At 37.5% G+C, this 72,089-nt stretch overlaps 3 protein-coding genes and 2 pseudogenes across 4 annotated transcripts; 2 read left to right on the forward strand and 3 right to left on the reverse strand.

Moving 5' to 3' along the window:
* Window positions 1–12,158: 12,158 nt before the first annotated feature.
* LOC147473889 (uncharacterized) lies at window positions 12,159–12,578 on the reverse strand. The gene has a single exon (XM_086586890.1). It carries the CDS (start codon window positions 12,576–12,578, stop codon window positions 12,159–12,161), a length of 420 nt encoding a protein of 139 aa, XP_086443016.1.
* A 2,910-nt stretch (window positions 12,579–15,488) lies between these two features.
* Window positions 15,489–16,235, reverse strand: LOC147473890 (uncharacterized). Its single transcript, XM_086586891.1, has one exon. It carries the CDS (start codon window positions 16,233–16,235, stop codon window positions 15,489–15,491), a length of 747 nt encoding a protein of 248 aa, XP_086443017.1.
* Window positions 16,236–18,703: 2,468 nt separating this feature from the next.
* On the forward strand, window positions 18,704–31,756 carry LOC147473891 (uncharacterized; annotated as a pseudogene). The gene is made up of 4 exons (XR_015210251.1): window positions 18,704–18,828; window positions 22,567–22,598; window positions 29,344–29,928; window positions 31,171–31,756. The product of XR_015210251.1 is annotated as an uncharacterized LOC147473891 (transcript).
* Window positions 19,201–21,261, reverse strand: LOC147473892 (uncharacterized; annotated as a pseudogene).
* On the forward strand, window positions 22,567–26,958 carry LOC147473893 (anaphase-promoting complex subunit 11-like). The gene is made up of 3 exons (XM_086586907.1): window positions 22,567–22,598; window positions 25,752–25,870; window positions 26,588–26,958. Exons 2-3 carry the CDS (start codon window positions 25,813–25,815, stop codon window positions 26,701–26,703), a joined length of 174 nt encoding a protein of 57 aa, XP_086443033.1. The 5' UTR covers window positions 22,567–22,598; window positions 25,752–25,812; the 3' UTR covers window positions 26,704–26,958.
* Window positions 31,757–72,089: the final 40,333 nt, after the last annotated feature.

The following is a 72,089-nucleotide window of genomic DNA, read 5'->3' on the forward strand; positions in this document are numbered from 1 at the left end:
GGTGCAATAGGCTAAAAAGATTTAACCACAAAAATCTTTTCTAAATAGAGGGCATGCTAAAGAATTTTAGAAGCATTAATGCCCTGTAGAGCCTAAAAGGCTAAAAGAAACAATGAAGCATAACTCAGACACACTAACCATGTCTTTTGAAAAGCCAAATGACATCAAATGAGATGAATAAGCTAAAGATTAATTAGAAAAAGCTATAAAGATGGTTCGCATACAGTTGTCGTTAGCCTTTAGTTTTGAAGGCATTCATTTCGGAGACTAAGAACACATATAGATGAAAATGTGCAATGAAATATTGGCCATGGCTAACCCCCCCTCCTCTGTATGAGGGTGAAACTTGTCATGCATAATTTTGGTGCAGTAAAAAACATAAGAAGCACGTAAAAGAACCATGCTTACCTACAAATCTATCAGCTCTTTCCACAAAATTTTGACACGTGAACGGATGTATAAGCTGAAGCATAAGAACTCAAATTAGGAACTTGCTTGAGCATCTTTGGATTTCTAATTTCTATGTAGCAAATCTCTGTGTTTTAGGTAACAAATGCAAATCTTTGCAAGTATTTTCTAAAACAGTAAATTATATGATTGTGCTCGAATTTTTCCTGAACATACTTAGATTTTATCTTTGTAACACGTGCCCGTTTACTAGTTATAAATAATTGGAAAACAAACAACACATATAAAGTAGAAGACATAAGATATATAGAAAAGTATACCTGAAGCAGTAAGTATTATGAGGTCGTGGCCTGGGAACCACATTCTTCTTCTTCTTCTTGTGTACAGAACACCACCCAAATCCAAAAAACAAATCAATTTTGACCGACACATTAAGAATGGGAATTGGAGCTGAACGCTGAGAGTAACAATTGGAACGGTATTTCAGACTTGAGAGTGACACATACTGACAAACATACGTACCCTTGTTTGGTTTTGGGTCACAAAATCCGGGTCAAATGTTTGGGCCGGGTCGGGTCGGGTCCCAGTTCCCAAAGACCCAAACACCTCACACCACTCCAAGAAACAGACAAAAAAAACAGAAAACCGCCTCAATAACCATAATAACTAACTAACTGATCGACCTGACGCTCACAACGAAGAACAAGACTTCATCTCTTTTCTCTATTTCTCTCCCTCTCTATTTCTCTCTCACGTCACACACCAAATAACAATACTTCATCTCTTTTCCTCTCTCACACCCAAGAACAAGCTAGAACAATGCTTGTTCACCTTCAACTTCAACTTCAACAGAGACATAAGAACATAACCAAAAACTAATTCTCACTCACTTCAAAACTTCTTCTTCTTCTCCAAGAAACTATCCATTGCCTCAGTTCTTCTTCACCAATCAAAATCAAGAAATAGCCATCAACTCCATTAATGGATTATAACAAGAATCACCCCAAACACACCACTCCATCTTCATCATCATCATCACAGAAACCCACTTCAAGTCCACCAATCGGAACTATCAGCCGAGCTATTAAAGCGGCCGACCACAAAGTAAGCCATAGAAGTTCTCTTGATAAATTCATTCCTTCACTACATAGGGATCATCCGAATAATGCTCTAGTTCACCGCGTCGAGGCTGAGGTGTATGCAAGAATTGAGACTTGGATACAGAGTAGAAAGCGTCTCCAACTTCGATTGAGCGGAGAAAAAGATTGTCTCACACTTGCCATGGAATGTGCAAGAAGAGCCACTGTCCTTGCCCCATCCTCAATTGAGTACGCTTGGTATCTTGCGCATCTTCAGTTCGCAGTTGCCCAAGAATCCATGCTTTTCAATGACTACCGACTCTCTATTCAATTATCCAAAGCAGCCCTCGCCATTGGCGATGCGAGTGACGACCCGTCTAAGGAAAACCTGCTTTTCCCGCAAAAACCGAACCAAAATGCCCAAGAAAGAATCAATCTCTTGAAGGCTAAACTCTCATACATCATTGATACTTCGACTTCCCACATGCACCTGATGCGAAGCAAGTCTTTGGACTACCGGCTAGGTTCAAGTCGAATAATGAAAGTTGGCCTAGGTCGCCTAAAAAATTACTACGAAACGCTAGGCATCGATTCTGCCCTGCAGCTCATCTTGGAGTCCCTTTCTTTTGCGGCTGAGTATGAACAATGGTGTTTTTGGGTATGCTGCATGTGTGGGAAGAGGCTAGTTCATCCACACTTGCTACACGACCATGTTTGGCAAACCCACCTGCCCATAATATGTCCGGCTTGGCGGTTGTTGATTGGGGGATCTTGGAAAAAGGTGGAGACTCGTGCTGCAATCCAGAAAATCGCCGTAGAGGAAGACGCTAATGTTGGCTTGATTCCTAATGAGAAACTTGAACTAGTTCTGAAATTTCTTCACGAGTTATCCAGAAACGTTGAGGATAAAGGTGTTATGGAAAGAGTACTAGGCACTAACGTCTCTTTTTGGGAGTTAAATGAGATGATTCTCCTCGATGGAGAATCCTTATGCGTCTGTGTTGGCGAAGATTTAATAGTGGGTGATACTTGTCAAACAACTGAAGAAGTACTTGTGTCATGGACACGTCTAAGAAGCCAAAGGAATGATCTTGGAGAAAACCTTTTCCAAGCAATTCAGAACTGTAGTAATAATATGCAGAATCTGTTGGATAGAAAATGTGACCAGTCAAGCTACAAGGAGGCTTTACATTCTCTGCTGGAACTCTGCCACAAGGAGACCAAGCTCAGCAACAGACAAGTCATTGAGACACGACTAGAAGAGCTTGTGCAGGGAAGGGACTCAGAAAGTTGCCCTGTAATAAAGTCCAAATTGGAAGCGCTCTCAATGCTAGTTAACTTAGCCCAATCAGTTGAGGAAGAGGAAGTGGTCAAAGGGCTTGGCACGGACACTGTCTTCTTAGAAGCTATCAGGAGCCTACTTGAAAATGTAGAGTTAGAGGTAAGGTTCTGTTAGAGATGTTATTAGTCTGTACCAAGACAATTTTCTCTCTCTTTCTTTTCTCCTCTGTTTTCTCTCCTCTCCTTCTCTGTTTAGGTACCTTAATTCTCAACTGGTTCATTCTTATTTTACTGAGCACTTTGCTTTTATACCGCTTTGCTTGACCACCATTTCCACTTGTGCTGCAGCTCGCAAAAATTGATGCAAGTTTAATTGAATCAAAAGGAGAAATTCTGGACTTAGCTGACAAAATCACATCTGTTGCTGCTGATGACTACCGAAGAATCCTCTTCCCACTCGTAAAAGTCTATTTGCAGAAGCAAATTGAAAGCTTTGCGGAGGTGTACGCAAATTGGAAGCCGGAGTCCACCCCGCGACCTTCTCCGGAACTCCTAAGCAATCACTTCACGGGTTCTCGTTGAAGTTTCTGTTGCTCCTGCGGTCTTGTACATTGATGATCGATTTTCAGTCGTTGGAGCTACATAATTGTAGTTTGCAGTAACAGGGTGAAACCCATGAGTTGTGACTTTTATTTTGTTATGTTCCTTGTTTTTAATGTTGTTATGCTTGGGAGTCGTACTTGAGTGTTGAGGGTGTTTTCTATTATGGGTTTTGATGAGTGATCATAGATATGTGCTTCTGAACCATATGTAGTTTCTATAACAGTGATTGCTCTTGTTGTTGCATGCTACGCACATACGAATTCATTAGGTTGAATGGATAACTAAATAGCAAGCAGTCAACACTTTTGGTTTTCACTCCACACTATTTTAAGTCAATCACTTAATCAGGCAAACAACAAAATACCTAAGGAAATTGAAATGAATAAATGAAATTACCGGAAGAAGGAAAAGTTGATATGCCGCATCGCAAAGCAAGGCAAGGAGGATGGTGAGAAATCTTGGCGATGTCTTTTGCTTGGACTGATAGCTGTACTGCTTGTTTGTGCTGTTAAGCTTGCAATCATAGTTGAGTGTTGAACGCATTTTGAAGCTTTATAGTTGCAGTGTGATATTTTATGTTTCCAACTGAAGAAAAGACCAACAATCTGCATAACACATACTCATCTACTGCCTTAGCCCATTTTCCAAGATGTTTGCCAATCAATAAACTTGTAATAGCTGTTGGAGTTATCCCTCACATGAGGAGAGAAAGAAGTTCAGTTTACGTGAAGAGGTTTGAGCGCACGCACGCTCAGATTGGTCTTGCCCAAGGCGTGCTCACGCCCATACCGTGAACAACTTACAATACATTGAGGGCGCGTGCGCTCGATATTGGCCTTGCCCAAGGCACGCCAGCGCCCATGTCTATTTTCGTAGTTTCTGGTTGCTACAGTAACCGCGAGATTGCGGGTTACTATATAAAACAGAAACAAGGTTTTGGAAAACCTAAGCAACACGAACCAACACTTTGAAGCCGTTGTTTCAAGTTTTGGAGGCGCATGAATAAATCCCTTTCATAGTCATGAGGAATAAATTATTTTTTCAACTCTCGGCGTATCTTATCCCATGTAGTAATCTTATTGTAACCCGATTTAGCACGAGTCAATTGAAGTTCATCCCACCAAACAAGTGCATAACCCGTTAATTTAGTCGCAACTAATTTAGCACACTTGGGATCCTCAAAATTTTTATAATAAAAAACTTTTTCAATCTTATTTAACCAGTCGACAAAAGCATCAGGCTGCAATTTTCCATTAAATTCAGGCACGTCTAATTTAATATCACCCATCTGATTCTTCTCTAAAATGCGCAATAAACGATTAATATCAAAATTACGTATTATGGTGCACATTTTGTTGATGCACGCCTTTGATTAAGCTTTATTGTGGTTATTAGCCTTGGTGGAGAAGGACTAGATGGAGAATCCGGAAGCGGTCAGGGGGATCAAAAGTCGGTGCTAACCGACGTGGCTCGTCGGCGTGGTTAATCAACCGGGTCGGGTGAATGGGGTGCACCTGGTCGTCGTGATAATAACGTTCTTGCGGGGGCGTGCCTAGTATTATGTTAATTTGGAATATAATTTGTAGCCCGAAAGTATCATGAGGTCTTCCATGGGCCTGCCATGTAGAAGCCCAAGGAGCATTAGTTTGCCCAACCCGTGAATTAGGCAAATAAGATCGTCTCTTTGGCCGATCGAAATTCTCGGAGAAGATGACCGTGAGTGCGAAGCATCATTATGCCTTTGACCACGGCCAAGGCCCCGACAGATTTCTACGATAGCTTATCGCGATTTGCATTGAGATGCATCATAATAAATTCGGGGAGCAAAATCGTATCTTTGAAAAGTTTGATCAACATGGGGAACTTGAATTGTGTGATTGCGTCTGCGATCTTGACTCGGGAAGGCCAAATCAAGACGAGGAAATCGACCCGATCGGTGGGATTCAAAATCGGACCACTTCCATCAACAATAGGTCGTCCCAATAAATTTAAATGGAGAAGATGGTGATTTAGTGCTTGAAGCTACAAAGCGATTCTTTATCGCTTTCAATGGAAGATGGATGTGGAGAAGTTCAGCGAGGGTGCATGATTTGCAAGGCGTCGATTGGATTGAGTATTTTGGGCGCAACAACTAACTCAACTTCGGAACTGTGAGTGGTGGGAATCTTGGGGTCATCATCCACCCCATATGCTCATTCAACAACGTCAATGGTGTGTTTGGGTTGAAAGTCGCACGAGCTTCATCAAAATCTCTTTTATGTCGCGCCAAATCGATCGAATTTGCTTGCAATTCTTTCTCAACACGAACCAATCTTGAATTTATCTGGCGGTGGTCGCCCCGCGTCCTCTTCGTTGAGTGGCCATGACGAGCAAAACCGGGGAAAAACCTAAAAAATCGATACCAATTTGATGTATCTTTGTCGCGGAAGCAAGAACAATAGATACACAATGTATAAAGATACCCAAAACTAGGGTTTTTAATGAATAAAAAGCGAATTCTTTTAATTCAATAATAATAATCAAGTCTGAAAATCTTAAGGTTTACATCTGCTTATATAGAGAACTAGTTAACAAATCCTAATCATAATAGAACTTGGGAAACTAAAATAGAAGTTAGTCTAATTCTAATTAACTAAGGATTTAAAATAGAAATAGAATAAAAGATAAACTCTAGCTGTAGCATTATGCATGTGCTGTGCACATGATAATCTATTGCGTCCTCGCATCAAATCATTTGCTTCATCTCTCAAAAAAGAATAAGCAAAGATGATTAAGATAGATATATTTTCCATTGCTTGTAACAAAGACTGATTCCAACTAACCTGAAAGTCACACAAACAATAAAATAGGAGGGCTCTCAGACCAAATGTGGATGCAACCAGTTTTACCGACGTTTTTCCATTGAATATTATTTTTGCTGGATAAAAATATTATGCTAAATGAACTGTCCTAGAATAAGTTACCAGAAACATTTAGCCGAAGGAATTACAAATGTACAAAAGTAAGATATCAACCATAGTAAGTGCTACTTTTATATACCAAAAATATAATCTAAATGTTCCTAAAACACTTTGCTGGCGATACAGGGGCAAACTTAGAAGATGGCTAGGACCACCCCGAAATTTATTTATTTATTATTATTTTTTTCTTAGAAAAAACGATGTATACTTGCTACTCTTCTATGAGTTTATGACTATCCAATGGCTACACAGAAAACTATATAGAATTCTCTTTCTCACTTTCTAGCTATCAACAAGACAACAACACTACCATGTCCACTCTCAAGTCATATATCATCACAATTAGTGTAAATAAGCTAATGAAATCGAATATTATGACAAAGATCTTATATATACGAACCATAACTTCTTTCATAAAACTTGATTTATTAATTTTTTCTGGCACCATATTAAAAACATGAACCTAAATAAACAATCTAACTATATACCAAAACTGAAACAAAACAGGCTAGCAATTCTAAAGTGGTTTTCATTACTAACCTTTTTCAATGTAAAAGAGTACGTAAAGAGAGAGAGTGGTGACCATCCATAATCAGAAACTCCGTCACAAAAATCCAAATTTTTAAAGGCAAACGTCCTAAGCAAAAGTTCTATTAGAACCATTGAACCGATCATGCAAGTCATGCTCACGACATCATGAAATGGGATTTTACAAGCTATAAACTGAGGGTTGGATTGATAGGCGTACAAGAAACAGATTTTCAGTCTTTGTAGCAGACCCCTTGTACACATTTATAATGGAAGATTCTCACCACAAAATAAGGAGCAACGCCACCATGAAGACCAAGATAATGGCATGTTCCACAATGAAAGAGAATATGATACCAGTGGCCATTTGTACACAAATATTGACAACAATAGTAACCACAAAGATGGTCAATGCCCCCAAGTTTGCCAGGCATTCAAATTCCCTATTGGTTCCAACTGAAGGCACCAAAACTCCTATTGATATGCATATAAAGATAGTACCAGTGAGCTTAGATAATTGATCCTTTACACTAGGCATTGCAGTGGTGAGATCTACTAGTAGTTTTGTTGCAATCGCAACAAGTGTTAAAGTAATTGCATTAAGCTGAAAACAGACGACATGGTAAACATGATTTCTTATTGAGAAAAGCAGACCGTATGTCACAAATCACAAGAAACGAAACAAACTAATGTGGACGCTGTTGTGTTAGAATACTTACCTGTATCTATCATGGTTATGTTCAAGCACTGATGTGTTCCCTTTGAGAGAATGTGTGAAGTTAGAATATTGTATTTGATAACCATATAAATTATAAATTGAGGTTTCTCACACTACAACAGAAAGTAGCAACAATAAGATAGCCTACCTCATGGGAATGCTATTTCAACTAGCAATAGTAGCGAACCTAACCTGCTCGCAATTGAAACAGTAGCGCACGTAACCTGCCCGCTATTTCAACTTTTACCAAAAAAAAAAAATAGCGTGCATAAGTGAAACCAAAAAGAAAGCACAAGCACAAATCACTCCCCTGGTTTCCAAACTCTTGAGACCAAAAAATCGAGGAAAAACCTATAAAATCGAGTTTCTTTTTCCCCTTTTTCACTCTTTACTCCTCACATAAAATTGAGAAAACGCATTTCTATTTTGTGGAGAGAGAAAACTCATTTCTAAAACCAAGCAAAACGAGGCGAAAGTGAAAATTAGGGATTTTAGATTTGATCATTTGGGATTTCAATGGTGATAAATTGATAATTAGGGATTTCAATGGTGATAATTACTAATTTCTAACGTTTTATGTAGATCAAATTGAATTTCGAAAGCAGATCGGTTGCGTTTTCTTCATCAAATTCGAGGAGATTTTGAGTTGTTCGTGTTGATTGATATTCATTTGTGTAGGTAACATACATATTTCATTTCATTGTTCGATTGAGTTATTGTAGTTTGAGCTCATTTTGTTTCTGTTATTTCGATTGCTAGTTTATTTCATTTGGTTGTTGATTTCATTTTGTCATTTCGATGCTAATATTGCTAGTTCAAACAAGAGTAGTGAGAGCATTGTATACTCAATTATTACAACCTACAAGATTATCTCTCTCTATCTCTTCCTCTTCTCTCTGGTTCTTTTCCTCCCTTGTTGATTTGACTCTAAGTTACTGTATACTCAATTATTACAACCTACAAGATTATCTCTCTCTATCTCTTCCTCTTCTCTCTGGTTCTTTTCCTCCTCCTTGTTGATTTGACTCTAAGTTACTGTATACTCAATTATTACAACCTACAAGATTATCTCTCTCTATCTCTTCCTCTTCTCTCTGGTTCTTTTCCTCCTCCTTGTTGATTTGACTCTAAGTTACTGTATACTCAATTATTACAACCTACAAGATTATCTCTCTCTATCTCTTCCTCTTCTCTCTGGTTCTTTTCCTCCTCCTTTCTTTCTCCATCTTTTCTCTATATATATCCCATAACCGTCTTTTTCTCCAACCGCTCCATCTTCTTTAACCGCACTCCATGATCTTTTTCTTGTCCCACGTCTCTCCCCATTGTCTAACCGTCTCTCTAAGTATAATGTCTGACTACTATGCTCCACCAATCTTTCCCTTAATTCACATCCATTTAGGCCCCTGATACTTCACTGAATCTTATGCCTTACTAGGTTCCGCGATATATCAATGTTCCGCGGCTTGATCCGTCGCTCTCACTCCTTCTCGGCCGTCATAGTGTAGCTCTCGGCAATTGTATTGCCGCGGACATGATCCGTTACACTAGGTTTCTTCCTCGCTATTCGGCATACGACCCACTTGCCACTTACAACCCCACGTGTCGTGAATACGCCCTATACAGATGCCCCTCTCGGTCCCGTTTGATGCTCCGCGATATCGTTTTAAGTCCGCGGATAAACTACGAGACCGAGAAAAATCTTCCCCTTTCTTTTACATCTGTTGCACGTGCACCCATGGCACGTGCGCAATTATTGTATCTCGATGTCCGATCCGCACGTGCATCGAGACTGTCATTTCGGCGCACGCACCTCGAGCCTGCTTTTCCATTCTTCAAGGCCCCACGTGTCCCTTGTTCTTTGGTACTTTTCCCAAATGAAATCACTCTTCTGCCCTTGTCGATCAATATCCCGCCCAAGCATCTCTCTTCCTTCAAAACCCCACAACTCATCTCTAACCTTTTCATTTTCCTACTCCTCCAGTTTCTTCCCCGTTTCTTCATCTTCAGTGAGCCTTTGATTTGGCAAGATTCGAACTTCCCTCTTGTTGGTAATTGCCGCTTTGCTCCTCAGGTTTGTCTTCCCCCCTTAGTTCTTGTCATTGTTCCGATTTCTCTTCCTCCATAGCCTATTTTCACTACTGTTCTTCAGTTTAGGGCTTCTTCGTTGTTTAATTTGGTCATGTCTGAGTCCGAATCGGCGAGTTCCTCAACTACCCGACCTGAGGGATCGGAGTCCTCCGCTCCCAGATCTAGCGGTCACACCGCGGATCATATCGACTCGCGGCCGGCTCGATAGCCCTACCGCGGAACCTTCCACCTCAGGAAGGAAAGCCACTCGCCTCTCCCCATCCTACCGCCAGAGGCCCAATTTAGACCTTGATTAAAGCTGCTTATGGTATCCCTGCCAACGTGATCCTTGAGCACGTGCCTGGCGTCTCCCATTTCCCACATCTAGTCCCACCGCGGTCTGGCTGTCTCATTGCAACTGTTGGTCAGATAGCGGCCGGATTGCGATTTCCCCTAACTCTCCTTGATGTCGAAGTATGTAACCATTTCAACATCCCACCCTGTCAAGGCATTGGTAACTATTGGCGTATCTTATATGCCGCAGATCATTACAACAAAACCCATTCTCCCAAAATCCAACTCTGCGATATAATAGCTCACTACTATATAAAGAAGAGTACCAAATTTGGTAGTGTAGGATATCAGTCTTTCTGTACCCGTCCGCAGAAGAAATCCTTTATCCTCCACCTGACTACCTCTGATAAAGTGTGGCATCATTATCCGTTATATGTGTCCGGTAGTTTTCTGTCCGCGGATCTTCCATCTGACGTTTCTCTAAGGCATCTCAGTTTCCTTTCTAGTGGTACGTCAAACTTTTTATTCGCCGTGCTCGTTCCTAACTTTCTTTTTAACTTGTCTTTCTTTTGTATCCCAGGTTGGAGACCAGATTCGCGATCCAAACTTTACAACGGTGTCTACTCAGCTATTTTTCAAAAACTCCGCGACTTGGGAAGTGAACAGAGTGAAGTCCTCGGCATAGATCCAGAAAAGGGCCATCCTCTTCTCCTTGATCCTTCGTTGAAAAATATTGGTCCGTATCAAGGTCCACTTTATCGCCCAGCCCCTCCCAAAGAGAGACTCCCCAAACCCTCTCCTCGCCCAAAGAGAAAGCCCTACAAATCTTTTAAGTATACCAACAAGATATCGCATTCCAGAACGTGGGCGATGGGCCTCAGTAATTTCTAGGAATTCCTCTTGATGTTTTGTTCATGAAATGTACTTTCTTGTACTTTTGAGATTTTGCGTTTCTCATTTTGACAGCGTTTGAATGTACCATCTATTTTACCTGGTTTCTGGGCATGGCCAGCAGGTCTTCAATGTTAATCACTTTGCAGTCTAGATTTTTTCTCTCTACCATTGTATTTATTATATTCCCAATTGAGTTGTACTCAAAATTTGCAATAAGTGCCTCAATATGAATGTAAGTGTTAAATGATGATGCCTGATGGGACATTTATTCGTACAATCTCGTTGATTTGGACGATAGTCCGCAAAGGGTTTCTTCCCTCTTGTTTCTCTGGCGGCTGTGAAGCCTATAGGGGCAAAATGTACCTTGCCCCCAGTCTATTCGGACATGGAATCCGCGAAGGGATCCTCCCCACCCTTTCTCAAACGGCTGTGAAGCCGGGAGGGGCAACTCAGCTTGCCCCCAAGTTGATTCGGACATTTAGTCCGCGACGAGCTCCTTCCCCCGCTTTCACCGACGGCTGTGAAGCCTGGAGGGGCAACTCAACTTGCCCCCAAGTTGATTCGGACTTGTAGTCCGCGAAGGGCTCCTCCCCCCCGCTTTCTCCAATAGCTGTGAAGCCTGGAGGGGCAACTCAGCTTGCCCCCAAGTTGATTCGGACATGTAGTCCACGAAGGGCTCCTCCCCCGCTTCTACGATGGCATGGTGCGAGAAGCTGGGCGGGGCAACTCGGCTTGCCCCAAGTTGATTCGGACTTGTAGTCCATGAAGGGCTCCTCCCCCGCTTTCTCCGGACGGCCGTGAGCTGGAGGGGCAACTCAGCTTGCCCCCAAGTTGATTCGGACTTGTAGTCCGCGAAGGGCTCCTCCCCGCTTTCTCCGACGGCTGTGAAGCCCGGGAGGGGCTTCGCCTTGCCCCCAAGTTGATTCGGACTTGTAGTCCGCGGCGGCTCCTCCCCCGCTTTCTCCGACGGCTGTGAAGCCCGGAGGGGCAGCTTTCGCCTTGCCCCAAGTTGATTCGGACTTGTAGTCCGCGAAGGGCTCCTCCCCCGCTTTCTCCGACGGCTGTGAAGCCTGGAGGGGCAACTCAGCTTGCCCCCAAGTTGATTTGGACTTGTAGTCCGCGAAGGGCTCCTCCCCCCCACTTTCTCCGACGGCTGTGAAGCCTGGAGGGGTAATTCAGTTTGTCCCCAACTTGATTTGGAGTACGATATCAAACTCACATCTGCTTTCCATACCAACGATACAGTGGAAGGACTTCTTTTATTCATGCATAAAAATATTGTGTACCAGTGTTACACTCCAACTCACACATCTCATTAGTAAACTAAACAAGGCTTTCACTACGGTAAATTTTCAACATTCTGACATTCCACGGTTTATGAATCTTTTCCCCTGCTGAAGTCCGTAGCCTATAAGTCCCAGAAGTTCCCTTTTCCGTCACGACATATGGTCCCTCCCAGTTAGGTCCCAGTTTGCCGTCGTTCTCCTTCCTGGTGGCCGGCGTAACCCGTCGCAGCACCTGATCCCCCACATTGAAAGTTCGCGGCTTCATCTTTTTATCATACTGTCTCTGTAGCTTCCGATGATATTCTTCCAGACGAATGCGCGCCAATTCTCTTTTCTCCTCTATGAAGTTCAACTCCGTGGTCAGAATCCCCTCATTTTTGCCTGACTCCACTGCGCTGGTTCTTGTTGAATTCTCTATCATTTCCACCGGAATCACGGCTTCTACTCCATATGCCATCGTGAATGGTGATTCGTTTGTAGATGTCCATGTGTCGTGTCGTAAGCCCATAGCACATGATGCAACGGTCCGCCCATGCTCCCTTCCGCTCCTCCAGCTTCTTCTTAAGAATATCCATTATGATTTTGTTTGAAGCCTCTGCCTGTCCATTCCCCTCTGGGTTGTATGGGGCGGAGAACCCCTGCTTCACCTTAAACGCCTGAAGAAACTTTCGTACCTTTCCCCCAGTAAATTGGGTTCCATTATCCGCGATGATTGTATGTGGCAATCCAAACCTACAAATAATATTTTCCCATAGAAATTTGTTCACATTTTCTTCCTTGACTTGTTGCAGTGCCACTCCTTCCACCCACTTTGTAAAATAATCGGTTGCTGCCAACATAAATCTCCTCTTGCCGCTTGCCGTTGGCAGGGGCCCTACTATATCCATCGCCCACATGGCGAATGGCCATGGACTAAAAACACTGTGCAATGGCTCCGCTGGAGCATGTATCAGCGGTGCGAATTTCTGACATTTTTCACACCCCTTTGCATATCCCATCGTGATCCCTTTTCATATGTGGCCAAAAATACCCCTGTGAGATCAATCGGTGTGTGGTCGTGCGTCCTGCAGAATGACTTCCGCAGTCTCCTTCATGCACCTCAGCCAGAACTTCTTGAATCTGCAGCGGCCCGATGCATTTTAACATTGGTCCGCCAAAACTTCTCCTATACAGATCCCCGTCGAGTAAAGTGTATCTCTGGCTCACCTGTTCCATTCTGCGTCTTTCCTGTTTGTTTTCTAACTCCACTCCCATCAAGAAATCTTTGATGGGTGTTATCCAACTGGACTCCATATCAGCTACAAGGCAGACCTCTTCCTCTTCCGTGGTACTAGGTTTGCTCAACACCCTTACTTCAATTGATCTTCCCTCTGTCCCTGGTAGTACTGCGGCGACATACGCCAATGCATCGGCATGTCTATTTTCACCGCGGTTCAAATGAGCAAACTTAATATTCTTGAACTCACGTGCTTTTCTCTGCAAGACTTCCAAGTATCTCGCCATCCTTGGGCAGCGAGCCATGAATCCTCCATTCACTTGACACACCACCAGGTTAGAATCCGAGTAAACAGACAGTTCGCTCACTCCTAAATCTCGGGCCATACCCAAACCTGCTATCACTGCTTCGTACTCAGATTCATTGTTGGAAGCCGCAAATCCCAGTTTCATCGACAATTCCAGCCTATTGTTCTCAGGAGTCACCAGGACGACGCCAATTCCGTTCCCTGTATCCGTAGCCGATCCGTCCGCGAAAACTCTCCAACCATTCCGCGCATCCCACGGATCCAATGGGTCGTGGTTAAGCTCTCCTTCGCGATCCATGACCATTTCTTCTCCCCACGTTGGATCCTCAGCTGGGAATTCTGCTAACACCTCCGCCATGGCTTGTGCCTTTTTCAGATTCGATCAGTGCGTATCAGATTTCAGAGCAACTGAGTATTACTGCCCACTTCAGCATTCTTCCTGACTTCTCCGCCCTCAACGCCTGCTTTAGAGGCAGGTTCGTTATCACCACCACGGAATGAGCTTCGAAATAAGGCTTCAATTTGGTCTTTGAGAATACCGCCAAAGCGCGTATTTTCGATTCTAGCAGATCGGGTTTTCGTGATCCAAAGATGGTCTTACTCTGAAAGTAAACGGGTTTTTCTATCCTTTCAACGATCCGCACCAATACCGAGCTCACCGCGTATTCTGAAACCCCCAGATACAAATACAGTTTTTCCCCCTGTTCCGGCCGCGATAAAAGTGGTGCTTTACCTAAATAACTCTTCAACTCCTGGAAGGCTCCCTCGCATTCCGCGGTCCATTGGAAGTCCTGTGTTTTCCTCAACGGTCGATACTGGCCGACGACATTTGTCCGATTTAGAAATAAACCGATTTAATGCCGCGACTCTTCCCGCTTAAACTTTGTACCTCCTTCACATTTTATGGGACGGCATTTCTATCAATGATCTAATTTGTTCTGGATTTGCTTCTATACCGCGGTGTGTTACTATGTAACCCAAAAACTTCCCAGACGCTACTCCAAAGGTGCACTTCTCTGGGTTAAGCTTCAGCTGGTACCTCCGTAGTATGCGAAAAGTTTCCTGAAGACCCTCCAAGTGTTCGTCTTCTGACATGCTCTTTTCCACCATATCATCAATATATATCTCCATCCCCTTCCGAATCTTCCCTTGGAACATTTTTTTCTCCTACTCGTTGAAATGTTGCCCCAAAGATTTTTAACCCGGCGGCATCCGGTGTAACATAAAGTGCCCTCTACCACTTAACGTGGTCTTTTCCTCGATCCGGGCCGCATATGGCGATCCTGATTATATCCCATGGAGGCGCCCATGAAAGAGAACACCTTGAATCCGCCGTTCTATCCACTAGTTCATCCACCCGCGGCATAGGGTAACAATCCTTCTGGACACTCCTTGTTCACGCCCCGTAGAAGTCCACGCACATTCGACTTTGCCATTCTTTTTAGTAACCGACCACATTGGACAACCATTCGTGTATTCTACCTCCCCTTATTATCCCCGCCTTCTTCGGGCCGGATAACCTCCTCACGAATCGCGTCCGCGTACTTCGGACGTATGCCTCTCATCTTTTGGCGAACTGGCTTTGCACCCTCATTCATGTGCAGATGATGACATGCAAACTCTGGATCTAAACCCGTTATATCCTCTATCACCCACGCGAACACGTCTGAATTTTCCGTTAAGAACTGTACGAGTTTATTTTTCCATTCTCCTTGCAAGTCTGTTCCTACAGATGTAAATTTCTCTTCGTTTCCTATCCCCAGGTTAACTACTTCAACTGCATCCAACGTTTTCGGACCCAATGGCGGCTCGGATCCGATTGTCTCTGCCGCTTCCTGTAATTGCTACGCCACTCCTTGCTCATTAGACACCCCCACTCCTTCGATTCCGCGGACCAAGCTCTTTGCAGTTACCTGCTGTATACTCTGCGCGGCCACCTGATCCCCCTTGATTTCATATGTTCCACCCTTCGTGGGAAAGCGAATCACTTGGTAATACGTTGATGGAATGGCCTTCATTTCATGAATCCATTTTCTCCCTAAAATCGCATTATATTGCGATCCAGTGTCCACCACCATGAACCTAGTGAATACAGTCGCTGGTCCTGCTGTCACAGGGAGCGTTAACTCCCCAACGGGCTCTGTCATGCTACCGTTGAACCCATACAGATTGGTTTGGGGAGCCTTCAACTGGCTTCTGTCGATGTTCATCTCTTCCATGGCCCCTTTGAACAACAAATCCACTGAACTGCCGCAGTCTATCAACACCCTTCGAACCAGGTAATTTCCCATCGCTATGGTAATTACCAAGGCATCCTCATGCGGCGAAACTACCGACTCTAAATCCTTCGGGGTGAATATTATGCTTCCATCTATGATCGCGGCACCACTTACTAACCGCGGTACGCTCACCACCTCACACACCTGTCGTAGACTTGCCGCCTCTTTCATCTTATCCCTGTGTGTATTCCTACCCAGCGTCTCTCCACTGAAAATGACATTGATGGTACCCAAGATTCTAGCCGGGGCTGGCACTCTCTCAGCCTGGTGAACTTCTGCTACAAACTCTCTGAGCATCCCCTTTTCTATCATCCTTTCCACTAACCATTTCAAGGCATAACACTCATTCGTAGCATGGTTTCTGACTTGATGATACTCGCAAAATGGTTTCCCTTCTATCTCCCTCGGGACACTTCGCGGCCCCTCATAATACTGGTTCCCTTTGATTAGTGGCAAGATTTCCTCTAAAGGTCTGCTAAGAGGCGTCTGTTCTAGCTCGCGGTACGGCTTCCTTTCTCGTATGTCCCTCCTACCCGGTCTCTGTCCTCTCCGGACCTCGGCTCTCCTTTGTAAGATCCCCTATCCTTGTCCTCTGCTCTTTCTTTTTACCCTTTTCGATCTTCTCTCTCAACCTCTTTGTCTTTGCCTTCCCCGATTTCTTCGTTTCTTCGCCCGTTTTCTGCGCATTATATCCTCATACCGTATGTATTTTTCTACTTTCGGGTATAGTGCGTGCAAAGTGGTAATTTCGATTTTAGAGACCGATTCATGGACCCTCGTTCCTGATCTCAATCCGTGCTGGAAAGCTATGACCGCCGTATGCTCCTCCAAATTTTCCACTCTTAGCGTCTCTTCCTTGAACCTACATAGAAACTCCCTTAATGATTCTGCGGACCTTTGTTTAATATTGAATAAAGCTGCGATGTCGACCACCCTTCTCTTCTGGTGAATGAAGTGGTCGATAAATGCGCGCTCCAATTCTTCAAAAACTTTGATGCTCCGCGAAGCCAACCGGTAATACCAATCCGAAGCACCTCCCTTAAGGCTGGCCGGGAACATCATACAGCGGAGCCCATCATACTTACTCTCCTGCCATAACGGCATTTGCTGCCGAAAATGGTGCAAATGATCGGTTGGGTCTCCTTTCCCATCGTACCGTTCAAATCTGGGCTGGGAGAACCTCTTAGGTACTTCGGAATTCCATATTGAATCTGCCAACGGATTTTTACTGAGGCTCGCTACCTCTTTCTGAGCCGCACTCTGATTCACTTTTTCTGCCACACGATTCACTTCCCTATCTTTCTCGATCATGGCCTGAACTACCTCCAAGGTGATACCCGCCGTTGGTTCGACGTCCGGTGGCGGGTATTCCACGTTCTCCCCCTCTACTTCACTGCCCCTAGGATCCCCCAGCTCTGTTTCCCTCTGGGTAGTCTCCCTGTCCTTCCTCAACTCGTCATTTTCATTTCTCAGCCTAACTACCTCTTCCTGCAGAAGTCTGGTGGCGTCAGCCGCCACATCTGATAATTCTTCCACTCCTACCCCTTCCAACCCAGCACTCTCAACTTCCTCAACGTCTTCTCTCACTGCTCCTTTCTTAGGTCTTCCTACACCTCTTTTCGCTATAGTGGCCATTTTCTCCTACAAGTCCCCACAGACGGCGCCAAAATGTATACTCAATTATTACAACCTACAAGATTATCTCTCTCTATCTCTTCCTCTTCTCTCTGGTTCTTTTCCTCCCTTGTTGATTTGACTCTAAGTTACTGTATACTCAATTATTACAACCTACAAGATTATCTCTCTCTATCTCTTCCTCTTCTCTCTGGTTCTTTTCCTCCTCCTTGTTGATTTGACTCTAAGTTACTGTATACTCAATTATTACAACCTACAAGATTATCTCTCTCTATCTCTTCCTCTTCTCTCTGGTTCTTTTCCTCCTCCTTGTTGATTTGACTCTAAGTTATCAGATACTCAATTATTACAACCTACAAGATTATCTCTCTCTATCTCTTCCTCTTCTCTCTGGTTCTTTTCCTCCCTCCTTTCTTTCTCCATCTTTTTCTCTATATATATCCCATAACCGTCTTTTTCTCCAACAGCTCCATCTTCTTTAACCGCACTCCATGATCTTTTTCTTGTCCCACGTCTCTCCCCATTGTCTAACCGTCTCTCTAAGTATAATGTCTGACTACTATGCTCCACCAATCTTTCCCTTAATTCACATCCATTTAGGCCCCTGATACTTCACTGAATCTTATGCCTTACTAGGTTCCGCGATATATCAATGTTCCGCGGCTTGATCCGTCGCTCTCACTCCTTCTCGGCCGTCATAGTGTAGCTCTCGGCAATTGTATTGCCGCGGACATGATCCGTTACACTAGGTTTCTTCCTCGCTATTCGGCATACGACCCACTTGCCACTTACAACCCCACGTGTCGTGAATACGCCCTATACAAGCATGTTGAAACAGTTTAACTATATGCTTAGTATTGCATGGATTCATTGACATTGGTATATTTGTTAGTTATTTGGACTTTGAACTTTTGTTTGTTTGACTTTGAACTTTTGGTGCACTGTTTCTCTTATTGTCGCTCAAACAAACTTACATATGTGCGCGATAATATCTGTAGATGCTAGACTGCTATGAAGTATATTGCGCTATTTCTTTATCTTATGGATTTTGAACATTCAAGTTTTCTTACTTTTAGCATACTTTAATAGTTTTCTGGCCTTGAACGGACTAAAACTAGGGAGTCTGTTTGAACTTTATTTCAAACTAGGACTTTTTTATTCGGCAAAATTGAATAGAGAGAGAGAGTGACATGAGAAGATGGAAAAGGAGTAGATGTGATATGACGTATAGTTGATGAACATATACCGTTACACCTTTCAAACATTCAAGGTATTGTTTTACAATCTAATATTGTTCTGCCTACTCACTAATATACCATGTTAATCCTAACACAAACAGTCACTTCCATGCATACATGTCGGTATAATATATGTACAGCAAAAAGAGAAGTACGATGATGTCCTAAAGAAGAAAAAGTTGTAGAATAGAAGCTAGAGAAAATAAAACACAAATACAAAATACTAGAGACGTCCAATGTATTATCACAGTATTCTGCCACAACAGACTTACACCTAAACCCTATGCCAAATAAGATCATAACCTTCCATTTAGCAATGTTTACTAGCAAGATAAATTACAGTAATACAACCACTAGATCAAAGTTTAAGCATTTTCTAAAGTGACAAGCTCACAAGATACTATCCTCCAACTGTCAAATGAATTATACAGCCATCAAGAGATGTAGAAACATGTGCACAAATTAACGCTTGAAAACCGAAACTCCCTGGCGTGCCGCAAATCCGTTGCATCAAGTGGTTCTCAAGACTCCTTAGTTGGCTTAAAAACGTCTTTCTCTTGACCATTTGTATCTATCTGTGACTTTTTCTCTCCATATCGCTTGCACTTCGTTAGTACGGAATCTCTGTGTGAATGTAGAATCTTCTAGTGGTGCAACCATCCCATTCTTTTTTTTTGCTAAGGGTAATTGTATTAATAAAAAAGTTTTTCAAAGTATAAAGAATGGATAGGATTGATAGTAAATCACTATCTCATAGCTCAGTTTACAAATCTATAGTACGTGGTGTTCGTATCCTCAATTCTATGCAAGAATGTCGGCCTACCATCCCACCACTTCTTCTCTCCTTTTGCCAAGTGAGCTGTTTCTTTGGAGCAAATGTCAAAATTAGCCTCAGGCCAAGTGTTAGTCACAATGATCCAGTCCGCTAGCCCTTTCACTTTGTCCCAAGCTGCACGAATTTGCTAATGTACTTGATTATTCTGAAAAGATTTTACTGCCGCAGTAAAGTCGGATTCCACCCAGATAAGTTTCCATCCCAGTTCTACCGCTTTTAAGATGCCCTCCACTATCGCGAAACTCTCCGCTATAAAGTTTGTGGCAATACCCAGGCCTCCTATATATGCGCCAATAACCTTACCGGCATCGTCTCAAGAAGTGTCCCAACCTGAATTTCCGGATTTCCTCGTGAACAACCATCAGCATTCACTTTTATCATGGTACTGGGAGGTGCCACCCATTAGCATTCAAGGATGCGTGGAGCCCTCCTTAGTTTGATCGGTAACTTCCAAGCCTTCAGAACTTCCAAGTCTCTGATGGAATTATTCATGTGTTTCTTTGATCTGTCAAACTCTTTTAACCGCTCCTCGAATTTGAAACATGACGGAACTTATACTCGTCTATCGGTCACCATGCCATTCACATAAGCCAAGAGACAAGTATATGCAATCATGGCACCATTGTCAACACAATATCCGGCCGCCGTGGAAAACAACCTCCCTCCCTTTTTAGAGCACATTATTCTCATCATCTCTTGCAACCGTTCATTGCATCCAACACCACCAACAATAAGAATATCTTTCTTGTCGCGGTCGCCGTGGGCACGCCTCGTGTAATTTCCACAAGCATCCGCTGGGGTGCATTCATTATTTTTCAGTTTTTCCACAAGTAGTGGCCTCAATATAGCTCAACATCCCACTGAATGAAACATCCATTCCTTTGACAAAGATATGGGATATCCAAGAATCGATCACCTTTCTTTGCAAAGCCGCTTCAATGTTGTAACCTGGCTGGGATCATTGGAGAGTGTCAACCTTAGCAAACTGATCCAAACAGTTCCCAACTACAATATCAATTGTTTCACCAAAGATGCGATGTCGCCCCTCACTATAAGCAATCACTTTTCAGATTCCCACCACTAACATACAAAACAATAGGATCATCAAGCACCGGTGACAATTCTCCCCATCTCAATGTGAGCAAATACAGTGGTTAACACCAACAATAGGCTTTTTCCACAATTGGGAAAGAATGCGACAACGATAGCGAGAAACACGGAGGGGAGCACCCATGCTAGGTCCTATGGTGTAACAAAGGCAATCAATTGAATCCGGGGTGATCTCAACAAGAAATTTGAGGGCATCTTTGACAAGTGGGAGAACATGTTGCAAGTGATGATGAGCAGTCCCGTGGGAGAAAACCATGACCGGAGGTGAAGTGTGATGTAGGTATGGCGTGGATTTGATAAGATGGTTTCATCAAGAGTTACTACTCCTACATGAATCTTATTTGATGAACCTTCAAAGCCTAAAGCAATCATTTGCTTCATCTCTCAAAAAAGAATAAGCAAAGATGATTTAGATAGATATATTTTCCACTGCTTGTAACGAAGATTGATTCCAGCAAACCTGAAAGTCACCCACAAACAACAAAATGGGAGGGAAATAGCCCTAAATTGTCAACAAGCGGAAATTGCCCTAAATTGATGAGAAACTTGTTTGGGTTCAGTATCATATTGGGAAAGGCTTCACAGGTATGCCTCTACATTCCTTAATCAACTACTTTTATGATGGATCAATCATATTTGGTGGTGGAAGACATTGGTTAAGAGTATAACATATATAGGTGCATGCATCAATATATAATATATATATAGTCCCGATCTTAGAAGTACATACTTATTTTAAATTAAAATAAGTACGTAAGTAAACTGTCACCTAGAAAATGAATTCAACTCTAATGTTTTGTGGGTATTATCTACACATCATAAAGATTATCTCCACAAATTTTGAGCTCATTTGCAAACCTCTAACCTAACTAAAAATTGTTTTCATCTTTAAAAAGAAATCTAACGGTCCAGAAATGTCGAGTTTTGCATGGTTCACAACATGCAAAACAACATGTCCTTGTCCTTGTGTAACGTGTCGGAATGGGAAAAGATTGGTGTTAGGTAATTTAAAATATTTATAATCCGTTAGCAATACGAGTATCCGTTGGTAATACTATGTAACGTTTCTTTTAATGTTTTGTGACGTTTGGGAAAGAAAAAGGGAAAATCACTTTTTGTTAAAAAAGAAAAAATAAATCACGTTGACAAAAAAAAAATAGAAACTTTTCTTCTCAAGACCGATCTAAATTCCAAACGTAACCCAAAATAAAATAGAAAAAAAGGGAGTGTGTGTTGTGGCTAGGGTTTCCATCGATTTCCTCCGGGTAAGTCGTCCGGCTTCTCTTCCCCCCTCCTTTTCTTCTTGTTCATCTTCTCTTCCTCCCTTTCCAATAAACTGTCTAGGGTTTTGATTTTTGATCAATGTTGATTTCAGATTTACTAAAGTAAAAATTGATCTATGTTCTTAAGTTATCAAATCATCTCAAATATCAAAGGAGCAGTCGTTGATTTTGTCACCAAGTGTTCGATTTGCTCGAGGTAACTCAAAGTTTGGGTAATAAGCTATACATATATTTTTTCTGGTTTATGATTCTTTGTGTTCTTTGAGGTTTCCGGCATTTAGACTTGAGTTGTTGAAGAAGAGTTTACTATGGCATTGGTGTAAGGTGTCTATGATTTATTTGATAAAATTCTAGAAAGAATGTTTGAATGAATGTCAAAAAGCTTTGCTTTGTGCTGTGTACTTAGTTTTAAGTGTACTCTTGAACTGTTGTGCATTTGCCCTTTTCGGCAACTTAATTTGCTAACCATTTTATCTTGTCTACTCTTAACTATGTTTTTCCTTTTTTTCTTATATGCTCCTTTGTTGGATACTTGGATGTAGAGAGAATCAAGCAGATTATTAGTGGAATCCAGGTATCTTACAAACCAAAGTCAATGTTATTCTTTTTATGGTTTTAGTTAATTCCATGCATTGGCAGACCCAATGCTTTACAAATATAAATTAAGAAAATGAACTTTCTATGTTGTTAACAGTCTGATTTAATTTTAGTGTTGGTGGTTTGATGCTTGTCTTGATGTTATGGCATTAACTACTTATTAATAAGGTAAGAAATGGTCTTGCTTTTGTTTGAAGTCACATGTACGTAGATATTAAATTATAATTTAAGATAGAGAACATGGTTTTAAAAAAGTATAAAGCCTACTCGGGATCCCAAATTCCCAACTCCATTGCATCATATATAGAGAACTTAGCGAGAACAGTTAGGGAACAAATGTAACTTCGGTTTTCACCACAAGGGCTTTGAGAATAGAGGAATGGACATGAATATGAAGCACTCAGATTTTCTAACATTAGAAACTACCAAAAGAAAACATGACATTTGACATATACAGTGAGTTAGGTACTTAGGTCTAGTGATTCCCAAAGGCAGCAAAGAAGATGTATTTCTTCATGCAGTAAAAGCCTGATTGCAAGAGATATATACAAACTCTCATGAATTAATAACCCTAAACAAGATGAATATGACTGCATTTGTGCATCTAGAAAGGCAATAGAGCATTTAGCCATGCAAGATATACAACTACTACCCTCTAAAATACTGTTGTGGAACTTTCAAGTTTAAATGGCAATGCAAAAGCCATCTTTTCAGCATAATAGATCTTTCCACAAGCAAGTACAACTGGGCAGAACCCTCTGTTGCAATGATAGTGTTGCTATGTTTCTCAGAAGAGTTTTGTCAATGTAACATCTCACTAGTTGTAGTTGTTCACATGTTCTTCATTGCTTCCTCTCCTCTTAACTTCTTGACAGTAGCTATGGTTTCTGCCCCTCCAGATTTTCAATTGATATGGAGAGGTAGATTTCCCTGATTCCCTTAATCAAACCACCAAAGAGTTTATAGTGCAAATAGATTGGATCGAATGGGAAGAGTTTATCCAACCCAGGGAATTGGACCATTAATGATGGTCCTATAATGATAGATACCTAAATTGATACACACACTCTAACTAAGAGCTCTAACATCCCATTATAATTAACATAACAAGGCACCTAAACATACAAAAACTTGTCGAATGTAAAAGTGTTTTGTAGTTATCAACAAATATAATACAATCTTCAAGGCCCACAAGTGGTAGACATAATTTTTGATAGATGAACGATAAGCTCATTAAAATGGAAGAGAGCAAGTGAAGGCCATTAATATGGACAAGAATTGTACAAAGTAACTATGCACACTAGATGGTGAACAAATATCCCGGTTAACAGCTTGAAGTATAGTATTGCATTAGATAAGTTCTAATAATAAAAAAAATATCACATGAAATTGTTCATTTTCCAACAAAGAAATATGACAAAATTCGGAAACATATAGAAAAAGATGTAAACACTTGTATAAGTCTTAAAAGGTCGAGATACATTCATCATCATTACTACCATCTAGCATAAAACCATGTCCAAAACCTAACCTGATCAATCGCGCCAGGTTTACTACTCAAAATATCTTTTGGGCGGCAATTAACCTTCTCACGTGACGATCACGTTATTCTAATCCCGGTGATTTTTTTTTTCTCGTTAATTTCTCACTATTGAATTCTTAATGAGTTTTATTAATGCTTTGTATTTGGTATTTGCAGGGGAAGGAATGAAGGTTAAAATATTGCGTATCCTTTTTTCAGTCATTTTAACCATGTATTGTAGGATCTCTTGTTTTAAATTTTGCACGAAAGACTGCTGCTCTATGTTGGTAAATAAGGACACTTACGATTGAACTTTTTATACGCAGTTCCCTACTTCGTTTAAATAAATTCGCCATATTCCAACTAGCATGCTTCCTCATTTCCTCGTAAATTATTCAACTATTTAATGATGTTTGCTCGCAAACATTATCTTAACCACCTATCAACCAAATATATAGTACTCATGATATAAATTTGTGTCTCGAGAATGCTTTATATTCTTTTTACTGGGACTTTATTAGACGAATACCAATGAGTGGTTAAAGGCATTTTGCTCCTAAGTGCTTATGAGCTTAAATTTTGGGAACTATATAGTAGCTATATTCTGTTATAATTCTGTATGAGTATGACATGATTTATCTAGCTTGAGTATTTATTTGTTTATTTGTTTTGGGAATACTTTCATTTAAATATGACTAAAAAAGAAAATGGATTGAAGCTCTATTACACTCTCTGAAGGTGTGGATGATATCGATTTCTCATACCAAGGGGTAGTGTTCTTGATGGAGGCATATAGGAACCCTACGATACCTCGGTGAACTTTTGTTGTCATTTAGTATCTGGACTGATCTAAGAGAGTCAAATGCTACCTTAACCTTTTTCAGGTTCAGTTTTATGCATCCATGTATGCTTGCTTCAATTGCTTTGAGTCCTCGTAATATCACATACCTAGATTTAAAGTGCCCTCTATATGTTAGCTTCCATCTCCATTATAATTTTTGATCGGTCCCCCAATAGCCTTAGTTGTTAGCCTCTACTGATCCATCGGTGTTTAGAAGCATTTCATCTTTTGTATTGGTCTTGCTAAAGTACATGAAAATCTATTCTAGTCTTGCCTTATCTTGTTTTAGTTTTTTTTCCATGTTATATTTTGTGGTTGTTTGGTAGCAAAAACTTGAATATGTGCAACTGAAGCTGAAATTTGTGTAGATAGCACACACCTTAACTAAAGACTCCTTAAACATATTGTTCATGTAGTAGAGCTTATAATTGATGTAATTAACTAGGAAAAAAAGTCATTGATGTAAACTATACAATGATAGATGTTGGTGGAGCAAAGATGAGAAGATTTTCTTTTTATTCTTCATTTTATTTGTCTATATACATTCATGTTCTTTGTCGTTTTCCGTTAACATATCACGTTGCAAAATGTTGCGGGACTTCGAACAGAGTATGTTCTCTTCTCCTTGTATATATTACATTTATATGAATATATAATTCATTTCAATCACATATTTTGTAATACTTCGAGTCAAAGTTTATAGATAGGATCCCTGAGGGAGGCATTTCTTTCATCTTTCTTTTGTTTATTTGTTTGTTTGTTTGTAGATGGCATGCTGTAGCTTCCTGGACATGGGATGCCCAAGATGAGACATGTGGAATTTGTAGAATGGCATTTGATGGTTGTTGTCCTGATTGCCAACTACCTGGGGATGAGTGTCCACTTAGTAAGTTATTGTAGCTCCTTTTATCTTCCAGATAGATGCTTCATGTATTTCCTTGATTCTTGTTGTAGTGAAGAGATTATGTTAGACTTTTGTTGTATCACATGCTCAGGAATGTTTGTTTGGTAGGTGAGCAGGGATAGACGTGAAAATGTGAAATAGTCAATAGAAAGTGCGGAACATTTTCTTATTTAGAATTATAGTTGAATATTGAAGTTTGTATGACATCCTCTTTACAAGTCAGTGAATGGATGAAAGACACATTTGTAAGGTTTTTAAGTGGTCAACAAATATATTGAGTTTTTGTGGTCTTAACTGTAGGTTATCATATGAATCCTTTGGACCAATATGAGTAGCTCTACGTGGTTATATTTTTCAACCAGAACATCAGCAAAATTTTATGATATGGTCATGTACTTTTTCATGTTTAGAAGACTTTAAATAGGAGACGCAATATTTGTAAACTGGATATCATGGTCAGTAAGGTTTTGTCTATGTGTGTATTCTTCCAATTGTTTGGATTATGTTAATTTGATGGGCTATATGAGATGTATAATCATTTTTGGTGTGTTTCTTCTCAATTCGATATTATCCAAGGAAGAGTAAAAAATACTATAAAAAAAGAAAGAGTAACAGTTTAGAAAGAGAAACAAAAAAGAATAAAAAATTCTATCATGAAGGTATACTAGTGTTTTGAAGAATCATCTTATTGTTTTGCAGTTTGGGGTGCTTGCAACCATGCATTCCATCTTCATTGCATCTTGAAGTGGGTCAATTCACAGACTTCTCAAGCACATTGCCCCATGTGCCGTAGGGAATGGCAATATAAAGCATGAAAAAGAATCAAGTCCTTAATCTAGTGCTTTAGGTTGGAATATATTCGTCAAGTTACTGAGCTGTGGAATTCTGAGTGGCATTGGTGGTAATCATTTCATACCCATATTTTTGTTTGTATAGTAACTTTGTAGATTTTGGATATCATGGAGAACATTATTTTATGATATTAACTTTTGATGAGTAGATGGTAGTAATGATGATGAATGTATCTCGACCTTTTAAGACTTATACAAGTGTTTACATCTTTTTCTATATGTTTCCGAATTTTGTCATATTTCTTTGTTGGAAAGTGACAACAATTTCATGTGATATTTTTTTATTATTAGAACTTATCTAATGCAATACTATACTTCAAGCTGTTAACCGGGATATTTGTTCACCATCTAGTGTGCATAGTTACTTTGTACAATTCTTGTCCATATTAATGGTCTTCACTTGCTCTCTTCCATTTTAATGAGCTTATCGTTCATCTATCAAAAATTATGTCTACCACTTGTGGGCCTTGAAGATTGTATTATAATTGTTGATAACTACAAAACACTTTTACATTCGACAAGTTTTTGTATGTTTAGGTGCCTTGTTATGTTAATTCTAATGGGATGTTAGAGCTCTTAGTTAGAGTGTGTGTATCAATTTAGGTATCTATCATTATAGGACCATCATTAATGGTCCAATTCCCTGGGTTGGATAAACTCTTCCCATTCTGATCCAATCTATTTGCACTATAGACTACTGGTGGTTTGGATTAAGGGAATCAGGGAAACCTACCTCTCCACATCAACTGAAAATCACGGAGGGCGTAAAACCATAGCTATTGTCAAGAAGTTGAAAGGAGAGGAATCAATGAAGAACATGTGAACAACTACAACTGGTGAGATGTTACATTGACAAAACTCTTCTAAGCAACATAGCAACACTATCATTGCGGATCGAGGGTTCGCCTGTTTGTACTTGCTTGTGGAAAGATCTATTATGCTGAAATGATGGCTTTTGCATTGCCATTTAAACTTGAAAGTTCCACAACAGTATTTTAGAGGGTAGTAGTTGTTTATCTTGCATGGCTAAATGCTCTATTGCCTTTCTAGATGCACAAATGCAGTCATATTCATCTTGTTTAGGGTTATTAATTCATGAGAGTTGTATATATCTCTTGCAATCAGGCTTTTACTGCATGAAGAAATACATCTTCTTTTCTGCCTTTGGGAATCACTAGACCTAAGTACCTAACTCACTGTATATGTCAAATGTCATGATTTCTTTTGGTAGTTTCTAATGTTAGAAAATCTGGAGTGCTACATATTCATGTCCATTCCTCTATTCTGAAAGCCTGTGGTGAAAACCGAGTTACATTTGTTCCCTACCTATTCTCAGTTAAGTTCTCTATATATGATGCAATGGAGTTGGGAATTTGGGATCTTGAGTAGGCTTTGCGCATCATAAAGAAAGGAGGGACACAGTGCTAACAGTATCTCCCGATCAACCTGTCACCTGTGAGGTTGTGACTGCTCCGTATCTTGAAATTTGATATTCGTAGTAGTAGAATAGTATGGCACATCACACATAATAGTAGATTCGATCAGTTTTGTTATCCTGGTAGGTATATTTCTTGAAATAGGAATCATGTGGTTTTGTGATCAAGCTGGTAAAAACCCACTCTTCAGTAGTCTATCTTCTAGGCCGGAGGCCAACAGAGGCTTTTTAGCCAGTATTCAGTATTCATTCTTGTGGACTTGTGGTCTGTTACTGGTTCAACAATTTTCGCATCAATTTTAAAATTTTTGCGTCCAGAGGTGAGAATTTGGTTTGTACAAATAATAAATTGGAAAGTTGTTTAATGTTACAATCACAATGTTTAAAGACACCTATTCCGGTTATACCAACACATCTCTTGGGTCGGAACCAGTCCACAAACAGAGCTCAGTTAGTTTCTCGGCACCACCTCGTACTGTTTCTTCTTCTTATCATCTATTGTTGTTTACGTGGCACGTGTATGTTACCAACCTCTTTGCATGGTCAGCGTTACAAGTGTCTTCACCAGGTTATTTGTCTCCATGCAAGAAGAACAACTTTTCACACATCATTCCCAAAATACCTAAGTTACATTGACACGAACACGTGTGTCCATATCCGACACAGATATGGAGTGTCTGACACGGCGAAATATCAAAAACTAAGGTATATCACACACAATATGTGTCCATGTGTGTCCGATATGGACAAGTGGATACGTATCCGACACAGATTATTTTTGAAATATGGTGTGTCCATGTGACATAGCAAAATACCCTTCAAAATTGCTACCAACACAGAAGAACAAGGAAAAAGAAGTCAATTCTCTAATGGAGAATTACACAAAGAAAGAAGAGAAAAAAAATGTCTGGAGTATTAGTCACAGTGGCTCCAAGAAGTGAGCCAGATGAAACCATCGATCTAAAATCAAATGGAAATCTCCACCGTGCTACCTTCATCAACAAAATGATCAACCAGTAATGGGTAGTGTAATTGTAAGTGCCTTCTAGCTTAGTTGGTAAAACCTTTGGGTGATAATACCAGAGTTTTGGGGTTTGCAACCCGCTATACACAATTGAGTTACTGATCTCTTTAAAAACAGGCTTGCCCACACATTTTTTTTTTTGCAGGTGCCGACTAGCAAAGTCGGTAAAACCTTTGGGTGATGATACCAGAGGTTTGCGACTCGAACCCCGCCAGTATCAAAGAGAGGCTTGCCAAAAAAAAAAAAGGTGCAATGGGGTCGTTGTATTTGAATTACAACTAGTAGCATTCATAATGGTATTTGCAGTAAGTGGTCTTGTCCCTGTTGTAGACATAGTGTTTCCAGCCTTCACTTCCGCTTGTCTCATTATCCTAGCTCGTTTCGCCTTCCCTTCCCATGGTACTAATGCACGAGAGATCTTTCATGGGAGTAGATTGTTTCGGATGTACGTAATTCTTGGAACAACCATAGGTTTGTTCCTTCCTTTGGCGTATGTGTTGGGTGGGTTCGCTAGAGGTGATGACCATTCGGTTAGATCTGCTACACCACACCTGTTCTTGCTTTCGTTTCAGATCTTAACTGAAAATATAATCAGTGGACTTTCTTTGTTTTGCCACCTGTGAGAGCATTGGTACTGCTTCTTTATACTGTTCGAAGATTGTTTGTGATTGCTGATTGGGTTGTCGATGTTTGGCTTAACAAGACTTTGCCAGCAAATGCACCTTTCAAGGTAATTCAACATTTCTGTTTGGTAGCTATGGACTTAGTTTATGGAAAATGCAGATTTTTCTTACATCAAATGAATTTGCTGATGGTTTTATGCAATCTTTCTTTTGCTACGTATATCTTGACAATTTTTCTACAAAATTTCATATAGTCCAGTATTTGTAATTCAGCATGCAAACTATTCATTGAAGAATTAAGAATTTTCTTTTCAATCAATTAGGGTGGTTTCATTAATGTCCAAAACACCTAAAATGCTTGAAGTTAAGTTGATTTTGAATTACTCATAAATCCCAAGGGCAAATATGGGGAACATGTAAATATGTAACGATGGATATTCTGGGGCACTAGCAAAGATTGGAGAGCTTATAATGATTGATCATTTGGGCTTTGAGGGGATTTAGCGTGGGCTCTTAAAAAACAGCATGAAGTGGAAATTCAATCAAAACTTAGTACTTCGGTAGAGCAGGGCAGTTCAGATTAAATTTGCATTGTAGTTTACATTGAATTTTGTCGCGATCATCTATTTTGTTTCCCTAATAACATTGGAAAAACTTTTAGGACATGGGACATGTGGTTCGCTTACATGTGGTTCCTAGGGCTTTGGAGCAAGCACATTTTCACCTCTACAAGGAATCAGTAGAGTATGTATTTGATTATTGAGACTGTCTCAGATTGTTGTCAAGTATGACTTATGGAGGATAGGTGCTCAAGAGAGTATTAGCTTAATTATTGAGTGAATTCATCACTCAAGTTCAGTTTGTGAATTCTTAGTCATGCTTTCATGTTTGCACATATTCACACTAGTCTGTATTTGTAAGTTTACGCTTTCACTGTGGGATGGAATATTGGTTATGGCTTGACTCAGGGTACCAGTTCAGCATGACCAAAATGAAGGACCATTGTCAAATATCAGATATGATCACATTCCACACTTCTCTATTTACTTTCTCTAACCAAATTGTGGATTTTTTTAGTATGCTTTGATTTTGTTACTCCTATCTGATGAGTATGCTTTGGTTGTTCCTATGATGAGATCTACAGTCATCAAAATTCAGTAAAAACTTGTTCAGCAGCTTCAGTGCTATATATTCAATACTAAATGTTGTTATTTTCATCTTGTTCATATTGTCATTTTTTACTGATCCAAATTTTTGTTGTAAGTTGCATCTTATTTCTGGTAGAATATTCGAAAACAGAGGATTTAGTTACTCATAAAGTTCGTTGCAATATACGAATTATTTTGTAGGATGTTGTGTGGTATTGGTTTGGCAAGATCTTGGCTACTGCAGACTTGGTCTATTTCTCTATCAATCTTTTTGTATTTCTAATTCCTAAATTCCTTCCGAGATCCTTTGAGAGATACTTCATGGAGAGGAATGAAATATATTCCAAGGCTGCCGAGGACAAAGGATCTGCTACAGGATCAGCGAACAAAAGACAGACTACAGATGAAGAGTCCAAGAAAGCTGATTGATCTTTGATGCATCGAAGACGTAGTTCTGAGTAAGTGAAAATAAAAAGGCTCAGTTGTGAACAGTCGGTTCAGTTGCATGGGAAATGAACTTTTTACAGGATCTGAGGTTTTCCCCCTCCATGAGAAATTTTTGGTTTTAAGTCTCGTGAGTTGATGTCTAGCTGTGTTTGGCGTTTAAAATTTTTCATCTTCATCATCTGTGGTTGTATTTAGGCTGACTCTTGGTTCCTCAAAGCATGAGGAGGATTCCACTAGTTTTGGGTTTGTAATGGACATACGTATTTATGTATTTTACTAGGAACAAAAACACATTCAATGGTCTCTGTTTTTTTTTGATTGGCAAGCTTGTTTTAAACAAGATCAGTAATTCTTTGGTGTTGGCGGGTTTGAGCCCCTGACGTCTGGTATCATCACCCAATGGTCTTTTTGTTATGCATGGTGGTAGTATACATTTGTGATTTATAATTATATGATAACTCAGTGTCTATTTATCACTAATTGATTTTAAGTTAGATGTTCATATTTAATTTTGAATACTAATATAAATTTATTTTTTGTTACATATATTCACTAATTCAAAGAGGAAGTAAATCCTACTAAAGATAGATTTCTTTTTCTTGGATAAACTATCAAATTTATGTATCTAACTATATAAACGGTTAACCTTAAAGATTCATGGTTGATTGACCTAAGATGTTCGTGTATCTTCTTGTTTCATGTCCATGTCCTTGTCCTTGTTCTCGTTCATTATTATATGGACTCACCACTCGCCAGGGCAGTTAAACTACTGAAGTACTGAACTAGGCATGACGGCCATATCCGGAGTCAAGTTCATAGGCTTAAAAGAACCCAAGAATAAGCCCATTACAAATCTACAGCTCCCCAACCCGGCCCTATGCCAGTACTGACTCCCAAGTTAATTCCCACCTTGACACATTACGGCACCATGATTACATCGTTAAAAGTAAACTAGCGAGACACCACACCTCAGGGTTATTGAGCTGGGGTGAGTAAGACAAAAAGGAGGCTAGGTCGTATTTGTGTACGTACGAGCATTCCCAATGCGAGTCACAAATATTCACCTCTAGGTAAGCAGTATTTCTCCTCTTTTCCACCGTTTTGGTGAAAAGCAAGGTGAGACTGCCCAATGCAAAGGTGAAAAATAATCTCGGACGGGATGTTGGATTCCGTCTGGAGGATTTTTTATCGAGACGGAATGAAACATCCTGTCTGGTGAGTCTAATATCAACAGACGCGAAACAGCCACCATTAGCGTCAACATCGGTCCAACATGTAGCAAATAGAGTGGCGGCGTCTCAAGTAAGTTTTAGATTTTTTTTATGTTAATTATTATTATTTATGTTAGTTTATATCAAGTTTGTTGTTGTGTAATTAGTTTGAATTTGTTGCATTGCGTTAAAAAAATTTGAGTTGAAATTATATCGTGTTGAATAGTTTGTTGTATTGCGTGTAATATAGGCAATACACCTATGGAAAGTACGTTGTGCACTTTCAAATATTGTGTCATGGTGGCGTTGTTTGAAATAAAAAAACGGATCCTAATTTTGTCACGGTTACCAACATTATAGCCGCCACACCATTTGGGAATTTTTTAAATTCAAATTTGGGACAAAATGATCAAGCATTGTTGTTTGGGATAGTTGAGCGGTGGTGGAAATCTATCCACATATTCCATTTCCCATGGGGTGAGCTTGGGATTACCCTTTTGATTTCATAATGCTCACGGATATCCCAATTGGTTATGGAGATGTCGTTCTTTTTAAAGAAAATTTGGAGGTTTTTACTACGGCAATGAATTTCTTTGAAGATTTTGATTTGGTAGAAGATGATGAGGAAGACGGGTTCTTGAGATTATTAGCTGAGTAGTTTAAGGGAGGAGCTATAAATATGAGTTGGTTTACTTTGAGATACTTGAATAGGCTAAAGGAGAAGTCGAAAGACTATCATATTGGTGAGGAGTCGATCCAAGAATATGTACGTGCCTTCCTCTTCTACTTTGTTGATGCGGTATTATTCGGATACTCTGATAGTTTCTTACGATCGAGATTCGATGGGCATTTGTCTCGGGACGTAGAGAGGATGTGGGATTATGGTTTGGGGTCAATCCATTTTGGGCATACCTTTTACCGATTGGATAGACCTGCAGTTGAGACGAAAGTCGCTAAAGGCAATTTGTGTGGCTTTGTTTGGATTATACCGGTAAGTCTTATATATTAAGTTATTGTTTCATCTCATTTATTTATCTAGTTATTAATGTTGACATGTTTTTATATATATATATATATATATATATATATATATATATATATATATGTTGCAACCTATTTCACAATTTTTTATATTTTTATAATTCTCGACTCCTTGGTTAGATGCTGAAGGCAAGCAATACACCTAATTTGACTTCATCAGTTGAACCCGTTTGGGTTTGGGTTGCCTACGTACCCCCTTATCGAGGGATCAAGCTGCACCGTAGTTCTCTCCTCTCTCCACTCTTTTCCATCTCTCTTGGATTCTCCACCTCTCTAGACGTCATCTCATCTGGTTGTCTCTTTATTCTCCTCTCGTTGTCTCCTCATTCCAGCTCCTCTGCTCTAGATATCTCCTCCTCTCTTCCTCCTCATTTTGGGACATCATCTCCCTACTCCTCTTCCTCTCTGACCGTCGTATCCTTTGGCCGTCGTCTTCTCCCTTCTCTGCTATAGATATCTCCTCCTCTCTTCTTCCTCATCTCGGGACATCATCTCCCTACTCCTCCTCCTCTCTGGCCGTCGTCTGCTCCCTTCTCTGCTATAGGTATCTCCTTCTCTCTCATCTCGGGACATCATCTCCCTACTCCTCTTCCCTTCTCTGGCTGTCGTCTCCCTTCTCCTCTTCTCTAGATCTCCCATTCTATTCCTCCTCCTCTCTGACTGTCGTCTCATCTGGTTGTCGTCTCCTTTGGTCGTCGTTTCCTATGGCCGTCGTCTCCTCCCTTCTCTGCTCTAGATATCTCCTCCTCTTCCTCCTCCTCTCTGGCCGATGTCTCCTCTTTAGGTTTACCTCATGGGGCCTAGCATGGTCTTGGGCTTATTCTCTGGGCCCAATACATACAATGGCCCATCTTATGAAAATGGATGTTACATTTGCCCCTCTCGGTTCGGCGGTGATGACGACGGCGGACCCGAGAAGTCTCTAAACTTCATTGTCTCTCTCTCTGAACTCTAGATATCCGCAGTATCTTGAGACTGTTTGCAACCTTCTTCTCCTCAGGACGTTCATATCCATGTACTCAACTACTGGATCGTATGTCTATAAGGTACTCAGTCCCTCTTTCTACTATTAGATCTTCTTATTGAATTCACTACCATTCCTCGAAGTGTCTCTTTCCCGTGGCACTATCTTCACCATCAATTATCATGTCCGTGAAGTGTCTCAATCCATCGGTTCTCATTCATATACCTCATTAACATATCCATGAAGGGTCTCATCCCCTTTGCTTTCACTCTTCAACTCAATATAATGCCCACGATGTGTCTCAACCCAGCCAACACCTTTCACATAGAACTCACTACCATGTCAGTGGAACGCCTCCCCCAACCACCAGCTCTCCTTCTCGGAATTCACTACCCTGTTCGCGGAGTGTCACACCTCAGCCACCATCTCTCCTTCAGAGAACTCACCACTATGTCCGCGGAATGTCTCAGCCCAGCCATAAGCTCTCATTCACAGTACTCACTACTATGTCCGCGGAGTGACTCACCTCAACCACCATCTCTCCTTCAGAAAACTCGCCCCTGTCCGCGGAGTATCTCCCAGCCATAAGCTCTCCTTCACAGAACTCACTACTATGTCCGCGGAGTGTCTCACCTCAGCCACCATGCATCTCTCCTTCGGAAAACTCGCCAATATGTCCACGAAGTGTCTCACCCCCGCCATAAGCTCTCATTCACAGTACTCACTACTATGTCCCGGAGTGACTCACCTCGACCACCATCTTTCCTTGAAACTTCGCCACTATGTCCCGGAGTGTCTCACCTCACCGCCATGCATCTCTCTCCCGGGAAAACTTCGCCACTATGTCCACGGAGTTAGCCCCGCCATAAGCTCTCATTCACCAGACTTCACTACTATGTCGCGGAGTTTCTCACCTCGGCCGCCATGCATCTCTCGCCGGGAAAATTCACCACTATGTCCGCGGAGTGTCTCACCCCCGCCATAAGCTCTCATTCACAAGATTTCACTACTATGTCCGCGGGTGACTCCACCTCACCACCATCTTTCCTTCAGAAAACTCGCCACTATTTCCGCGGAGTGTCTCATCCCAGCCATAAGCTCTCCTTCACAGAACTCACTAATATGTCCGCGGAGTGTCTTACCTCAGCTGCCATGCATCTCTCCTTCGGAAACTCGCCACTATGTCCGCGGAGTGTCTCAGCCCAGCCATAAGCTCTCCTTCACCGAACTCACTACTATGTCCGCGAAGTGTCTCACCTCAACCGCCATGCATCTCTCCTTCGGAAAACTCGGCACTATGTCCGTGGAGTGTCTCAACCCAGCCATAAGCTCTCCTTCACAGAACTCACTACAATGTCCACAGAGTCTCACCCTTTCATTTCCCTTTCGTAGAACTCAACATTGTATCCGCCAAGGGTCTCATACCCTTTGCCCTTACTCATGGAACTCGATATCTCGTCCACAAAGGGCCTCATCCCCTCTATTTCTCTTTTGTCGAACTCAATAGTATTATTCCTTCTGGATATGTTGCTTGCTCCCAATTGTAATTTGGAACTCCGCTCATGAGGAGGGCTCATTCCCCGCCGTCCTCTCCGCTCTGCGGAATGGAGTCGATGAGGGGCAACTTCGGCTTGCCTTTGTTTGGACCTCATGTCTTGTCTTTGCTCGGGGTGGAAGCCCGATGAGGGGCCACTCGGCTTGCCCCCATGTTTGATTTGGATCTCATATCTGCGGAGGGCTCATCCCCCACGCTGTCTCTGCTCTGGAGTGGAGTCTGATGAGGGGCAACTCATCTTGCCCCCATGTTTGATTCGGATCTCATCTCTGCGGAGGGCTCATCCCCCCCTCTGTCGCTGCTTAGGAGTAGAGTCTGATGAGGGGCCACTCAGCTTGCCCCCATGTTTGATTCGGATCTCATCTCTGCGGAGGGCTCATCCCCCCTGTTGTCTCTGCTCTGGAGTGGAGTCTGATGAGGGGAAACTCAGCTTGCCCCCATGTTTGATTCGGACCTCATGTCCGCATATCCTATCCCGCTTGAGGCTTTGGACACGAGGGTCCGGGACAACTCTGCCTGCCCCACACGCGCTGTTTAGACACGAGGGTCCGCGGATCCTATTCATTTCGGAGCCGGACGCCGTCCGGTCCGGACACTCTGCCCCCACACGCTATTTGTTTGGACACAAGGGTCCGCGGAGGGCTCATCCCCCCCGCACTCATTCGAATAGCCCCACGACATATCCGCGAAGGGTCTTCTCGAACCCCTCCGCTCTCTAGCTTAGAGGCAGCTTCTCTCTATCTCTTCCCACATACAAGTAAACCCAACATCCTCACTACCTAGAGACACCAGCAGATTCTGAGGTTCCCCGTATAGCTAATACGGGGCTCGACCACGGTCTTACTTGCTGTTATATCCCGCAACAAACCCGGTCAATATCAACTCTGTTCCGCTGATCCTTTTCTTTCTCTGTAACCTGCCGCGGTGTATGCCCCTCTACCTTCCTTGCAATCATCTTACCATCCGTATTCGAACACTCGAAGTCATTGATCTCTATCCCAACCTATTGATCTCATCCTTTCTCTACCTCGAACTGCCTCGCCGTCGATGTTGTCGAACACTCTTGCTCAAGCTCTAAAATCGATTAGAAAGTACTCCGGTTGAATGTTGATTGTATGATAGGATGCCGGCACTGGGCTCGTAGCCATGGATCTATTGCACTTGTTTGTGTTTCACCCCGTAGGTAATCTTTCCATAGATGCCTTAGAGAACAAAACCATGTGGTAGAGAACGATAACTTTTTCCCCATGGTCCCCACAGACGGCGCCATTTGTTGCAACCCATTTCACAATTTTTTATATTTTTATAATTCTCGACTCCTTGGTTAGATGCTGAAGGCAAGCAATACACCTAATTTGACTTCATCAGTTGAACCCGTTTGGGTTGCCTACGTACCCCCTTATCGAGGGATCAAGCTGCACCGTAGTTCTCTCCTCTCTCCACTCTTTTCTATCTCTCTTGGATTCTCCACCTCTCTAGACGTCATCTCATCTGGTTGTCTCCTTATTCTCCTCTCGTTGTCTCCTCATTCCAGCTCCTCTGCTCTAGATATCTCCTCCTCTCTTCCTCCTCATTTTGGGACATCATCTCCCTACTCCTCTTTTCCTCTCTGACCGTCGTATCCTTTGGCGTCATCTTCTCTCCCTTTCTCTGCTATAGATATCTCCTCCTCTATTCTTCCTCATCTTGGGACATCATCTCCTACTCCTCCTCCTCCTCTCTAGCCGTGCGCCTCCCTTCCCCTCTGCTATAGGTATCTCCTTCTCTCTCATCTCGGGACATCATCTCCCTACTCCTCTTCCCTTCTCTGGCTGTCGTCTCCCTTCTCCTCTTCTCTAGATCTCCCCTTCTATTCCTCCTCCTATCTGACTGTCGTCTCCTTTGGCCGTCGTCTCCTCCCTTCTCTGCTATAGATATCTCCTCCTCTTCCTCCTCCTCTCTGGCCGATGTCTCCTCTTTAGGTTTACCTCATGGGGCCTAGCATGGTCTTGGGCTTATTCTCTGGGCCCAATACATACAATGGCCCATCTTATGAAAATGGTTGTTACAATATATATATATATATATATATTGATATTGTATTTTATCTATTGATTTAATATTGGTGGTACGAATATTTTCATGTAATGCATCTTGTGTTGAAGACGTTGGAAGAGAATGAGACTCATTACCTGATTCCACGTATTCAAGCATGGGGGCTTCATCGTAGGCGAGGGGGGTATGGGATCTATCGCATAATATTCATAACAATTGTGTAGTTGTTTTTAATACGAATAAATCCGATAAAAATTGTACACAGTTGATGTGTAGTTACTATTACTATGGGTTTGTGAATTGCTTGTTGGATTGTAACAGTTTTAAGGCAGTTTTTTTTTTTTTTTTTTTTTTTTTTTTTTTTTTTTTTTTTTTTTTATTAGTAACCTCGTAATTAAATTTGGTTAGTGAAATAAATACCTTAGCTTATCTTAGTGTTTGATTTATATGGGCTTAATCTATGTGGACTTTATTATAAATATTATGGAGTCTTCCTTATTATTGGGTATGCTATTTTATTGGGCCTTTTCTATTAATATTTAGCCTGTTCTATTATTGAGCTTGCTTTATTATATAGACCTTGTTTTGTTACTTGGGCTTATTCTATTATTTGGGCCTTGTGTATTATATTTAAGGGTGAATTTGAGTTATCCCCCCAAACTTTTGCAGCGTTTTGTGTTTAACCCCCAAATTTTGAATTATCACACTTAGACCCCCACTCCGTCTCAGACCTCTAACAGAATTGTTCATATTTTTCATAATGTCCAAACTACCCTTTCAAGAAAATTGCGGGAGCAAATTGTTTTACCCTCCAATTAAACATGGTCCACTCCAATAAGTTTGATTAAAACCCCCAACTTAGAATTTTATTTTGTTTCTCACTTTATTTCTCATCTCCTCGCTTCGTCTGCTGAATTTCTAACATCCATTTCTCAACATTCATTTCTCAACCTTGAAAGAACTACTTCTTACAATGGAATCCACGATCTCGTACTTGAATCGACAATCTTACAGTCAAGGTAATTTTCACGTGCCTTATTTTCACACACTGATAATTTAGGGTTTTTTGTTCTAAGGTTTTTTTAAATTATATAATCAATGTCTGATAAAGTTTACTTTGTTTAGTTTACATAGTTACTTTAGTTTGTTTAGTTACATTGTAGCATCATGTTTAGTTACTTTGTTTCATTTATATTGATATATTCATGATATGAATGGCTATTTTGTCAAAGTCAGTTTATTTCACTCAACTTAAACACAAAATGTTTTAAAGTTGATAGCTTTATAATTGATAGCACGGTTTTAAAGTTTGGTTGTTGTGTCTGATTGTTGTTTTGGTTTTGGCTTGGTTACGTTGCTACAGATAATGGCCACAATTAGGATCCTTAGGTGTCACCATAGGGGTGAATGGGTAGAGGATGGACAATATATGAAATATGTTGGTGGACAGTATGTAGATTTTGAGGAATGGGATTATGATTATGCAAGTTTGATAGACCTTGTTGCTTGGATCAATTTAGCATTTGGTGTCCCATCTGGAAATGTATTGGAAATATGGTGGTTGCATGGTGGAAACAAAACAAGGCTAGAAACAGATAGAGTTGTGTTGTTCATGTGGGAAAATGAAAGAGTTGATGTAAATGGGTTCACACATATCTTTGTAAATTGGCATAAATTGGCATGAGTTGGATGTCATTTCAAGTGATGATGAAAATGAGGGGATGAAAAATGACATGGGCTCAATGTGAATATATATATATATATATATATGTTATATATATATATATATATATATATATATATATATATATATATATATATATATATATATATATATGCATGGCGACATACTAAATTGACATAAGATGTAGAAGGGGATTGAACTAAAGGGCTGATTTTTTTTGTTTGACTTACCTACTATGGATAGTATCTCCACAAAAAATCAGCTCAATTGGATGTCTTTAGTTTAGTCAAAAGGTATTTAAAAATATATATATATCGGGGCTCAAGCTACTATATATATATATATATATATATATATATATATATATACTATTCCAGAATTTAAACACCTTTTTGACAAGACTAGAGACATCCAATTGAGCTGATTTTTTGTGGAGATACTATCTATAGTAGGTAAGTCATCTTTACCAAAAATCAGCCATTAGTTCAATGTGAAAATCTGCTTTTGGAATGCGTATGTCAATTTAGTATGTCGACGAGAGCTCGATATATATATATATATATATATATATATATATATATATATATATATATATATATATATATATATGCATGAAGATGTAGTTGTTTGACTTGGATGACTGACCCACTACAGAAGACTATGACTATGTTAAGAAGAAGACAACAAATTTGAGCTCCCCACCATTTCTTTTGCCTTATTATTCTGAAGACAAGAAAGATAGTGGAAGTTCACATGGGGCAGGCCCTAGTCATAAAGTAAAAGGAAAGAGAGTTGTTCGAGAACAAGAGCAACAACCCAAATCTATTGAAGTTGAGGAGCTGTCTATATCTACTGGAGTTGCAGGTATGTGTAATTACATCCAAATTATTTTAATAGCTGTCTACATCCAATTTTTTTTAATAATTACACATCCTATTTTTTTTTAATAGTTGTCTACATCCAAATTTTTCCAAAGACTTCTTTTGTAAATCTTGTATGTTGTTTGAATGATTTATGTCCTGATGCAACTGAAGGGTTTAGATGTGAATTCAACATTGACCAGATAGATGCAACAGAGCATTACTATAGTCAAGATTCATCTGATGAGGAGTATATACGTTCTGAAAATAATTCAAGTGGTGAAGAGTCTTTGTTTGATGAGAGGTATGTTTTTGCTGAAGAAGAGAATGGAAATTATTCAATTGCTAAAGAAGATGAACCAATACAACCAACTATTAGGGCACAAATAGTTGAGGATGATGATGTAATAAATCTATTGGTTGATAACACTTTTAATATTCCAACTGATGAGGGAGAGACTAGATCTGATGAAACATCAATTAGGTTGTTTGTAGGTTAGAAATGGGCTGATAGATACTTGTGTAGAGATTATTTGAGGTTGTGTCCTATTAAAATAAAATTTAGTATGAGGTTCAAGAAAAATGATTATCTACATATTGAAGTTGTGTGTAAGGAGGAAAGTTGTAAATGGAGGGCTTATTGCAGGTGCATGACTAAGAGGAGTACATTCAGGTTAAGAAGGTTGAATGATGCTCACACTTGTACAGCTGATAGAAAAAATAGAAACTCTATGGCAAATGCAGCTTGGATAGCAAAAGATATTGAGAAAGACTTGAGACTTCATTTCAAGAGCTACAAACCAACTGACATCAAGGCAATCATGTGGAACAGATATCAAGTTAAGATTAAGTATTGGCAAGCTTGGAATGCCAGGAACTTAGCAATAGAAATGATTCATGGAAGTTATGATGAGTCTTATGCAAAGGTTCATCGCTTTGTTTGCATATTCTCAACTCCAACCCGTGATTCTATATATTGCTAAATTCTCTAGAAATGCTAACTACATGAGTTTTGAATGGGTTTGTATTGCTTTCAAAGCATGTTTAGATGGGTTTGTCGGTGGGTGTAGGCCTTTAATAGGTCTTGATGGATGTTTTTAAAGGGAAACATGGGGGTGTATGTCATGTCGTTTCTAGCATTAGATGGAAATAATGGATTGTTTCCACTAGGTTTTTTTATTTGTATTTCAGAAAACACTGAGAATTGGATTGAATTTCTGGATATTATGACACCATCCTTGAACTTACATCCATCTAGACTGACCATAATTTCTGATAGACAAAAAGGTTTAGGTAATGCAGTTGCCACAGTGTTTCCAGATTGCAATCAAAGATTTTGTTTTAGACACATGCTGAAGAACATGAAGACAAGGTTTAAGGGTCTTGAAGTGGAAGCATGGAATGCAGCAAAAACATTTGGGGAAGCTGACTTTAATAAAAGTATGGAGTTGCTTGAGAAAAGATGTAGTGATTCCAAAGACTACTTAATGACTGAGGAGCCTAATTAAGTTGTGGGAAAGGTCACACTTTGACACTGAATGTAAGTCTGACCACCTCTCTAATAACTTCTCTAAATCATGGAATAATTTTATAATGGATAGTAGAGATAAGCCTATTGTGAAGATGGTTTCCAAGATAGTGATTTTACAAATGAAGTTGATCTATGATAGAAAGGGGAAGTTTGTAGACTGGAATAAGAATGATCTAGTACCAAGGGTGAAAGATATCTTAGCAGAAAGAGAGAATGCAATTGGTGATTATGAAGTTGCTGGTTCAAATGAGCATAAGTTCTGTGTGACACATAAGTGTAGACATTGGTGGACTGTTGATTTGGTACAATTAAGTTGTACATGCAGAGAATGGCAAGTGTGTGGAATTCCTTGCATTCATGTTGTGGCTGTTATTAAGCCAAGGAGAGACACTTGGATAGAGTAAGTTTAAATTTGATATGTTCTATAGCAATTTGTTGTGTTAAATTACATTATTTATTGCAATTTGTTGTTATACTTGTTTTTAGATTCTGCAGTCTTTTTTTCACTATTAGAGCTTATAGAAATGCACATAGTGGGAACATAACTCCGATGGTTCATGAGGATGATTGGCCAAAGGTAATTCTTTTTCCAATTTTCAATTCTTTTAGTTTCTAGTTTATTGATTGAGTATGGGCACCCATTGAGTATTGACATGTGGTTTGTTTAATTGATGCAGCCTGTAGCTGCAGATTATGTTTATCCTCCAGTTAAGCATAGACAACCTGGAAGGCCTAGAGTTAACAGGAGAAGGGGTGCAAATGAAAATGAGAACTCAGTTAGGTGTTCTAGATATGGTGTACTTGGCCATAAAATAAGAGGGTGTCAAGGAGGTGAAGTGGGTGGTAATGTTGTTAGAGGAAGACCATGTAGGCCAAGAACAAGACCACTTCCAAATCCATTCTTGCAGGCACCAATCAACCCTGAAGATGGAGCTCAAGCTGCTCCACCAATAAGAGGAAGAGGCAGAGGTAGTAGAGGAGGAAGAGGCAGGGGTAGTAGAGGTATAGAAACTGAAAATGTCAATGGAGGAGGCAGAGGAGAGAATGAAATTGTTAATGGAGGAGGCAGAGGAGAGGCTGAAACTGTTAATGGAGGAGGCAGAGGAGAGAATGAAAATGTTAATGGAGGAGGCAGAGAAGGTAGGGGGAGCAGAGGAAGGGGTTGTAGAGGAGGTAGGGGGAGCAGAGGAAGAAGAGGAGGAACTGAAACTGTTAGTAGAGGAAGGGGTAGTAAAGGAGGTAGGGGCAGCAGAGGAGGAAATGAAAGTGTGAGTAGAGGGGTAAGGGGTAGTAAAGGAGGAATGGGTAATTCTAATAATGCAACTGAGGCCTCATTTACCTATTCCAAACCCAGTCAGTCACAACCATCTCAGCCACAACCATCTCAGTCAGAACCTCCAACACAAGATACTTCAAATGTCAGACCTCCATTGGTGATACTTGCTATGCCTCCCATCCAGCCACAACAACAGAGAAGGTACTTCAGGCATGAAGAGCCAACTGTGAGGAGATACCGAAGGCAGGTAATATCAAGCCAAGCCTCATGCTCAGTTAATGAGAGACCAGTAAAGAGAGCAAAGAAATAGTCATGTTTCTGGTGATGATGCTTATTTTGTGTTAGTTGTTGTGTTGTGTGTTTTGTGGCTTTTGTATTTTTGCCCAAAACAATGCTTTCAATGTTTTGTTGGAATTTTGGCTATGCTTGGGTTTTCTTTCAGTTGTCAGGACATGATTGTTAGTTACTTATTAATCAAGACTGTGTGTTTGTTGGTTTGTTTAGTTTTAAGATAATATTAAATTGCAATGGGCTATGTAGTTCTATGTATGATTACTATGTTGCTATGATCTGTTAGTGAAAATAAGGACTAACAACACATAACATTTATTTCATTTCCATTCCTCTCTTTCATACACAATTCATCCAGGTGACAACTTCTTCATTCACAAGTTCAGTTACATCACTAGCATTTCCTTTCACCTTCATTTTAATAGGACCCTCAATTGTGACCAGCAGCTTTCCCCCCTGGCACTTCATATCCTCTTTTGAAGCCCTTGAAGTACTGGCAACTACTTCTTTGTTCTTGTCTTTAGGGTCTTTGTCTAGGTGCCCCTTGTCTATCCAAATAAAACCCTTACATTCATCTCTCTTGCATGTTAGAAATCTCTGTCCAAAACTCCATTCCCTAGTACTCTTGTACATTTTCATAGTTTTCCCACAACCCCAAGGACAACTGTGAGGGCATATATCCTTCCAATGGTTCAAATCGCCACATTGAAAGCAACCGGTAGCCTGAAAAGAGAAAAACATAACCCTCAAATCATGTGCTAAAATTATGTTATTAACCCTTACTCTTTGTAACTAATTTGTAATTAACCCCCAAAAAACCAGACGACAAAAAACAAGGAAGGAAGCTCTAATCAAGAACCTAATCAAGAACAATAATAGTAAGGACCCTAATAGTAACAACTGACGGGTCAAAAGTGATACTTACCTCAAGTGACATCTTAGTTGGTTCACCACCACCCATTAGTTGTTGTTGGAGAGAGAAGCAAGATGAAATTTATATTGTTGGGGAAGAAAGGAGTCAACCAAATATGGGATAAGTCAAAGCGGACGTTTTAACTTTCTAATGGCTCTTTCAAAGGGGTAGTTTGGGCATTATGGAAAATATGAATAGTTCTGTTAGAGGTCCGAGGAGACAGTGGGGGTTTAAGTGTGATGATTCAAAAATTTGGGGTTAAACACAAAAACATACATAAGTTTGGGGGATAACTCAAATTAACCTTATATTTAATGGGCTTTTTTTATTGTGCTAACAACTAACTAATAGCCACATATGGCTTATTGTGGGATAATGATTATAAGTGGAAAAACACCTCTGCTTGCATTAAAAGAGGAGTTATTGGTTCTCTACTTTAGGGATTCTTATCTTCTCGACGAAAAAATAGAGAAAAAAGGGGATGAACTCTTGTCATGGAGGGATGGCGATAAAAAAAAATTAGAAATCACCACTACACCTTTAAGGGTGCTCGTCGAGTTAAGTAGGAAATGAATGAATTCAATGCCTTAACATGGGTTGCTTATGATTAGCAAGGTATATATAAGGGGGTTGGATAAGCGAGAAGCAGCCATCAATGATTCAATGGATAGCTATTGTATTGTTTGTTTTCCCTTCACTTTCAAATATCATGTTTGTTATGCTTTAATTATGATTTTTCTCTTATCCTTTTCTAATTGTTTCAGTAGATTGACTTGTTTGGGTATTATTCATGGGTTCATATTATACATCAAGTTTTGTTTTGGTGGTGAAACTTTAATATTGTAGTGAGTATACTTCAAAAGAGTTAGATTAAGAGTTGAGGTTCATCCTAAATTGTTTAGAGTTTGAGTGAGGGAAATATGAAGAAGAAAGGTATACTCTTATAGTATTAGAATGGTTCTAAGCTAATTAATGAACTTGAAAGCTTGATTGTTTAATTAAAATGGCTTGAAAACATGAAAGGAAGATTGATTAAAACATTGAAATGAAAGCAACAAACAAGATTGAAGATTAAAACAAAGAACAAGTAACAAGTTTGATTGAAATAAAGAAAAGGAAATAACAAGTTGATTGAAATAAAATAAAACAACAAGAAATTAAAAACATGAATTGAAAAACAAGACAAGAAAATAAACAAACCAAATGGTTTAGATCCTAAGACAATGGATAAGTTCTCTCTCCCTTGCTTTTTTGTTTATATACCCCTACTTTTGCCATTTACAGATTTGCCCTTTGAATTGCACAAATTCTTTGAATATTTAATTCCGTCATCTAGAACTTGTCAATCAACAAAAATCTCAAAAACTGCAAAATAATCAATAAAATATGATTAGAATAGCGGTAAGTGAGGTATCGATCCACATCTTGAAGTGAATAAATGGGGGAGAAAAGATTTCATAAACCAATAGCTAACTTGGTGATTAATATTAAAACAATTGTTGAGGATTTCTAATTTCTTATCTAAACTAAAAATAAAAGTAACTTGTAAGGAAATAATGACTAACTAAAACAATTAATTTTCAAAGATCAATTTATCAAAACCCTTGGTAGAAAGTTACTAACTCACCAACAATTCTTGTATTTCAGTTTTATACCTCTTGTTAAATTTCTCCGAAACTTCACTAAATCTTAAACGCTAGTTCTAGAATTAGTGGAAAATATAACTTGAAGAACATAATAAAACATCTCAATATTAAATTCAATCCTCTATTCTCTTTGACTCCAAATGAGGAATTTTTAGGCATTCAATGTCCACAATAAGAAGTACAAAAAATCCCTTAATAACTAATAAAGTTGAGTCTAAAAGATTTTTAACAAAAAGAATAAACTAACAATGGAAAATACCCCGTATTTTTCACGGTGATAGAAACCATGCACATTTAAGTGCAAAAATCAATTAAAAAGAGATATCATTGGATTTCATCAAAAACACATATAGTGGAGATTCTAACAAAAAGGACAAAAACAAAAGAAAAAATGACCGTTTTGTACCAAGAACTTTTTTTTGAGCAAATTGGGCCATGACTTTTCTTTTTGTATTAGTTTGGGCCACCAGTGTATTTCCATTAGAAAATTTGTCTATGTGTACAAACGGCTGTTTATGTGTGCTGGACTTACCCATGGACCCAATGGGCCCAAATCTAGTTTCGCTGGTAGCAGATGAATGGGCTGCAGCTGCAGCACCAGCACAAGCCCAGGCAATTAGTCTTCTTCCTCTAGCTTTGAACAGGCAACAGTACTACAGTGTATACCGTTGATTACCGTTGATTGTCTCTATATACTTTTTTAAACTGATATTAAGTCGGCTGCCGCGCAATTATACCAACATCATAAGCAGCTTTACTCTGGTAATATCACGATTTATAAGCTGATAAGGCAATAGTGTCCCTCAACTTGATTAATTAATTTGTTTAACGTACATTCTATTTATCTATGTGCACCAGGTACTTGAATTTAAAAAGGGTACACTGCAGAATCTATTTTGGAATAGCAATGGTTGTGGTTCATGTTCTGGTATTTGCCTGAATCAAACAGACTACGCAACTCCAGTGTCTAACTGTACAGGCAAAGCGGGATCACCAGATTGCACCACTAGCATACAGTTGGCTTTTGCGGGGACGGATAAGAACGACAAGGTGCTCAACTCTTGGTATGAAGTGAAGAACCTCGGACAGTACTCGCTCTTTAACTTGTACTCCAACTTGAAGAATTCACTTACCAACCCTTTTAGCCCCAACATTCTTTAACTTTGAAAGAATTAAGTATATGAACTTACATATCAAACTATTGATGTTGTAATTTGCTATTTCTTATTCCTCTCGACTCTGTTACATAAACTAATTGTAGGTAAGAGGCAGTGGCGGAGCCAGGAAATTGGGTGAGGGTGAGCCATAACTAGTCACTATATAAAAACTAAAATAAAATAACACCCAATTTGTCGAATTTTTGTTTTCCCTTGCATATTTTTTAAAAGTAAAAAAGAAAAAAAACACAATTCGAATCCCATCACAAAAGACATGTAAATTTTGGAATTACAAAAAACTAGATTGCTTAATAGATCGATTTAGGAGGAAAATATAAATAAAAATACACAGACATTTAGCTTTAGAAAATTAGGAACTTAAGTAGAAAGTGCCTACAAATATATGCTTCTTACAAATATATATGCTTATGGAAACCACTTTAAAATTCCACAAATGAAAAAAACAATGAATTCTTTGGAACTGTAAGTAAAATAGTCTAAAAGGCATTGGGGAAAAAAAATAAGCACTTAGGCGCAATAAAGAATATTATAGAATGTTTAGACATTTTTTTTTGGCTAAAGGGTAATTAATATTAATAGCAAAAAATGGTGTTACAGACTTACAAAGCGTTTACAAATTCTAGATTGGGAATATAATTCTCATGTTTACGCTTTCTCAAAAATCTATAGTGGGTAAGCAAAATTTGGATTTTCAAACTAGCTTGTTGTGCCAACATGGTTTATGATCCCACCATTGTTTTAAACTGTACATGTTTAGGCACCAAACACATTTTTTTGTGTCACTTTAGCATTTATTTTAATTGTTTTCGTTTTCATTCAATCCCAAAATTCCAATCAATGCCTTAAGTAGATTCAAAAGTAAATTTACTACAATTTTATGCAACAAATTAAAATTGTAATGGACTCAAGTAACCGATGGATTGAATTCATTACATACAAAATTGAATTATAACTAATAAAATTCATTATAAAAAAAACTAAAAAAATAAGAGATTGGGGAATTAAGGTTTAGAAAACATACCAATAAACATACATATGAATTATTGGGACTGAGACTTGAGAATGTTATTACTCTTTTTTTCTCTTTCATCTTTTTTGTTTTTCCAAACAAGGAAAAACACTTGCCAAAAGTGTTGTTTCTCAAAATACATAAAATTAGAGATGGAAAGCTTTCTCATGTTAGTTAAGGGAAGGGGGTTTTTATTTTTGGTCAGTGAGGGTTTAGTAACAAAATCATTTTCATATATATACTAGTCACTTTTTAGGAAGAAATTGAGGGTGAGCCAGGGCGTACCCTGGGCCCCCCTGGCTCCGCCACTGGTAAGAGGCAACATACTGGTTAATCTTCTCATTACACTTGTTTAATTAAAGAGGTAGGGTTTTTCTCAAGGATCAAAACCGATGTGATGAGGAAGGGAGAAGTGGTGGCCGGACGTGAGCTGATCCGGTGGTGGTGGTGGAGGCGTTGGTGAGGAAGATGAACAGTGAAGTTTTTTGGGTTTTGTTGGGCTTGGGCCAAAAATCAATATGTGGGCTTGAGTTTTTTATGTTAGGGCCGAAATTAATTTGGGGAAACACTTTGAAATTTCGGTGAAATTTCTGTGAAACTTATGTGAAATTTCGGGTTCGAAACACTTTGAAATTTCAATGCCACATCACCGGTGATTAGGTGTGCACTTCAATGGTGACACATGAGCATTTGGTTGGACACATATACATCCGGCAAGCCACATAAGCATGTGAAGTAACGGAATGGTAACGGTGGCCCAAACTGATACAAAAAAGAAAAGTCATGGCCTAATTTGCTAAAAAAAAATGTTTTTGGCCCAAATTGATAAAACCACCAAAGTTCATGGTACTAAACGGTCATTTTTTCAAAACAAAATAACAAGAATTTCATGGAGAGCTTTCACTTTCCACCATGGGGTGAAAGCTTAGCCCTCCATGCTATTAAAGAATAATTAAAGACAAGAGATAGAGTGAACATTGAAACCGCTTTTATTGCTTTGATGTTGATCTTTGGAAAATTACACACTCAAGAGCACTCTTTCTCATTAATTAAATGAACTAAAACTACAAAGCAAAATTTCTACTACTTGAATACTAGAATGGATGTTGAATGGGTGTAGAATGAGTGTAGAATGGTTCTAAAATGAGTGTAGAATGGTTCTCCCCTCAATGCCAATTCTCTTATCTATTTATAGCTTCCACCAACAAGATCTTTGTGCATATAATATCTTCACACAAAATACAAATAATCTTTGGGATATAGGAAAAAAATATAAGATAAAAGAATTTAGGAAATGGAATACGGAAGAGATATTATCAAAGCATGAGGAAGGAAGGAAATATAAATTGGAAATCAAATAAATGATAAAATGGAATGATATGGTTTTGAATTAGGAATGGAGTGATTGGCAAGAATACGGTGAGGATATGGGAGAATATATATGGTGGCTAGGATATAAGGTATTATGGAATGATTTGATATAATGAAATCTATAGAATAAGTAATTAACGGAAATTGAGATATTTAATGTGGTGAAAATGGTAAGAATATATGGTGGTAGTTGCAATTATCCTTTCTTGATTTCCTTCCATAATTATCAATTCTCTAACATTTCCTTCTATTCTTGATAGCACAATTTATTCTATGAGCTCTCACTTATTGATTCTCTAAATGATCATCTTTGGCTTATGGGCTCGGGCTTTGATTGGGGTTTGACCAATATCTTTATTTCTTACAAAAAATATTAAACCAAATTAATAAAACATATTTTGCATTGGACTTTTCCAAAGACATGCACATATATGCAAATAATTATTTATGACAAAAAAATATGCATAATGTCATGGAATAAAGCAAATGTATGGTTTTACGTTAAAAATACTCAATTAAGCATAAATGATATTATAAAGTGCCTATAAAACTATATATAAAATATACAATTTTAGGCACTTAATACCCTTCTCCATTACAAACTAAACACCTCACCCATTTCACTTTTGCTTTTTGGTGCCTTCTTGACCAAGGTAGGTTTAGGGATAAGTTTTCATAATTTGGAATAAGGGCCTCCATCTTTGGTCTTCTAATTTGATTCCTTTGACTATTGACTTTGATCGGTTAACTTTGACTTTTTCAGCAGTTTTCCACAACAACTACTGGTTTTCATAATAAGCGTGATTAATGCTCCTTTTGGAGCTAAGATGTAGTTTTTATGATAAGTGTTCTGAAATACTCCTTAACTTGAAAAAGGCAGTAAAAGCTATGAGTTGTCTTTTCGTTAAGCGTAAGAGGGACTGTAATGCAGCAATATATGGGTAATAAAACGCACATTTGGGAGCTGATCACCACCCCCAAATAGCATCTTGCTTGTCCTCAAGCAAGGATGAGAGAAAAAACTAAGATCACAAATGAGTGATTTATTATATGTTATACTAATCTCGTTTTGCAGAGTGCGATTGCATTGACCATATGCAACAAGGCTTTAAACTACTAGGACTTCCCTAGTGGATGAGCTTTAAGCCTCATGAGAGTTTTCCAGTGAAAGTATTCACAAACTTCTTCTATTTAATACATAGGGTCTTGTTTCCTTATTTATTCTCAGAAGTTCATACATCTCATTAGTGGTGAATAAGGACAAGCTCCTTTGAACTCAGACTAACATATGTTCAGTAATTTAAGCATCAACAGATAATTGTACAAAACATGAGCAATGAAATGCAAAAGCAGAGTTGTTTTCGAGGCTTTTGGAGAGCTTCCTTAAGGTGGGTTCTTGCAGGGGTGTGTTGCAATCACAACTCTCTGATAGCTTCACTCAAGGTTCGTTCTCTCAAGTGCAGCAGGCACTTATATTCCTCGCATACTCAAATGACGTCTAAAGAAATCGGGTTCAATTGATCATGCTTGCCACTTACTATCACACCATCCTATTCCTAATTGAGCTAGAGGTTTTTTATTAGGAGTTACGGGGCTAGGGTGATGGTTTAAAAAGAAAAAGAAAGGGAAAAACAAAATCTGATAAAATGAGAAGCTGGGTCTTCAAGATACTTGTAAACAGAGAAGAACCTCGTTTTCTTCTTTTTGCTTCCAAATTGTGATACATTCTTTTTGCCCTTTGGCTTTGTGACTCCATATGATTTTGACTTTTGGGAGTTCTAACTTTGCTTTTGATTCTTTTTGTTTCTGATATCATCTTCTTTTGATTTTAAACTTTTGGGAGATTTGATTTTTTTGACTCCTTTGGATCTTTGGAGTTTTGGCTTTGGATGGGTCTTTCTTTTCTTTTCTACTCTTTTTTTTCTTTCTCTTTTTGAAGCAAATAACTATTATGTTTTTGTACAAGGTCTTCTCTTCTCTTTTTCTGATAACCATCAAGTTCTCAACTCATCAGCTGGGTAAGCTTTTTATTGTGTGTTGTGATGGGTTAGGAATTATTGGTGAAGAATAAAAAGGCTTTTAGAAAGGGTGAAGGCTAAAAAAGGGGTGACTAGAGGAAAACTATTTTTTTGGGTTCTTAACATTTATTTGGCTATATCGATCCAAAAAGGGCCTAAATTCCCTCATAGGATATGGCGTGGTAATCAAGCAAGTGGACGTGTGGTGACTAAAATAACATTCCGTTAGTCAAGAAAATAATGAAAAATCTTATATCACATTAGTGTGCCAGAAAGGTTGGCACATTGCTTGTGCATAACGTTTTGCAGTTTAGTTGAAGCTCTTTGATTTGTCTATCAATTAATCTTCAATGTGATATTATTCTTTTTCACTCTTATGAATAATACATGACAAAAATAACATTATATTGGTCAAGAAAATTATGAAAAATCTTATGCCACACGAGTGTGCCAGAGACTCTGACACACTGCTTGTACTTTCCGTTTTGTAGTTTTATTAAAGCGCAATGGTTTGTCGTTCAATTAATCTTCAATGTGATTTCCTTCTTTTTCTCTATTATGAATAATACCTTACTAAAATAACATTCCATTGGCCAAGAAAATGATGAAAAATCTTATGTCACATTAATGTGCCAGCAGAGAGGCTGGCAACACCGCTTGTGCATAACGTTTTGCAGATTTGTTGAAGCGCTTTGATTTGTCGTTCAATTATTCTTCAATGCGATTCAAAAAAACTGCAAAACATTAAGCACAAGCGATTCGCGGCGACACACTAATGTGAAATAAGATTTTTAATAATTTTCTTTACCAATGGAATGTTATTTTAGGTAGGTATTATTCACAAGAGAGAAAAAGAAGAATATCACATTGAAGAATAATTGAATGACAAATCAAAGCGCTTCAACAAAACTGCAAAACGTTATGCACAAGTAGTGTGCCATCCTCTCTGGCACACTAATGTGACAAAAGATTTTTCATCATTTTTTTTACCAATATAATGTAATTTTAGTAAGGTATTATTCATAAGAGAGAAAAAGAAGAATATTACATTAAAGAATAATTGAACGACAAACCAAAGCGCTTCAACAAAACTGCAAAACATTATGCACAAGCAATGTGCCAGTCTCTTTGGCACACTAATGTGACTTAAGATTTTTAATCATTTTCTTGACCAATGGAATGTTATTTTAATAAGGTATTATTCGTAAGAGAGAAAAAAAGAATATCACATTAAAGAATAATTGAACGACAAACCAAAGCGCTTCAACAAAATTGCAGAACGTTATGCACAATGAATGTGACATAAGATTTTTCATCATTTTCTTGACCAATGTAATGTGATTTTAATATTCATAAGAAAGAAAAAGAAGAATATCACAATGAAGAATAATTGAACGACAAGCCAAAGTGCTATAATAAAACTACAAAACGGTAAGTACAAGCAGTGTGCCAGCCTCTCTGGCACACTTATGTGATATAAGATTTTTCATAATTTTCTCGACTAATGGAATGTTATTTTAGTCATGTACACTACTTGTGCATAAGATTTTTCATCATTTTCTTGACCAATGGAATGTGATTTTAATATTCATAAGAAAGAAAAAGAAGAATATCACAATGAAGAATAATTGAACGACAAGCCAAAGCGCTATAATAAAACAACAAAACGGTAAGTACAAGCAGTGTGCCGGCCTCTCTGGCACACTTATGTGATATAAGATTTTTCATAATTTTCTCGACTAATGGAATGTTATTTTAGTCATGTATTATTCATAAGAGAGAAAAAGAATAATATCACATTGAAGAATAATTGAACGACAAATGAAAGCGCTTCAACAAAACTGCAAAACGTTATGCACAAGCGGTGTGCTAGCCTCTCTGCTGGCACACTAATGTGACATAAGATTTTTCATCATTTTCTTGGTCAATGGAATGTTATTTTAGTAAGGTATTATTCATAAAAGAGAAAAATAAGAATATCACATTGAAGACTAATTGAACGACAAACCATTGCGCTTTAATAAAACTACAAAACAAAAAGTACAAGCAGTGTGTTAGAGTCTCTGGCACACTCATGTGGCATAAGATTTTTCAAAATTTTCTTGACCAATGTAATGTTAGTTTTGTCATGTATTATTCATAAGAGAGAAAAAGAAGAATATCACAATGAAGAATAATTGATCGACAAATCAAAGCGCTTCAACTAAACTGCAAAACGTTATGCACAAGAAGTGTGGCAACCTTTATGGCACACTAATGTGACATAAGATTTTTCATCATTTTATTTACCAATAGAATGTTATTTTAATACGATATTATTAATAAGATAGAAAAATAAGAATATCACATTAAATAATAATTGAACGATAAAGCAAAGCGCTTCAATAAAACTACAAAACAGTAAGTACAAACAGTGTGCAAGCCTTTCTGGCACTCATGTGACATCAGCTTTTTCATAATTTTCTTGACCAAAAGATTGTTATTTTAGTCATGTATTATTCATTAGAGAGAAAAAGTAGAATATAACATTGAAGAATAATTAATCGACAAACCAAAGCGATTCAATAAAACTGCAAAACAAAAAGAAGAATATTACATTAAAGAATAATTGAACGACAAACCAAAGCACTTCAACAAAACTGCAAAACGTTATGCACAAGCAATGTGCCAGTCTCTTTGGCACACTAATGTGACTTAAGATTTTTCATCATTTTCTTGACCAATGGAATGTTATTTTAATAAGGTATTATTCGTAAGAGAGAAAAAAAGAATATCACATTAAAGAATAATTGAACGACAAACCAAAGCGCTTCAACAAAACAGCAGAACGTTATGCACAAGCAGTGTGCCAGCCTCTGTGGCACTCTAATGTGACATAAGATTTTTCGTCATTTTCTTAACCAATGGAATGTTATTTTAATATTCATAAGAAATAAAAAGAAGAATTCACATTGAAGCATAATTGAACGAAAAACCAAAGCGCTTCAATAAAACTACAAAACAGTAAGTACAAGCAGTGTGCCAGCCTCTCTGGCACACTCGTGTGACATAAGATTTTTCGTAATTTTCTTGACCAATGGAATGTTATTTTAGTTATGTATTATTCATAAGAGAGAAAAAGAATAATATCACTTTGAAGAATAATTGAACAACAAATCAAAGCGCTTCAACAAAACTGCAAAACATTATGCACAATCGGTGTGCCAGCCTCTCTGGCACACTAATGTGACATAAAAAATTTTCATCATTTTCTTGACCAATAGTATGTTATTTTAGTTATGTATTATTCAAATAGAGAAAAAGAAGAATATCACATTGAAGAATAATTGAACGACAAACCAAAGCGCTTCAACAAAATTGCAAAATGTTATGCACAAGCACTGTGCCATCCTCTCTGGCACACTAATGTGACATAAGATTTTTCATTATTTTCTTGGACAATGGAATGTTATTTTAGTAAGGTAGTATTCATAAGAGACAAAATGAAGAATATCATATTGAAGAATAATTGAACGACAAACCATTGTGCTTTAATAAAACTGCAAAACGGAAAGTACAAGAAGTGTGTCAGTGTCTCTGGCACACTCATGTGGCATAAGATTTTTCATAATTTTCTTGACCAATGGAATCTTATTTCAGTAATGTATTATTCATAAGAGATAAAAAGAAGAATATCTCATTGAAGAATAATTGATTGACAAATCAAAGCACTTCAACTAAACTGCAAAACGTTATGCACAAGCAATGTGCCAGCCTCTCTGGCACACTAATGTGACATAAGATTTTTCATCATTTTTTTTACCAATAGAATGTAATTTTAATACGGAATTATTAATAAGAAAAAAAATAAGAATGTCACATTAAAGAATAATTGAATGACAAAGCAAAGCGCTTCAATAAAACTACAAAACGGTAAGTACAAACAGTGTGCAAGCCTTTCTGGCACTCATGTGACATCAGCTTTTTCATAATTTTCTTGACCAAGAGAATTTTATTTTAGTCATGTATTATTCATTAGTGAGAAAAAGTAGAATATCACATTGAAGAATAATTAAATGACAAACCAATGCGATTCAATAAAACTGCAAAACATTAAGCACAAGCAGTGTGCCAGCCTCTCTGGCACACTAATGTGATATAAGATTTTTAATAATTTTCTTTACCAATGAAATGTTATTTTAGGTAGGTATTATTCACAAGAGAGAAAAAGAAGAATATCACATTGAAGAATAATTGAACGACTAACCAAAGCGCTTCAACAAAACTACAAAACATTATGCACAAGTAGTGTGCCAGCCTCTCTAGCACACTAATGTGACATAAGATTTTTCATCATTTTTTTTACCAATAGAATTTTATTTTAATAAGGTATTATTCATAATAGAGAAAAAGAAGAATATTACATTAAAGAATAATTGAACGACAAACCAAAGTGCTTCAACAAAACTGCAAAACGTTATGCATAAGCAGTGTGCCAGCCTCTTCGACACACTAATGTAAATTAAGATTTTTCATCATTTTCTTGACCAATGGAATTTTATTTTAATTAGGTATTATTCGTAAGAGAGAAAAAGAAGAATACCACAATAAAGAATAATTGAACGACAAACCAAACCACTTCAACAAAACTGGAGAACGTTATGCACAAGCAGTGTGCCAGCCTCTGTGACACACTAATGTGACATAAGATTTTTCATTATTTTTTTTACCAATGGAATGTTATTTTAATAAGGAATTATTTATAAGAAAGAAAAATAAGAATATCACATTGAAAAATAATTGAACGACAAACCAAAGCGCTTCAATAAAACTACAAAATAGTAAGTACAAGCAGTGTGCCAGCCTCTCTGGCACACTCCTGTGACATAAGATTTATCGTAATTTTCTTGACAAATGGAATGTTATTTTGGTCATGTATTATTCATAAGAGAGAAAAAGAATAATATCACATTGAAGAATAATTGAACGACAAATCAAAGCGATTCAACAAAAATGCAAAACGTTATGCACAAGTGGTGTGCCAGCCTCTCTAGCACACTAATGTGACATAAGATTTTTCATCATTTTCTTGAGCAATGGAATGTAATTTTAATAAGGTATTATTCATTAGAAAGAAAAAAGAAGAATATGACAATGAAGAATAATTGAACGACAAACCAAAGCGCTTTAATAAAACTACAAAACGGTAAGTACAAGCAGTGTGCCAGCCTCTCTGGCACACTCTTGTGACATAAGATTTTCGTAATTTTCTTGACCAATGGAATGTTAATTAAGTCATGTATTATTCATAAGGGAGAAAAAGAATAATATCACATTGAAGAATAATTGAACGACAAATCAAAGCGCTTCAACAAAACTTCAAAACGTTATGCACAAGCGGTGTGCCAGGCTCTCTGCTGGCACACTAATGTGACATAAGATTTTTCATCATTTTCTTGGCCAATGGAATGTTATTTTAGTAAGGTATTATTCATAAGAGATAAAAAAGAAGAATATCACATTGAAGAATAATTGAACGACAAACCATTGCGCTTTAACAAAACTATAAAACGGAAAGTACAAGCAGTGTGTCAGCATCTCTGGCACAGTCATGTGGCATAAGATTTTTCAAAATTTTCTTGACCAATGCAATGTTATTTTTTTCATGTATTATTCATAAGAGAGAAAAAGAAGAATATCACATTGAAGAATAATTGATCGACAAATCAAAGCGCTTCAACTAAACTGCAAAACGTTATGCATAAGCAGTGTGCCCGCCTCTCTAGCATACTAATGTGACATAAGATTTTTCATCATTTTTTTTTACCAATAGAATGTTATTTTAATATGTTATTATTATTAAGATAGAAAAATAAGAATATCACATTAAATAATAATTGAACGACAAAGCAAAGCGCTTCAATAAATCTACAAAATGGTAATACAAACAGTGTGCAAACCTTTCTAGCACTCATGTGACATCAGCTTTTTCATAATTTTCTTGTGCAAAAGAATGTTATTTTAGTCATGTATTATTCATTAGAGAGAAAAAATTAGAATATCACATTGAAGAATAATGAAACGACAAACAAAAGCGATTCAATAAAACTGCAAAACATTAACCACAAGCAGTGTGCCAGCCTCTCTGGCACACTAACGTAAAATAAGATTTTTAATAATTTTCTTTACCAATGGAATGTTATTTTAGGTAGGTATTATTCACAAGAGAGAAAAAGAAGAATATCAAATTGAAGAATAATTGAACGACAAACCAAAGCGCTTCAACAAAACTGCTATACGTTATACACAAGCAGTGTGCCAGCCTCTCTGGCACACTAATGTGTCATAAGATTTTTCATCATTTTTTTTACCAATAGAATGTTATTTTAATAAGGAATTATTCATAAGAGAGAAAAATAAAAATATTACGTTAAAGAATAATTGAACGGCAAACTAAAGCGCTTCAACAAAACTGCAAAACGTTATGCACAAGCAGTGTGCCAGCCTCTTTGGCACACTAATGTGACTTAAGATTTTTCATCATTTTCTTGACCAATGGAATGTTATTATAATAATGTATTATTTGTAAGAGAGAAAAAGAAGAACATTACATTAAAGAATAATTGAACGACAAACCAAAGCGCTTCAACAAAACTGCAGAACGTTATGCACAAGCAGTGTGCCAGCCTCTGTGGCACACTAATGTGACATAAGATTTTTAATCATTTTCTTGACCAATGGAATGTTATTTTAATAAGAAATTATTCGTAAGAAAGAAAAAGTAGAATATCACATTGAAGAATAATTGAACGACAAACCAAAGCGCTTCAATGAAACTACAAAACAGTAAGTACAAGCAGTGTGCCAGCCTCTCTGGCACACTCGTGTGACATAAGATTTTTCGTAATTTTCTTGACCAATGGAATGTTATTTTAGTCATGTATTATTCCTAAGAGAGAAAAAGAATAATATCACATTAAAGAATAATTGAACGACAAACCAAAGCGCTTCAACAAAACTACAAAATGTTATGCACAACCAGTGTGCCATCCTCTCTGGCACACTAATGTGACTTAAGATTTTTCATCATTTTCTTGACTAATGGAATGTTATTTTCATAAGGTATTATTCATAATAGAGAAAAAGAAGAATATCACATTAAAGAATAATTGAACGACAAACCAAAACGCTTCAACAAAACAGTAGAACGTGTGTAAGGAATGGACATTCGAAGCAATTGATTTTGTTGTACTGAGTTAAACGGAGATCGAAAAAGAGATGACAATGTCATTCGATTCCCGTTGAATTGGAAGTTTGGAAACAAGTTTTACTGAAAGTTTTATTTAAATACTTTGTCTTCTTTATTTGGCTAAGTTGTTCAAATAGGACTATCTTTTAATGTAGAAATCATATTTCTTTTATATGTTCTGGAAAAAAAAACCATTTTCTTTTATTCGAAGAAAATATGCTAAAAAAAAAAAAAAGAAAAAAAAACAAAGTTCCATGAACTCGCCCAACTTTAAGAGTATGACATTCAAAGCAACCTTTCATAAGGATCTGTGTTTGATAGAGGCAGATGAATGGCTTGGATTGTTTTGATGCCTAGTGTAACTATAACTCAAAGGGAATTATCTCAAAGGTGCCACATGTATAGCTTTATTGTAATTTTGACAAGGCAGATGATAATGTTTGAACGAGGATATTGCAGTCTTTGGTGTGTGAAGAATGGACATCCGAAATAATTGATTTTGTAGTACTGAGTTGAGTGGAGATCGAAGAAGAGATGGTGACTTTCCTTCGATTCCCGTTGAATTGGAAGTTTTTTTTTTATTTATTTTTTAAGTTAAGCTAGGGTTAGGCAGACCCTCACGTTGAATTGGAAGTTTGGAAACAAGTTTTACTTTAAATTTTATTTTAGTACTTTTTCATCTTTATTTTTCTAGGTTGTTCACATAGGATTATCCTCCAATGTAGAAATCATATTTCTTTTAAATGTTCTGGAACAAAAAAAAAACATTTTCTTTTATTCGAAGAGAATATACTACAAAAAAAATGAAGTTCCATGAACTCGTTCAACTTTTAGAGTATACCATTCGGAGCAACCTTTCATAATGATCCACGTTTGATAGAGGGATATGAATGGCTTGGTCCGTTTTGATGTCACGTGTAATTATAACTCAAGGGAATTCTCTCGAAGGTGCCACGTGTATAGCTTCGTAGTGATCTTGAGAGGGCAGATGACAATATTTGAACGAGGATATTGCACTTTTGGTGTGTGAGGAATGCACATCCGAAGTAATTGATTTTGTAGTACTAAGTTAAACAGAGATTGAAGAAGAGATGGCGACTTTCCTTCGATTCATGTTGAATTGGAAGTTTGGAATCAAGTTTTACTATAAGTTTTATTGAAGTACTTTGCCTTCTTTATTTAGCTAAGTTGTTCATGTAGGATTATCCTCCAATGTAGAAATCATACTTCTTTTAAATGTTCTGGAAAAAAAAACTAAAAAAAAAACTACGACATTTTCTATTATTCGAAGAGAATATACAACAAAACAAAAAAAACAAAAAAGAAATGAAGTTCCATTAACACTTTCAGCTTTTAGAGTATACAATTCGGAGCAACATTTAATAAGGATCCACGTTTGATAGAGGCAAATGAATGGCTTGGATCGTTTGATGCCACGTGTAACTATAACTCAAGTGAATTCTCTCAAAGGTGCCACGTGTATAGGTTTGTTATGATTTTGAGAAGGCAGATGACAATGTTTGAACGAGAATATTGCAATCTGTGGTGTGTGAGGAATGGACATCCGAAGTAATTGATTTTGTAGTATTGAGTTAAATGGAGATCAAAGAAGAGATGGTGACTTTCTTTCGTTTATCGTTGAATTGGAAGTTTGGAAACAAGTTTTTTTGTAAGTTTTATTTAAGTACTTTGTCTTCTTTATTTGGCTAAGTTGTTCACATTGGATTATCTTCCAGTGTAGAAATCATATTTCTTTTGGATTTTCTGGAACAAACAAACAAACAAACAAACAAAAAAAATCTTTTATTCGAAGAGAATATACTATAAAAAAACAATTTATTTTATTCGAAGAGTATATACTACAAAAAAAAATACTCAAAAAAAAAAAAAAAAAAAATGTTCCTTGAACTCGCTTAGTTTTCAAAGTATACCATTCGAAGCAACCTTTCATAAGGATCCGCGTTTGAGAGAGGCAGAAGAATGGCTTGGATCGTTTTGATCCCACGTGTAATTATAACTCAAGGGAATTCTCTCAAAGGTGCCACGTGTATATCTTTGTAGTGATCTTGAGAGGGCAGATGAAAATGTTTGAATGAGGATATTGTAGTCTGTGGTGTGTGAGGAATAGACATCCGAAGTAATTGATTTTGTTGTATTGAGTTAAATGGAGATCGAAGAAGAGATGATGACTTTCCTTCGATTCTCGTTGAATTGGAAGTTTGGAAACAAGTTTTTCTGTAAGTTTTATTTAAGTACTTTGTCTTCTTTATTTGGCTAAGTTATTCACATTGAATTATCTTTCAATGTAGAAACCATATTTCTTTTGGATGTTCGGAACAAATATATATATATATATATATATATATATATATATATATATATATATATATATATATATATATATATTTTTTTTTTTTTTTTTTATTTGAAGAGAATATACTTACAAAAAAATTTCTTTTATTCGAAGAGTATATACTACATAAAAAAATACTAAAAAAAATTCCTTTATTCGAAGAGTATATACTACTACTACTACTAAAACAAAAAAAAAAAAAAAAAAGTTCCATGAACTCACTCAGTTTTCAGAGTATACCATTCGAAGCAACCTTTCATAAGGATCCGCGTTTGATAGAGGCAGATGAATGGCTTGGATCGTTTTGATGTCACGTGTAACTATAACTCAAAGGGAATTATCCCAAAGGTGCCACATGTATATCTTTGTTGTGATTTTGAGAAGGCAGATGGCAATGTTTGAATGAGGATATTGTAGTCTGTGGTGTGTGAGTAATGGACATCCGAAGGAATTGAATTTGTAGTATTAAGTTAAATAGAGATCGAAGAAGAGATGGTAACTTTTCTTCGATTCCCGTTGAATTGGAAGTTTGGAAACAAGTTATACTGTAAGTTTTATTTAAGTACTTTGTCTTCTTTATTTTTCTAAGTTGTTCACATAGGATTATCTTTCAATGTAGAAATCATATTTCTTTTTGATGTTCTGGAAGAAAAAAAAACATTTTCATTTATTCGTAGAGTATATACTACAAAAAAAAATTACTCCAAAAAAAATATTTTCTTTTATTCGAAGAGTATATACTACATTAAAAATTACTCCAAAAAAAAATTCCTTTATTCGAAGAGTATATACTACAAAAAAAAAAAAAAAAAAGTTCCATGAACTCGCTCAGTTTTCAGAGTATACCATTCGAAGCAACCTTTCATAAGGATCTGCGTTTGAGAGAGGCAGATGAATGGCTTGGATGTTTTGATGCCACATCATAAGGATCTGCATTTGAGAGAGGCAGATGAATGGCTTGGATGTTTTGATGCCACATGTAATTATAACTTAAGGGAATTCTCTCTAAGGTGTCACATGTATAGCTTTGTAGTGATCTTGAGAGGGCAGATGACAATTTTTGAACGAGGATATTGCATTCTTTGGTGTGTGAGGCATAGACATTAGAAGTAATTTGATTTTGTAGTACTGATTTAAACGGAGATCGAAGAAGAGTTGACGACTTTCCATCGATTCCCGTTGAATTGGAAGTTTGGAAACAAGTTTTACTGTATGTTTTAATTAAGTACTTTGTCTTCTTTATTTGGCTAAGTTGTTCACATAGGATTATCCACCAATGTAGAAATCATATTTCTTTTAAATGTTCTAAAAAAAAAAAAAAAAAAAAATAACGACATTTTCTATTATTCGAAGAGAATATACTATAATAATAATAATAATAATAAAATATTAAAAAAAATAAAAATAAAAAAATAAAAAAAAAAACAAGTTCCATGAGCTCGTTCAGCTTTCAGAGTATACCATTCGGAGCATCCTTTCATAAGGATCCACATTTGATAGAGGCAAATGAGTGGCTTGGATCGTTTTGAAGCCACGTGTAACTATAACTCAAGCAAATTCTCTCAAATATGCCACGTGTATAGGTTTGTTATGATTTTGAGATGGCAGATGGCAATGTTTGAACGAGGATATTGCAGTCTGTGGTGAGTGAGGAATGGACATCCGAAGTAATTCATTTTGTAGTATTGAGTTAAATGGAGATCGAAGAAGAGATGGTGACTTTCCTTCGATTTCCGTTGAATTGGAAGTTTGGAAACAAATTTTACTGTATGTTTTATTAAAATACTTTGTCTTCTTTATTTGGCAAAGCTGTTCACATTGGCTTATCTTTCAATGTAGAAATCATATTTCTTTTGGATGTTCTGAAACAAAAAAAAAAACATTTTCTTTTATTCGAAGAGAATAAACTACTAAAAAAAAAATCTTTTATTCGAAAAGTATATACTACAAAAAAAAAATACTAAAAAAAAAATCCTTTATTCGAAGAGTATATATTACTACTATATATAAAAAAAATAAAATAAAAACCAAGTTCCATGAACTCGCTTTGTTTTCAGAGTACACCAATCGAAGCAACCTTTCATAAGGATCCACGTTTGAGAGAGGTAGTTAAATGGCTTGGATCGTTTTTATGCCACGTGTAACTATAACTAAAGTGAATTCTCCCAAAGGTGCGACGTGTATATGTTTGGTATGATTTTGAGAAGGCAGATGGCAATGTTTTTGGTGTGTGAGGAATAAATTTTGTAGTTGAGTTAAATGGAGATCAAAAAAAAAATTCCGTTGAATTGGAAGTTTTTAAACAAGTTTTACTGTAAGTTTTATTTGAGTACTCTGTCTTCTTTATTTGCCTAAGTTGTTCACATAGGATTATCTTTCAATGTAGAAATCATATTTATTTTTTATGTTCTAGAAAAAAAAAAGCGAAGTTTCATGAACTCGCTTAGCTTTCAGAGTATACTATTCGAAGCAACCTTTCACAAGGATCTGCGTTTCATAGAGGCAGATGAATGGCTTGGATCGTTTTGATGCCATATGTAACTATAACTTAAGTGAATTCTCTTAAAGGTGCCACGTGTATAGCTTTGTTGTGATTTTGAGAGGGCAGATGGAATTGTTTGAACGAGAATATTAAAGTCTATGGTGTGTGAGGAATGGCCATCCGAAGTAATTGATTTTGTAGTACTGAGTTAAACGGAGATCGAAGAAGAAATCACAACTTTCATTCGATTCCCGTTGAATTGGAAGTTTGGAAACAAGTTTTACTGTAAGTTTTATTAAAATACTTTGTCTTCTTTATTTGGCTAAGTTGTTCACATAGGATTATCCTCCAATGTAGAAATCATATTAAAAAAAAAAAAAAAAAAACAACAACAACGACATTTTCTATTATTCGAAGACAATATACTACAATAAAAAATAAAATAAAATAAAAATAAGAAATAAAATTTAAAAAAAAAATAAATAAAATAAAAAAAAAAAACTAAGATCCCTGAGCTCGTTCAGCTTTCAGAGTATACCTTTCGGAGCATCCTTTCATAAGGATCCACATTTGATAGAGGCAGATGAATGGCTTGGATTGTTTTGATGCCACGTGTAACTATAACTCAAGCAAATTCTCTCTAATATGCCACGTATATAGGTTTATTTGTTATGATTTTGAGATGGCAGATGGCATTGTTTGAACCAGGATATTGCAGTCTGTGGTGAATGAGGAATGGACAATTGAAGTAATTCAATTTATAATATTGAGTTCAATGGAGTTCGAAAAAGAGATGTTGACTTTCCTTGGATTCCATGAACTCGCTCAATTTTCAGAGTTTACCATTCGAAGCAACCTTTCTTAATGATTTACGTTTGAGAGATGCAGATGAATTGCTTGGATCGTTTTGATGCCACGTGTAATTATAACTCAAGGGAATTCTCTCGAAGGTGCCACGTGTATAGCTTTGTAGTGATCTTGAGAGGGCAGATGACAATTTTTGAACGAGGATATGGCACTCTGTGGTGTGTGAGGAATGGACATCTGAAGTAATTGATTTTGTAGTACTGAGTTAAATGGAGATCGAAGAAGAGTTGGCGACTTTCCTTCGATTCCCGTTGAATTGGAAGTTTGGAAACAAGTTTTACTGTAAATTTTTTTAAGTAGTTTGTCTTCTTTATTTGGCTAAGTTGTTCACATAGGATTATCCTCCAATGTAGAAATCATATTTCTTTTAAATGTTTTGGAAAAAAAAAACAAAAAACAACGACATTTTCTATTATTCGAAGAGAATATATACAAAAAAAAAAAAAAAACAAAGTTCCTAGGACTCGTTCAGCTGTCAGAATATACCATTCGGTGCAACCTTTCATAAGAATCCACATTTGATAGAGGCAGGTAAATGGGTTGGATCGTTTTGATGCCACGTGTAACTATAACTCAAGTGAATTCTCTCAAAGGTGCCACGTGTATAGGTTTGTTATGAATTTGAGATGGCAGATGGCAATGTTTGAACGAGGATATTGCAGTCTGTGGTGTGTGAGGAATGGACATCCGAAGTAATTGATTTTGTAGTATTGAGTTAAATGGAGATCGAAGAAGAGATGGTGACTTTCCTTCTATTCCCGTTGAATTGGAAGTTTGGAAACAACTTTTACTATAAATTTTATTCAAGTACTTTGTCTTCTTTATTTTTCTAAGTTGTTCACATTGGATTATCTTTCAATGTAGAAATCATATTTCATTTGGATGTTCTGGAAGAAAAACTAAAAAAAAAAAGAAAAAAAAACAGTTTCTTTTATTCGAAGAGAATATACTACAAAAAAAATACTCCAAAAAAAAAACATTTTCCTTTATACGAAGAGTATATACTACAACCAAAAAAAATACGAAGTTCCATGAACTCGCTCAGTTTTCAGAGTATACCATTCGAAGCAACTTTTCATAAGGATCTGCGTTTGAGAGAGGAAGATGAATGGCTTGGATCATTTTGTTGCCACGTGTAATTATAACTAATGGGAATTCCCTCTAAGGTGCCACGTGTACAGCTTTGTAGTGATCTTGAGAGGGTGGATGACAATTTTTGAACGAGGATATTGCACTCTCCGGTGTGTGAGGAATGGACATTAGAAGTAATTGGTTTTGTAGTACTAAGTTGAACGGAGATCGAAGAAGAGTTGGCGACATTCCATCGATTCCCGCTGAATTGGAAGTTTGGAAACAAGTTTTACTGTACGATTTATTTAAGTACTTTGCCTTCTTTATTTGGCTAAGTTGTTCACATAGGATTATCCTGCAATATAGAAATCATATTTCTTTTAAATGTTCTGGAAAAAAAAAAAAAAAACGACATTTTCTACTATTCGAAAAGAATATACTACAAAAAAAAAATATCGAAGTTAAATGAACTCGCTCAGCTTTCAGAGTATACCATTCAGAGTAACATTTCATAAGGATCCACGTTTGATAGAGGCAGATGAATGGCTTGGATCGTTTTGATGCCACGTGTAAGTATAACTCAAGTGAATTCTCTCAAAAGTGCCACGTGTATAGGTTTGTTATGATTTTGAGATGGCAGATGGCAATGTTTGAACGAGGATATTGCAGTCTATGGTGTGTGAGGAATGGTAATTTGAAGTAATTGATTTTGTAGTACTGAGTTAAACAGAGATCGAAGAAGAGGTGACATCTTTCATTTGATTCCCGTTGAATTGGAAGTTTGAAAACAAGTTTTACTGTAAGTTTTATTTAAATACTTTGTCTTCTTTATTTGGCTAAGTTTTACTATCTTTTAATGTAGAAATAATATTTGTTTTATATGTTCTGGGGAAAAAAAACATTTTCTTTCATTCTAAGAGAATATAATAGAAAAAAAAATAAGCGATGTTCCATGACCTCACTCAGCTTTCAGAGTATACCATTCGAAGCAACCTTTCATAAGGATCCGCGTTTAAGAGAGGCAGATGAATGGCTTGGATCATTTTGTGCCAAGTGTAATTATAACTAAAGGGAATTCTCTCGAAGGTGCCACGTGTATAGCTTTGTAGTGATCTTGAAAGGGCAGATGACAATGTTTGAACGAGAATATTGCACTCTTTGGGGTGTGAGGAATGCACATCCGAAGTAATTGATTTGGTAGTACTGAGTTAAACGGAGATCGAAGAAGAGATGGCGACTTTCCTTCGATTTACGTTGAATTGGAAGTTTGGAACAAGCTTTACTATAATTTTTATTTAAGTACTTTGTCTTCTTTATTTGGCTAAGTTGTTTACATAGGATTATCCCCCAATGTAGAAATCATATTTATTTTAAATGTTCTTGAAAAAAAAAAAACAACGACATTTTCTATTATTCAAGAAAAAATATAAAAAAAAAAAAAAGTGAAGTTTCATGAACTTACTCATTTTTCAGAGTATACCATTCGAAGCAACCTTTCATAAGGATCCGTGTTTGAGAGAGGCAGATAAATGGCTTGGATCGTTTTTATGCCATGTGTATATGTTTGGTATGATTTTGAGAAGGCAGATGGCAATGTTTGAACGAGGATGTTGCAGTCTGTGGTGTGTGGAATGGACATCCGAAATAATTGATTTTGTAGTATTAAGTTAAATAGAGATCAAAGAAGAGATGGTGACTTTCCTTCAATTCCCGTTGAAAATGAAGTTTTTAAACAAGTTTTACCGTAAGTTTTATTTAAGTACTCTGTCTTCTTTATTTGGCTAAGTTGTTTACATAGGATTATCTTTCAATGTAGAAATCAAATTTATTTTATATGTTTTGGAAAAAAAATGAAGTTTCATGAACTCGCTTAGCTTTTAGAGTATACCATTCGAAGTAACCTTTCATAAGGATCTGCTTTTGATTGAGGCAGATGAATGGCTTGGATCGTTTCGATGCCACATGTAACTATAACTTAACGGGAATTCTCTTAAAGGTTCCACCTGTATAGCTTTGTTGTGATTTTGAGAAGGCAGATGGAATTGTTTGAACGAGAATATTGCAGTGTGTGGTGTGTGAGGAATGGACATCCGAAGTAATTGATTTTGTAGTACTGAGTTAAACGTAGATCGGAGATGAAATCACAACTTTCATTCGATTCCCGTTGAATTGGAAGTTTGGAAACAAGTTTTACTGTAAATTTTATTTACATACTTTGTCTTCTTTATTTGGCTAAGTTGTTAAAATAGGACTATCTTTAAATGTAGAAATCATATTTCTTTTATATGTTCTGGAAAAAAACGATGGCAGATGGATACCATTCGAAGCAACCTTTATCTTCTTTATTTCTTTTACATATTTTTTTTAATGTAAAAAAAAAACTAAGTTCCATGAACTCGTTCAGCTTTCAGAGTATACCATTCGAAACAACCTTTCATAAGGATCCGCATTTGAACGAGGCCGATGAATGGCTTTGATCGTTTTGATGCCACGTGTATAGCTTTGTAGTAATTATAACTAAAGGAAATCCTCTCGAAAGTGCCACGTGTATAACTTTGTAGTGATCTTGAGAAGGCAGATGACAGTGTCTGAACGAGGATATTGCACTCTTTGGTGTGTGAGGAATGGAAATCGAAGTAATTGATTTTGTAGTACTGAGTTAAAGGGATATCGAATAAGAGATGGCGACTTTCCTTCGATTCCCATTGAATTAGAAGTTTGGAACAAGTTTTACTGTAAGTTTTATTTAAGTACTTTGTTTTCTTTATTTGGCTAAGTTGGTCACATAGGATTATCCTCCAATGTAGAAATCATATTTCTTTTAAATGTTATGAAAAAAAAAAAAAAAAAAAAAACAACAACAACAACAACAACGACGACGACGACGACGACATTTTCTATTATTCGTAGAGAATATACTACAAAAAAAAATAATAAAAATCGAAGTTCCATTAACTCGTTCAGCTTTAATAGTATACCATTCAGAGCAACCTTTCATAAGGATCCATGTTTCATAGAGGCAGATGAATGGTTTGGATTGTTTTGATGCCACGTGTAACTATAACTCAAGTGAATTCTCTCAAAGGTGCCACGTGTATAGGTTTGTTATGATTTTTAGAAGGCAGATGGCAATGTTTGAACGAGTATATTGCAGCCTGTGGTGTGTGAGGAATGGACATCCGAAGTAATTGATTTTGTATTATTGAGTTAAATGAAGATCGAAGTGGAGATGGTGTTTTTCCTTCGATTCCCATTGAATTGGAAGTTTGGAAACAAGTTTTACTGTAAGTTTTATTTAAGTACTTTGTCTTCTTTATTTGGCTAAGTTGTTTACATTGGATTATCTTTCAATGTAAAAATCATATTTCTTTTGGATGTTTTTGAAGAAAAAACAAAAAAAAAAAAATCTTTTATTTGATGAGAATATACTACAAAAAAAAAAAGAAACAAAAATTCTTTTATTCGAAGAGTATAAACTACACAAAAAAATACAAAAAAAAAACATTTTTCTTTATTCGAAGAGTATATACTACTACAACTATGGGGAAAAAAAAACGAAGTTCCATTAACTCATTTTGTTTTCAGAGTATACCTTTTGAAACAACCTTCCATAAGGATAAGCATTTGAGAGAGGCAGATAAATTGCTTTGATCGATTTTACGCCACGTGTAACTACAACTCAAGTGAATTCTCTCAAAGGTGCCACGTGTATATGTTTGGTAAGATTTTGAGAAGGCAGATGGCAATGTTTGAACGAGGATATTGCAGTTTGTAGTGTGTGAGGAATAGACATCCAAAGTAAATGATTTTGTAGTATTGAGGTAAATGGAGATCGAAGAAGAGATGGTGACTTTCCTTCGATTCCTGTTGAATTGGAAGTTTTTAAACATGTTTTACTGTAAGTTTTATTTAAGTACTCTGTCTTCTTTATTTGGCTAAGTTTTTCACATAGGAATATCTTTCAATGTAGAAATCATATTTATTTTATATGTTATGGGAAAAAAATGAAACCAAAGTTTTATGAACTTGCTTAGCTTTCATAGTATACCATTCGAAGCACCCTTTCATAAGGATCGGTGTTTGATAGAGGTAGAAGAACGGCTTGGTTCGTTTTGATGCCACGTGTAACAATAACTTAAGGGAATTCTCTTAAAGGTTCCACATGTATAGCTTTGTTGTTATTTTGGGAGGGCAGATGGAATTGTTTTAACAAGAATATTGCAGTCTGTGGTGTGTTAGGAATGGACATCCGAAGTAATTGATTATGTGGTACTGAGTTAAACGGAGATCGAAGAAGAAATCACAACTTTCTTTCGATTCCCGTTGAATTGGAAGTTTGGAAACAAGTTTTACTGTAAGTTTTATTTAAATACTTTGTCTTCTTTTTTTGGCTAAGTTGTTCAAATAGTACTATCTTTTAATGTAGAAATCAACTTTCTTTTATATGTTCTGGGGAAAAAAAAACATTTTTTTTATTCGAAAATAATATACAATAAAAAAAAAACGAAGTTCCAAGAACTCGCTTAGCTTTCAAAGTATACCATTCGAAGCAACCTTTCAAAAGGATCCGAAGTTTGAGAGAGGAAGATGAATGGCTTTGGATCGCTTTGATGCCCCGCGTGTAATTATAACTCAAGGGAATTCTCTCTAAGGTGCCACGTGTATAGCTTTGTAGTGATCTTGAGAGGGCAGATGAGAATTTTTAAACGAGGATACTGCACTCTTCGGTGTGTGAGGAATGGACATTAAAAGTAATTTATTTTATAGTACTGAGTTAAATGGAGATCGAAGAAGAGTTGGCGACTTTCCATCGATTCCCGTTGAATTGGAAGTTTGGAAACAAGTTTTACTGTAAGATTTATTTAAGTACTTTGTCTTCTTTATTTGGCTAAGTTGTTCACATAGGATTATCCTCCAATATAGAAATCTTATTTCTTTTAAATGTTCTGAAAAAAAAAAAAAAAAAAAAAAAATCGAAGTTCCATGAACTCTTACAGCTTTCAGAATATACCATTCGGAGCAACCTTTCATAAGGATCCACATTTGATAGAGGCAGATTAATGGCTTGGATCGTTTTGATGCCACGTGTAACTATAACTCAAGTGAATTCTCTCAAAGGTGCCACGTGTATAGGTTTGTTATGATTTTGAGATGGCAGATGGCAATGTTTGAACGATGATATTGCAGTCTGTGGTGTGTGAGGAATGGAAATCCGAAGTAATTGATTTTGTAGTACTGAGTTAAACGGAGATCGAAGAAGAGATGACAACTTTCATTTGATTCCCGTTGAATTGGAAGTTTGGAAACAAGTTTTACTATAAGTTTTATTTAAATACTTTGTTTTCTTTATTTGGCTAATTTTTACTATCATTTAATGTAGAAAACATATTTCTTTTATATGTTATGGAGCAAAAAAAAACTTTTTATTTCATTCGAAGGGAATATCCTATAAGAAAGAAAAAAAAAAAATGAAGTTCCATGAACTCTCTCAGCCTTTCGTAAGGATAAGCGTTTGAGAGAGGCAGATGAATGGCTTGGATCGTTTTGATCCCACGTGTAATTATAACTCAAGGGAATTCTCTCGAAGGTGCCACGTGTTTAGCTTTGTCGTGATCTTGAGAGGGCAGATTACAATTTTTGAACGAGGGTACTCCACTCTATGGTGTGTGAGGAATGGACATCTGAAGTAATTGATTTTGTAGTACTGAGTTAAACGGAGATCGAAGAAGAGTTGGCGACTTTCCTTCGATTCCCGTTGAATTGGAAGTTTGGAAACAAGTTTTACTGTAAGTTTTTTTTAAATACTTTGTCTTCTTTATTTGCCTAAGTTGTTCACATAGGATTATCCTCCAATGTAGAAATCATATTTCTTTTAAATGTTTTGGAAAAAAAAAAAAACAACAACAACAACAACGACATTTTCTATTATACGAAGAGAATATACTACAAAACCAAAAAAATAAATAAATAAATAAAATAAATAAATGAAGTTCCATGAACTAGTTTAGCTGTCAGAATATACCATTCGGAGCAACCTTCCATAAAAATCCACATTTGATAGAGGTAGGTAAATGGCTTGGATTGGTTTGA

Source organism: Coptis chinensis, unplaced genomic scaffold (assembly GCF_015680905.1).
Source record: "Coptis chinensis isolate HL-2020 unplaced genomic scaffold, ASM1568090v1 utg167_pilon_pilon, whole genome shotgun sequence".
NCBI classification, from domain to species: domain Eukaryota; kingdom Viridiplantae; phylum Streptophyta; class Magnoliopsida; order Ranunculales; family Ranunculaceae; genus Coptis; species Coptis chinensis.

What these genes read in the sequence shown, in the direction of transcription:
- LOC147473889 (XM_086586890.1), bottom strand. Translation starts at nt 12,578, where the DNA reads ATGGCATATGGAGTAGAAGCCGTGATTCCGGTGGAAATGATAGAGAAT.
- LOC147473890 (XM_086586891.1), bottom strand. Translation starts at nt 16,235, where the DNA reads ATGATAGAAAAGGGGATGCTCAGAGAGTTTGTAGCAGAAGTTCACCAG.
- LOC147473893 (XM_086586907.1), top strand. Translation starts at nt 25,813, where the DNA reads ATGGCATTTGATGGTTGTTGTCCTGATTGCCAACTACCTGGGGATGAG. An exon ending in TGGGGATGAGTGTCCACTTA is followed by an intron (nt 25,871 to 26,587) that starts GTAAGTTATTGT and finishes ATTGTTTTGCAG; the next exon opens with TTTGGGGTGCTTGCAACCAT.